Here is a 69,701-nt window from a genome sequence, read left to right on the forward strand (position 1 = left end):
TTTTCTTTCTTCTTCTTCTTTTCCTTTGGATACGATGAGGTTTTTATTTAAGCGGTCTACAAAAATGGAGTTTTTATATTTAATTTTTTCAGATATCGATGCCATATAATTAATTTGTTAGTTAAGGTAATTCACATCTTATGCCATCTCTTGCGGTAACCATTCATTTAGAACAAAATATATTAAGGAGAGCTGTTTTTTAAAGTATATTTTATTTATAAATATATTAAAATAATATTTTTTTATAGTTTTTTAATAATTATTTTTTATATCAGCATATCAAAATAATTAAAAACTATAAAAAAATTAATTTTAAATAAAAAAATGATTTCAATTAAAAAAAAAACTCAATTTGAAATGCAATTCTAAACAACATAAGGGCCATTTTTAGAAAAATAAGTTGGCATGGTGTATTCAAAATGAAGATCAGATATCTTTCTTAATAGACACTTTTAATGATGATTTTATATATTAATAATTTAATCCAAATCTACTTCCCAAATTGGTGTCTCGAAAATTGTTGCATCGTATGGGGTGGATTCCCCTCGCACAGAGAACTCGCTCATCCAATGCTAATAATAATAATAATAATAATAATAAAACTCTTGGGAAATTGACTGGCAAATATGGATCTCCGCTTTTGGAAAAACTAAAAACTAGTTGTGTTACGTAAATAAGAATAAATAAAAGACTAATGCACTCAGTGTATTAAATAAATCAATAGCAAGCCTTTAAATAGGCTGTACAGTAGCAAGGAAATAGGAACAGAATAATAATAAAATCTCCACTATCTAAAACGTGGATGGAACTCCTATAGAATAGGTCTTTCATTACTTATTCCAGATAAACTCAAAAGCATAATCAACATAACTTATTTTAACACCTTTCCTTAAACTAATATCTGTAGATAGGAATTAACAGCTGCTACTCCTTCTCTAATGACATCTTTTGAAGAGCACAGTCCAAGGAGATTTCGAAGCTTGACAAAAATTGCAGGCTTAAGAGGCTTAGTTAATATATCTACAATCTGATCTTCACTCTTGCAGAACACCAGATTAATAACACCTTCCTTACATAGATCACGTAGGAAGTGAAACCTGACATCAATGTGTTTGTTTCTCCCATGAAATACTGGATTCTTTGAAAGCTTTATGGTGGACATGTTATCACAATAGATTAAGGTTGGACCTTGGTGCTGGTTGTTTTGTAAGAACTCAAGTAATCTGCGTAACCAGATTGCTTGACTTGAAGTTGATGCTGCAACAACAAATTCAGCTTCAGTGGTTGATAAAGCTACTATCTGTTGTTTTTTCGAAGACCATGAAACAACTCCAGAATTCAACATGAACACCAATCCGGAAGTACTTTTTATCATCCATGCATCTGAATTTTGTATCTTTATACTCTTATAACTAATATTTATTAGTGAGACGTAATCTTTTATATGCTTTTTAAGAATTTTTCATTCTTATATGTGTTCTTGTATATAAATATTTTTTTCTCGTGTGTGTGTGTGTATATATATATATATATAGCACTAAAATATCTTTCAAACTATATATATATTTTTTTCTAACACTTAAAAAACATCAATGATAAAAAAACTTAACAAAATTTAAAAAATCAATAAAATAGAGAAAAAAAAACTAGAAACCTATTGTAACATCTCAAGAAACTAAAATAAATCATGAAAATATATATACAAAACACGTAGGGAACTAAGATAAGATTCATTGTCAAATTTAATAATTTTATGTATGAAAAGTTTTGTTGGTGTTTATACTTACAGTTTTATATTGAAGAATTCTATCAATGTTTCAATTTATATTTATCAATTTTGTAGCCGTGGTTGTTTGTAGAATACAAGACGAACAAGATATGTACTAATTGAAATACAAAGTACTAACCTATCAATAAGAAATTTTGTAAGCTAGTTGCATTTTATTAATTACTTCCAGATTTATTTTGAAAAAAAAAAACAACATAAGAAAACGAGAAAATAAAATTTATTATTAAAATTTTTTTTGATAAAAACATCTAGATTTCTTTCTCCGCTTATACTTTTTTATAATTTTAAAATGAATCCTAAAAAGTAACTACTCTAATTACTAAAAAAAAAATTGAAGGATTTTAGAAAGATTATTTGATCAGTTTTTGCTCGATTCTAGCATGTTCCGCAATTGACGATGAGCCAAGGGAGGTATAGTGTTTTTTTTACAGACTATCCGGGTGCATAACTTTACACGAAAAAGAAACAGAATAGTCAAGAGTCTAAGACTATGTTTGGTAACGAGGATGCAACCTGTTTGGTAAAGAAAAATAAATAGTTTACAGTGTATGGACCCTACATGTTTTTGCGTCTGAGACGCAGGAAAAGAAAAAGCAGCAAAATGCTGCTTTTTACTCACTGCTCATACTAATTGCACTGTTCACTAAACAGTGCAATTATCATGAACAATGTACATTGATACACTGTTCACGTGAACAGTGCAAGATAATTGCATTGTTCACTTAAAAAACAATGAACAGTGCAATTCACTTGCACTGTTCACGTGAACAGTTTTTTTCAGTGTGTTAATTTTTTTAACAGTTTTTTTTTAAAAAATAAAACTAGTTTAGAGTGAATTAAATTCACTCACACTGTGATGTGAACAATATTTTTTTTCCCGAAAAACTAGTATATAGTGAATTAAATTCACTCGCACTGTAATATCAATTTTATATCTGATAATGTTTTATCTAATTTTATTACACTCTCAAAAAATTATGAAAACTGTAGTTCTTATCGGATGAATTTTGTACGTAATGGAATTATAAATAGTTTAATGAAATAATAAAAAATATTTTACATAAAATATTATTTATTTCATGATGTAATAGGAGTAATTAATTCTACAATATTTAAATATAAAACCATCAATATTAATATATATATTTTTAAATTATTTTATAACCTCAATTTCAAAAGCATTCTTAATCAAACACATTAAACTACTTTTTCTTCAACCTCAGTTTCAACCACAGTTTTAACTAAACACCTATTTTTTCAAACCAACCTCAACTAAAAATACTTTTTATAAAACAACTTTTTTCAAACCACAACCACAACAGCTACCGCAATACCAAACACATAAGTCGTCCATTTCAAAAAAATAATCCAGTACTGTCTGCTTCTGACTAAAGGATCTTTTTGAAGTTATCTAGATATAGAATCAATTTAAAAATATTTTTTTTCCACACTAATTCTGGTATTGCAACTTGGCATTATTTTAAGTTGGAAATTCTATCAATCACTCAACAATTTGAAAAGAAAAAAAAAGTGTATAGAAAGCACGGGTTTGTTATTATATATATATATATATATATATATATATAAAAAGCATTTTAACTATTTGTTTTTTTAATTAATAACCAACTTGCTGTTATTATTATTTTCACCTTACATATAAAATTTTAATTGATCAACAAGTTGTAAATTTAGATAGTTTAATTGGTGAAATTCTGAATTTGTTTTTCAGAGATCATTAATTTGAGTGTCACAAATCTCATAACCACTAGAAGTTTATATTGTCGTTAACTTCAAGGTCTTTAAGGATTAGTCGAGGTATACGTAAATTGATCCAGACTTTTATTATTAAAAAAAAAAAAAAAAACTAGCTGATGTTCAAAACAGCCCAGGTGTTCCTATCATGTTAATCCATGTTACACGGCACTTCTTTGTTTTGAGATGCTGCCACCACATGCTTGACCTCAAAAAAAACAAAAACCTTCACTTTTTTTTTTCTGTCTTTTGGGGTCTTGACTCATGGTCAAGAGATAAAACACGTTCGGATATTCTCGAATATGCTAACTTTTGATGGGCGTGTTACACGCTCTTCTTCTCTTAATTTTATGAGAGGTAATATATATTTTCGAATAAATTCGGCAAATAAAGATTGAATTATTTTTGTCATTCTGCTAAGGTCAGTTATTGCTAAAACTTTAAGATTCATGAGAGCTTTAATATCCCAAAAAGGAGATATATCCCTAAAAATCAGGCTAATATTCCCTCGTATTCATGTTAATAATCCATTTTGTATATCATGGTTAATTTGTAGGTTTAAAAGAAGATTTTTTAAAAAGAAATTCTTTGAATGATTACATGTCACTAGGAAATCAATTAGTTGTTCGGTAATTTTCTTTGAATGATTCCACCAATAGCATGTCCTTCCTAAAATATAAGGCAACAGACAAAAATCTAAGAGCTTATTAGGCTTTTCATCTAATTAAAAAAATTGAAAATATTAATTTGATGATAAAGGAGATTTTTTTTTTAAAATAGAATTCAAATCTTATAATCAATATTTACAAAGATTTATTAAATTTATTTGCATACATCATACCGATAATATTTTTAATTAAAATTATCTTGAAAAAAACGTAACTTTTATATTCTTCTTTTTATTAAATAAAAAAAAATTATTAAGATAATGACACATAACATGGTAGACCAGTGTGAAAATTATGAATGAAATTATTGGATTGGTGGAGTGTTAGTGGTTCTCTTCCTTGCCATGTGAATGATCTATTACATCAGTGACCCAACCTAGTGTTTGAAAAATTCCAGTGTAAGACTTGGCCTATACTTTCTTGTTTTGTTGTGTTAGCTAAAATATATGGCTCACAAAGAATAAGATTATCTTCAATATTGGAACTGCGACTTTTGAAGACAGTTTCTCCTTGATTTTATATCGTCTCTCAAATTGGCTCAAATCTGCAGATAAGTTTTTTATAGCTACTAGAACTGATTTATTTATGGGGCCTAAATGTATTATAGATTGGTCTAACAACACCAAATAAAGATTTTAAACATGGCGCATCAACTCTTTTAGTCCTTATGCTTGTTTTCTAATCTTTATCTGTCAACTTTTTATTTTTCATTATCTGCCTTTTTTTTTTTATCTGTCAACTTTCTAATCCTTGATTATTCCTTATGCTACATTCTACTTAGTCCTTTTAAGATATCGAATTCTTTCGGAAAAAAAAAAAACAGAGAAAGAGAGCAGATAATTACATAAAACTTACTACCTCGCGATGAAATCCTAAGATGAAATCCAGCAAGAAAATGTCTTAGTAATTGAACACATTGATCAGGCACGACCATATGTAGTCAGCATCGATTTATTCAAGAAAATCGACTTAGAATTTGGCATCTATGGTAATATTCAAATAGAAATTTATTTTTTCTAATTAAACTTTTTTAGGTTAAATAATCAATTCAACTTAAAAACTTAAAATATTAAATAAAATTTTAAAATATATTTTATATTATTCTTTAATATACTCTTTCAAATAAAAAAAATTTTAAGTTTGAAATTTGTATAACCTCATATTATTTTGTACTTAATTTTTATAAAAAAAATAAAATAATAAGATTCGAACTCATAATTAATTGGTTATCAAAGTTTTAATGTCATGTTAAAAACTAATTCAACCAAAAAATAGATCCTATGTATAATTTATAATACTCTACATAAATTAAACCATTTGATCGAATCACTTGCTGCCAAAACATCCATACATTTTCATCCAATTAATGTGAAGCCGACATTTCTTCAACTTTTCCAAGGGACTTGCTTTGGAGTCCGTCATTTAACGCTATTGTTTTGAACATTACACAGCTGCTAAATGGATAGTTCATAATAAAAAAAATAGTATTTTGATTTTTTTTTGTTTGTTTTTTATATTTCAAAGTAAAAGCCAAACAAAATACTAAAATATCTTTTCTTTTCCAAAAATATTATTCTTACATATCTTTTAAAAAAACTAAAATTAACAAAGTAGGGCCAACAAAAGAATAAGCCAATTAAATATAGCCACGTGGAAAAAAAATAACATCAAAATTATTAAAAAAAATAAAACACTTATTTATTCTAAATTGGCTTTTCAAATAGCTTTTTTCCATTGAAGTACTATACATGATAAAATAAAAACTATATTTATACTATTTAAAATACTATTACATCAATTTACCTTTTTAAAATAGCTTCTCCCATCAGAAATAGTGTAACGCCTATAAATACCGTTTGAGCTCTCATTGTTATTTCATCCATCACCTACGAAATTCTTTTGCGTGATAAAAAAAGAGAGAGTGTGCAAAATGATGTCAAGCAAGATTTCTCTTGCTTTCTTTACTCTTATAACCTTATCCCTAATCCTTCCCTCTCGTGCCCAAGACAACCCACAAGATTACCTTGATGCTCATAATGCAGCTCGTGCAGCTGTAGGTGTTGGTCCACTAACCTGGGACACCACAGTGCAAGCCTATGCACAAAATTATGCTAACCAACGTGCCGGCGATTGCAACCTTGTCCATTCAGGTGGACCTTATGGGGAGAACATTGCATGGAGCAGCGCGGACCTTTCAGGTACAGATGCTGTAAAAATGTGGGTTGATGAGAAGGCTTACTACGACTACAACTCCAACTCATGTGCCGCTGGCCAGCAGTGTGGGCACTATACTCAGGTGGTTTGGCGTAATTCTGCTCGCCTAGGATGTGCTAAAGTGAAGTGTAGCACCGGAGGAACCTTCATTGGGTGCAACTATGATCCACCCGGCAACTATGTTGGGCAAAAACCTTACTAAACCTTTCTGATTATGAAATTAGTGCTTCTATTACCTGGAATATTAGTGATAAATAAGCTGATTTATATTGGCATTAATTAATATATGATAGAAAAATATTTGCTACATCTTGATGATATGCTGATTGCTGGCATACAGGAAGTTCACGTGGTATACGTTTGGATGATGTTATATATATATATATATATAAATATAATTAGCTTCTTATAATTTTAATTATAGTCAGAATGATCACAACTTATGTGTTATAGCATCCATTTTCAATTCAAATTATCACTACAAGATTTAACAGTTTTACCGACGGAATTTTTTCGTTGGTGTAAGACACATATTCCATCGGTAATTATATTACCGACGGAATCACAGATGGAACATACGCGTCGGTAATAATATTTTTTATTACCAACGGAATTACCGAGGGATATACCGACGGAATTACCGACGGAAATTTCGTCGGTAATTATATAAAAACATTTTTAAAAAAATTATTTTATAAAATTATAAAATAATTAAATTAACATAAATCAACACTCTATAATATATACTCAAAATGCTTGGAAAAAAGAATAAGAAAATCAACTCAAACAAATTTGTAACAAATAAATAAAACAAAAAAATAAATTCAACTAAAAAAATTCATATGAAAAAAATAAAGTTACAATTGCTAAAAATTTAAAAATCCCTATAAATAAATCAACTAAAAATTGATCTCATATGAAAAAAAAAATCTCACAACAACATTTATACAATTATTAAGAACACAAAAAATTAAAAATAAAATAAAATAACAAATATAGTGAAAAATATCATGAAAAAAGAAGGAAAAAAAAAATCTTACCTTAATGTAGTTGCAAGTGAAGCTAAGGAGAGAAAAATAAATCGTAAAGCATATTAATTAAAAAAAAGTAAGAAGATAAAAGAAGAAAGAAGAAGAAGACATACCCCGAGCATAGAGGGAAAGAGAAGGAGATGAGGAGAGAAAAGAAGAGAAAGAAATAGATATTGATGTTTTTTACATATAGTGAAGAAGAAGAAGAAGAAGAAAAGTAGTAGAAGAAGAATAATAAGAAATGAGTTTATCTCTTATGAAATAAGGGGATCCAGACTTTTTATTGAGGCGTGTTAGCGACGGATTTACCGACAGATAATTGAATATTAATATTTTTTAATTATTCCGTCGGTAATTCCATCGGTAATATTTAATTTAAATTTTCAATTTCATAAAAAGTTTTCAGAAACCGCCAACAATTACCGATAATTTTTCAATCCGTCAGTGATTCCGTCTGTAATATTATACTTCAATTCATGTGTTGGGAAATAAAGAATAATTCATTAATTAGCGATTGTTTGTCTCTCGTTGTCTTGGCTGTAATCATCCCTTTAGCTAGCTCAAGCTCAAAACTACTCTAAACAAGACTTCCTCAATGCTCACAACAACGCTCGAGCACAGGGTGGGTGTTGGACCTTTGGGATGGAATTAAAATTAGCAAAATTTGAAAAACCATGAAAGTAAAAAAAAAAAAAAAATCTTGAAACATAAAATATTAAATCATACCAGTCGCAAACAAATTACTAATCAGCTCATACCACTAGTGTTATTTAATGATACAATTCAATACATGCAAGTCAATATCTAGTATTAATACCTTAAAAATAATTAGAAAAATAATATTAATGGATATATGATATTTTTTTCTCTAATTTGGATATGATTTTTTGAGGTATTACAATAAATTTAAAGAGAATTCAAAAAAACATGTAAAAAATTATGGGTTGAGTCGGATAGGTACTTGGACTGATAAAAAAAACCTTTCATCCTATTTGATCCGACTTGAGCGGGTGTGGATCCAATGCAAATGATGGTTATAGGAATACCGAGTTGGATGCAGGTGCAAAACAACTCGACTCGGTCCATTACCATCCTATTGGTTCTCTGCTTTTCTTGTCATCATCCATTGGGTTAGTAGGTGCAATCCAAGATGCTACCTCAGTAAGAATAGACTCAACTATTCTTACACATATAAATGTATTTTAAATATATTATTATATGAATTTATCCATCATCTAAGATTATGGATCAGACTTAATTTTTTACATATCATTTTATAGAAGCATTATTAAAAATTTATTTACAATGATGAATTAATGACTATATGTTAACAAAATTCGCATTCTAAATTCAAAAATACAATTAGTTTGGTTCATAATCTTTTATATATATTGCTCTCAATTAAGCTCGTTGCTATTTTGATCCTTTCTCTCTCTCCACACACACACACGTATAGAGTAATTTTCTCTCCCTTCCTGATTTCCCTTTCTTTTCTTTCTTTTCTTTCTTCTTCTTCTTTTCCTTTGGATACGATGAGGTTTTTATTTAAGCGGTCTACATAAGTGAAGTTTTTATATTTAATTTTTTCAGATATCGATGCCATATAATTAATTTGTTAGTTAAGGTAATTCACATCTTATGCCATCTCTTGCTGTAACCATTCATTTAGAACAAAATATATTAAAGGGGCTGTTTTTTAAAGTATATTTTATTTATAAATATATTAAAATAATATTTTTATAGTCTTTTAATAATTATTTTTTATATCAGCATATCAAAATAATTAAAAACTATAAAAACAATTAATTTTAAATAAAAAAAAATGATTTCAATTTAAAAAAACTCAATTTGAAATGTAATTTTAAACAACATAAGGGCCATTTTTAGAAAAATAAGTTGGAATGGTGTATTCAAAATGAAGATCAGATATCTTTCTTAATAAAAACACTTTTAATGATGATTTTATCTATTAATAATTTAATCCAAATCTACTTCCCAAATTGGTGTCTCGAAAATTGTTGCATCGTATGGGGTGGATTCCCCTCACACAGAGAACTCGCTCATCCAAATGCTAATAATAATAATAATAAAAAACTCTTGGGAAATTGACTGATAAATATGAATCTTTGTTTATGATGTGCGCAAACTGATCCAAACATCCACATTAAATTAAAAAAAAAAACTAGTTGAAGTGTATAGACAAATTGGTAATCAATAGATGGCTGGAAAAATGGAAAACCATTTTGAAAATCGTAATCCTATGATATAAATACTATATTATAATAAGATGAATAAAATCAGATATGCATACAAAAATGATTGAGGATTTAATAACTTTACTATTATATGTGAATTCACAGTTTGCTTTGTGCCCATGATTAAGAAGAACAAAGAAAAAAAACGAAGGAAAGAAGTTGCTCTGTGCCTGGAATGGAGACGGCTAGGTTACAAGTAGTCATTTGCGTTCATGTCTCCCTGGCCCAGGCTTCTGCCGATGATTTTGTTAAAGCCCATAACGAAATTCGTGTACAGGTTGGGGATGTCCCGATTTCTTGGAACAAAAACATTGGCAGCCGGAGCCTGTTTGGGCAAGGGAACTTGCTATACCAAGGATCTCCTGCTGCAATTTAATCGAAGACATGTTCACTGAAGGCCTCTTATCCTTTGACTGCGTCTGAAGCTGTTGGGTTGTGGTGCCAGCGAGAAACCTTCCTAGGATTATTTTGCCTAGTCAAAAATTTTACATGAGTTTTTTTTTTTAAATTGGATTTTAAATATTCATAGCAAGCTATCTAATGCATAAATTTATTAACGGGAGAGATTTTCACTGTATATTTTTTACTGTGCAAAATTTTATTTTATTTTTTTTCAATTTAATCCTTAAACTTTGTTTTTTGCAATCAAGTCAAAGAGCAATTAATTTCAAATTCTTATGAAAAGGTGAGATTGAAAGGGGGAGGACTGAAATTAAAAATACGGCAAACATAGGTGACGTATCACAAGTTTAAAAAACATTTACTTTGGTCCTCCAACTTAAATAATCACGCAAATTATACAATTACAGTTCATTGAAATTGTTCCAATTCCATTTTGGTACATAGATTTATTTTTATTAATTTTTATCCTTAGTCGAGAGAGGAGAGAGAGAGGGGTCGCCGGACCCCGTTAATAGAGAGGGAAAAACTTGTCATCGGCACCGATTTAGACCATAAAAATAAAAGATTTTTACGTCAAATTGTTTTATTTGAAACGGAGAATTTATATTAAGTGTTTTTATATCTTAAAAGTTCTTGAAAAAATATATCTGAATTCAAATTAAAGACAATAGAAAGTGATGACATGTATCGAGGTTTACTCTTATGCAATTAATTTCTAGAATATCCATGCATCTGAATTTTGTATCTTTATACTCTTATAACTAATATTTATTAGTGAGACGTAATGTTTTATATGCTTTTTAAGAATTTTTCATTCTTATATGTGTTCTTGAATATAAATATTTTTTTCTCGTGTGTGTATATATATTTTTATCTTTAGCACTAAAATATCTTTAAAACTATATATTAATTTTTTTTCTAACACTTAAAAAACATCAATGATAAAAAAAACTTCACAAAATTTAAAAAATCAATAAAGTAGAGAAAAAAAACTAGAAACATATTGTAACATCCCAAGAAACTATAATAAATCATGAAAATATATAGACAGAACACGTAGGAACTAAGATAAGATTCATTGTCAGATTTAATAATTTTATGTATGAAAATTTTTGTCATTGTTTATACTTACAGTTTTACATTGAAGAATTCTATCGATATTTCGGTTTATATTTATTAATTTTATAACCGTGGTTGTTTGTAGAATTCAAGACAAACAAGATATGTACTAATTGAAATACAAAGTACAAACCTATTAATAAGAAATTTTTGTATGGTAGTTGCATTTTGTTAATCACTTCGTAGTTTATTTTGAAAAACAAAATATAAAAGAACAAGAAAATAAAATTTATTATTCATAAAAAAAATGATAAAAACATCTAGATTTCTTTCTCCACTTATATTTTTTTTATAATTTTAAAATGAATCCTAAAAAGTAACTACTCTAATTACTATAAAAAAAATTTGAAGGGTTTTAAAAAGATTATTTGATCAGTTTTTGCTCGATTCTAGCATGTTCCGCAATTGACGATTAGCCAAGGGAGATATAGTGTTTTTTTTTACAGACTATCCGGGTGCATCACTTTACACGAAAAGGAAACAGAATAGTCAAGAGTCTAAGTCGTCCATTTCAAAAAAAATAATCAAGTACTGTCTGCTTTCTGACTAAAGGATCTTTTTGAAGTTATCTAGATATAGAATAAATTTCAAAATAATTTTTTTCTACACTAATTCTGGTATTGCAACTCGGCATTATATTAAGTTGGAAATTCTATCAATCACTCAACAATTTGAAAAAAAAACAAAGTTTATAGAAAGCACGGGTTTGTTATCATAAAAAAAAAAAACTAGCATTTTAACTATTTCTTTTTTTAATTAATAACCAACTTTCTGTTATAATTATTTTCACCTTACATATAAGCTTTTAATTGATTAGACTCAACCAGTTGTAAATTTAGTATAGTTTAATTGGTCAGATTCTGAATTTAATTTTTAGAAATTATTAATTTAAGTGATACAAATCTCAGGACCACTATAGATTTACATCGTTAACTTCAGGATCTTAAAAATTTAGTTAAAGTATACGTAAACGAGTTCGAACACCACCGTTACAAAAAAAAAAAAAAAAAATAGATGATGATCAAAACAGCCCAGGTGTTCCTATCATATTAATCCATGTTACACGGCACTTCTTTGTTTTGAGAGGCTGCCAACACATGCTTGACCTCAAAAAAAACAAAAACCTTCACTTTTTTTCTGTCTTTTGGGGTCTTGACTCATGGTCAAGAGATAAAACACGTTCGGATATTCTCGAATATGCTAACTTTTGATGGGCGTGTTACACGCTCTTCTTCTCTTAATTTTATGAGAGGTAATATATATTTTCGAATAAATTCGGCAAATAAAGATTGAATTATTTTTGTCATTCTGCTAAGGTCAGTTATTGCTAAAACTTTAAGATTCATGAGAGCTTTAATATCCCAAAAAGGAGATATATCCCTAAAAATCAGGCTAATATTCCCTCGTATTCATGTTAATAATCCATTTTGTATATCATGGTTAATTTGTAGGTTTAAAAGAAGATTTTTTTAAAAAAAAATTCTTTGAATGATTACATGTCACTAGGAAAATCAATTAGTTGTTCGGTAATTTCTCAAGAGAAAACAAGAAAAGGTGTCATGTTTTAGACGCAACAATGGAAGCGGCGTGATTTGTGGAACAAAAACTTGCTAGGACAAGAACAAGATTAGTGCAAGCAGGCGGTAAGAAAGAGGAAAAACATAGGAAATTCAAAATGCCATATAATAATTCAAATTGAAGTAATCCCAGACCTCCCACTCATCTAAAAATTAATTAATCAGTCCGAGTTTTGATTCAACTGAACATACACCAATACCATGTCCTCCCTAAAATATAAAGCAACAGACAAAAATCTAAGAGCTTATTAGGTTTTCATCTAATTAAAAAAATTGAAAATATTAATTTGATGATCAAGGAGATTTTTTTAAAAAAAAATTGAATTCAAATCTTATAATCAATATTTACAAAGATTTATTAAATTTATCTGCATACATGCATCATACGATAATATTTTTAATTAAATTATTTTGAAAAAAACATAACTTTTATATTATCCTTTTCATTAAATAAAAAAAAATATTAAGATAATTACACATAACATGGTAGACCGGTGTGAAAATTATGAATGAAATTATTGGATTGGTGGAGTGTTAGTGGTTCTTTTCCCTGCTATGTGGATGATCTATTACATCAGTGACCTAACCTAGTGTTTGAAAAATTTAAGTGTTAGACTTGGTCTATATTTTCTTGTTGTGTTAGCTAAAGTATATGGCTTACGAAGAACAATGTTATCTTCAATGTTGGAACTGCGATCTTTGAAGACAGTTTCTCCTTGATTTTATATTGTCTTTCAAATTGACTCAAATTTACAGATAAGTTTTTCATAGCTACTGAAACTAATTTATTTATGGGGTCTAAAGGTATTATAGATTGGTCTAACAACATCAAATGAAGGCTTTAAACATGACACATCAACTCTTTCAGTCCTTATACTTTTTTTCTAATCTATATCTGTTGGCTTTTTATTTTTCATTATCTGCTTTTTGTTTTTAGATTATTCTATTTTTGTTTTTTTATGTCTTGCTTTTGGCTACATTCTATTTAGTTCCTTTAATATATCGAATTCTTTCAAAAAAAAAAAAAAGATAATTACATAAAACTTACTACCTCGCGATGAAATCCTAAGTTGAAATCTAGCAAAAAAATGTCTTAGTAATTGAACACATTGATCAGGCACGACATATCTGGTCAGCATCGATTTATTCAAGAAAATCAACTTAGAATTTGGCATCTGGTAAATTCAAATAGATATTTATTTTTTTCTAATTAAACTTCATTATATCAAATAACCAATTTATAACCAATTTAATTTAAAAGCTCAAGATACTAAATAAAATTCTAAAATATAATTTATATTATTTTTTAATACACTTTTTCAAATAAAAAAATTTTTGATCTTGAAATTTATATAACTTTATACTATCTTGTGTTTAATTTTTATTAAATAAATAAAATAATGAGATTTAAAGTCATAATCGCTTAGTTATCAAGATTTTAATGTAAAGTAAAATTTAATTCAACCCAAAAATTTAATATATAATTTATAATATTCTACATAAATTAAACCGTTTGATCGAATCACTTGCTGCCAAAACATCCATACATTTTCATCCAATTAAAGTGAAGCCGACAACTTCTACTTTTCCAAGGGACTTGCTTTGGAGCCCGTCATTTAACGCTATTGTTTTGAACATTCTACGCAGACAATCGATCCAAGCATTTAACGCTATTGTTTTGAACATTCTACGCAGACTTCGCTTGCATACTTCCAAATCATCGTTCACATAATGTTGCAGAACGCCTATAAATACCGTTTGAGCTCTCATTGTTATTTCATCCATCACCTACGAAATTCTTTTGCAAGATAAAAAAAGAGAAATTAAGTGTGCAAAATGATGTCAAGCAAGATTTCTCTTGCTTTCTTTACTCTTATAACCTTATCCCTAATCCTTCCCTCTCGTGCCCAAGACAACCCACAAGATTACCTTGATGCTCATAATGCAGCTCGTGCAGCTGTAGGTGTTGGTCCACTAACCTGGGACACCACAGTGCAAGCCTATGCACAAAATTATGCTAACCAACGTGCCGGCGATTGCAACCTTATCCATTCAGGTGGACCTTATGGGGAGAACCTTGCATGGAGCAGCGCGGACCTTTCAGGTACAGATGCTGTCAAAATGTGGGTTGATGAGAAGGCTTACTACGACTACAACTCCAACTCATGTGCCGCTGGCCAGCAGTGTGGGCACTATACTCAGGTGGTTTGGCGGAACTCTGCTCGCCTAGGATGTGCTAAAGTGAAGTGTAGCACCGGAGGAACCTTCATTGGGTGCAACTATGATCCACCCGGCAACTATGTTGGGCAAAAACCTTACTAAACCTTTCTGATTATGAAATTAGTGCTTCTATTACCTGGAATACTAGTGATAAATAAGCTGATTTATATTGGCATTAATTAATAAATGATAGAAAAATATTTGCTACACTTGATGATATGCTGGCATACAGGAAGTTCACGTGGTATACGTTTGGATGATATATATATATATATATATATATATATATATATATATATTCTTATAATTTTAATTATAGTCAGAATGATCACAACTTATGTGTTATAGCATCCAATTTCAATTCAAATTATTACGAAGTTGAACTAAAATTGGATGTTTTACAAAGTTAAAATTAATCATGCATACTAGCATATTACCGTCCGTATTGTTTTTTTTTATATATATATATATATTTTTAAATTCTATTCTACTTGTCACACCCGCGAATTCACAGTGAACTTTAAAAATTCAATCAAATAAAAAGAACAAATTCTAGATATTCTATTCTTTTGTTATAACCCAATTTTTTTACCCTTTTTATTGTAATTATTATTAATATTTTATTTCCTGAAAAATAATAACAAAAAAGAAAAAAAAATGATGATGAAAAAAGAAAATAAAAAATAAAAAAAATAAACAAATGATGAAATAAATGAAGAATGAATTAAAATTTGGGTTAAGGACAATATGATTAGAAGTTTTGGAATTTAATTAAACTTTGGATTAGTTTTATTAACCAAATTAAAGGCTTAATTAAAGAATTGATAAGTTTTGGACTTAATTGAACTTGGAATTAGTTTAATTTATGAAATCAGGGGCTTAATTGAAGAAATACTAAAGTTTGGGGCTGATTCGGGTTAAAATTGCAAGAAATTGAAGTCTAAGGACCATTTTGTAAATGGTGCTAAAATCCAGGGGTCCAATTAACGTTTATCCAGGGAGCTTGATTACAAAACTTTCAAAACTTCAAGGACCAAATCAAAAATAGCAGTTGAATGGAAAACGGAGCCGTTTCTTAGACAACTGTTCACTGTCTTCTTCCTCCGTTTCGACCGTTTGCAGCCAACGCTTACGTTTCTTCATTAAAGGCGTTTTAAAGGGTCAGTTACAGGGCATTTAGGAGGCCGGCCGTGACCACCACCGGGGCTGTCTCTGGCTTTAAAAGCCAGAGAAAGGCAACGGGAAAAAAAAACAGAGAGATCACGGGGAAAGAAAAAACAGAGAAAACAAACGGAACAAAAAACACAGAGACGAGAAGGAAAGAAAAACAGAGGAGCAACGCAGAGACAAGGATTGGCCCTGCCATTGTCTTCATCCCTGTAGAAAAAAGAACGACCCAGAAATTATTTTCCACAGAAAGTCGGCATCTGCATCATCTTCTTAGCTCCTTCATCATTCAAGAAGTTGTTGGAAAACGAAAGTAGACGTTGGACACAAAAGGAAGAAAGTAATAGATGAGAGTCACCACCAGCGCTGTAACCATCTTCATCGCCTCCCGAAGCAGCTACGCCCTTTCCTTTCTCCTTTCATTCTCTGCATATTTTATTCATAAACACTGTGCGAAGGTAATTTAATTACCTTCGCACTGTGCAGCACGCGTGAAGTTACTTCACGCGTGCCTTTGACTTAGCCCCGCCAGGTCACTGGCTTGGGCCAGTGACCGGGCCGGGCTGGCTGGGTCTAGCCCAGCCCCATATGGGTTGAGTTGGACCCAGCCCAAGAAATAAAAATAAAATAAAATAAAATAAATAAATAATATGTACATGCAATAAATAAAAAAAATATAAATTTATTGGTTTATTCACTGACGCCAGAGCCAGGAATAAAAATACTGATTTAAATTTATTTTATTTTATTGTATTTCGTTTTATTTTATTTAGCTACATAAATAAAAAGTAAAAAAAAATGTGTAGGCGTAGAAAATAAACTTATTTTATTTGTTTATTCACTGATGTTAGAGTTAGGAGTAAAGTAAATGATTTAAATTAATTTTGTTTTTATAAATATTTATCAACGCCAGAGTTAGAAGTATCCGTAGTTGAATATTCACTGGCACTTGAGTCAGAAATATTACAAGTAAGGCATCATAGCACAAACTAACAAACTTTTAGCAATTTAAGACAAAACCAGCAATGTAGCTGACCTCAGGTAGGGTGCGCTAGGAGTGCTAATACCTTCTTTAGCTACAACCAGTCTCGAACCATGAAATCTATATTGACCAGTTAGGGTTCCTAGTGACTATAATACTAGGTGGCGACTCCTTCAATAAGACATTTCCCCATCAAAAGAATAAGATGCCGGATATCTGTTCTTTTTTCAATCAAGATTAAAAAATTTTAGGGCCGCCGCGATGTCCGGGTGTGACAACTTTGATGGGAAAATGTCTTATTTAAGGAGTCACCATCTAATATTATAGTCACTACGAACACTAATTGATTAATAGAGATTGGTATGAGACTGGTTACATGAAAGAGAAGATATTATCACCCTTTAAGTGTCCTGTCTGAGGCAGACTGCATTGCTGACTTTGTCTTAAATTGTTAAGAGTTTGTTGTTTTATATTATGATGGTTTGCTTGTAAGATTCCAGACTCTAGTATCAGTGAATATTTAACTGTGTATATTTTTAACTCTGACATTGGTAAATATTATGTAGCCTAAAAAAACATATGATATTTTTTTTAATAAGAAACAATCCCACCTTTTTATGAAGAAAAAAGGGCACTTCTAGAAAATGAACATGATAGTCCAATTAGCTGATTTCATCGACTAATCACTGCCCTCGTGAGATATTATCTTGAAATGAATTAGCTGATGATGACCGCAATTACTTCTTTAGTTAGTCCCTTGTAGTGTTCATGCCGACTAAAATTTGAGGACATTTTGTCGTGATGGTCTAAAACAAGTTTCCCCGACCCTATATATAATATCAGCATGTCTAACTTTTGTCATCAATAAGAAAATTTTTCATATATGATGGTATCTCAAAAAATTCAAGTAATCTAGAAATAAGATGCTCGGATTGGATAAATGGTTGATCAATCGGTCCTATCAATATCTTTCATTTTTCCTAGTCAAGATGGTTGATAGCTTATACTTGGTATTTGACAGGTCAAGGTGGCTTGTGGTTAGTACCTGTAAGAGATTCTCTTTGATGGAGTTGTGGACTATCCGATACTTAAATAAGTATCTTTTTAGAGAGAGAAAATATAATAATACTCTAAAAAGAGATGTTTTGGAAATATATATGCGGTAAAGAATTAAAATTATGAATCTTTGTTTTGAAGGTCTCATAGTATATTTATAACCCATGAGTTTTGTTATTTTGTGTAGAAGAAGGACTGAAGTGTAATTTCACCTTTATGATATTTTAAGTTGTATTGTGAGTTGTATTCCATTTATTTAATCTAGCTAAAAGATGGTGATATGGTTGACCATGAAATACTTTAATACATCTAATGGGCTTGGTAGAGTATAGACTTATTTAATTAAGCCTATTTGCTGAGAAATAATTTATTTATAATTTTATATAAAAATATATAGAATTGATGATATTAGACTCAATCATCTCTTGGGTTTAGCTAGCGTCAGACTCAACATGCCTAGGCTAGCACCAAACCTATCGCGCCCAAGACCTGGTACATTGCCAAGCCCAATCGTGGCTAGGTCTGGCACTGGCCATACTCAACGCGCTCGGGGCTTGGCAGTTGGCATACTGCCAGACCCAATCACGGTTGAGTCTGGTTAGTGCTAAATCTACTGTGCCCGAGACTTCACACACTACCAAGTCCAATCGTGACTGGGCCTAGCTAGCGCTAGACCTAAAATGTCTTCACTGGAGCATGTTTGTGTTATAGAAAATTTATACTTGTAAGTTTTTTTTAATCTCGTGTTTTTTTATAAAGATATACTGATAAAATCATGATTCATCACAATATCTATTGAGAAAACAAAGCTACATGAAAATTGTCAAGAATTCATTAGCAATTGCTGTTCTCGTTGCCTTAGCTGTAATAATCCCCTGCTCAAAACTCTCCACAAGACTACCTCGATGCTCACAGTAATTCTCGTGCACAGGTAGGAGTTGGAAATATGATATGGGACAATAAGGTGGCAGCTTATGCAAGAAACTATATATGTTAATCGGCTTAGGGGTGATTGGAAATTAACTTGTGCATTCTGCAGGTGGATCTTTTGGTGAAAACCTTGCGGGGAGCAGTGCTGCGGTGAAATTATGGGTTGATGAGAAGCCAGAGTATAATGACAACTCCAATTCATGTGTTGGGAAATCGAAAATAATTCATTAGCGATTGCTTGTCTGTCGTTGTCTTGGCTGTAATAATCCCTTTAGCTAGCTCAAGCTCAAAACTACTCTAAACAAGACTTCCTCAATGCTCACAACAACGCTCGAGCACAGGTGGGTGTTGGACCTTTGGGATGGAATTAAAATTAGTAAAATTTGAAAAACCATGAAAGTAAAAAAATAAATAAAATCTTGAAACATAAAATATTAAAACATCCCAAAAAATTGAAATAACCCATAAAATATTAATAAACACAAAGAAAACTAATAAAAAAAATAAAAAAATCAATGTTTTGCAAAACTTGTTTTATTGGCATTGACATATTTGCATGACAAGGCTTGACCGACCGACATCGGGTTTTCTTTTTTAGATTTTACAAGTTAGTTTCATTTGTTTTCTAAATTCCTTTAGTATTTTTTAAAACATTTCTTCATTTTATTATTTTTTTGAATATATTTTTCAGTTTTTTTATATTTTTAAAATTAATATTTTTATGATTAAATTGTGGGCATTTTCATCCAAAAAATAATAAAAGTACATATGGGAAAAAATATATAAATATATATATGGGCGGGTGAGAGAGAAAAATTCTAAAAATGGCATATGGGATAATACCCTCAATATACAAGAGTATATGGACAGATGTTTTTAATCTTTTTTAAATAAAATAAAATAAACAAGTAGCTAGTGTGAAGTTTACCGTCATCTCGTAAATATATTGTGGAGATATACTTATACAGAATATGATCTGTACATATTCAAACAAAAATCCTATAAGCATTTTTTTTATAAAAAAAATAAATAGCATCACAAGCACTGACGACCTCCTACTATATATATTATTTGAACAAATACAAATTTGGTATGAAGTAAGGCATCGCGATCCTTTTCTGGAGGCTAGGCTGCTGGCAAGTGTTGAATAAGCATTATGAATTGGTCTTAGCTAACATTTCGTTCCTATGGAGTGAGGGCAGCTTTTCTCGATATAAAAAGCTGGTGGTGGTACCTTTACACAAGCAACAATATCCATTTTTATTTTACTACAAAAAATGAAGAGTACTCTTGTAATATTTTTAGTGTTCATCATCTACTTCATCTTTCCTGTTAATGCCTCCCTTCCAAGCATTCTTGGCAACAATTTGATCGAGAAAACCTGCAAACAGACACCCTATTACGATCTTTGTGTAAGATCTTTAATATCAAGTCCTCGCAGCTTCAATACAGATGTTGAAGGCCTCGCCAAGATAATGGTTCACACCATTAACGCTAGGGCAACCCACACACTACATCGTATTAACAAGCTGCTTCAACATAGACAGGACACAAATATGAAACGAGCCTTGCAATCTTGTGCCAGTCGCTACGATGCCATAATAAAGGAGGATATTCCAGAATCTCTACAAGCCTTGCGTTTGGGTAACTACAAATTTGCAGAAGCAGGCACAGTGGATGCTGCTTTTGAGGCCAGGTTATGTGAAAAAGAATTCAGGAGATGCAAATCGCCCCTGGCTGACATGAATAGGGTTGTACATGACGTCTCCATCGTGGCTGCATCCATTGTTCAGACAATCGTATAAGCGATTGATATCATTTTAATTTTTGTTTAGCCAACTAGGGGATTCGAAATAAATTTTGAGACTTGCAACTGATCATTAATAAGGACATAACTAATTTTGGGTGTTGCTTAATTAATTTCTATTAGGTTTGGTTTAGTTCTTTCCTTGATATCTTGGTCTTTTATGCACCTGATAAATTCTTATTTTGGAAGTAATGGAAGAAGAGTTTTCGTTTTCTTGTTTTTCCGGGGCTCCTGTTATGCTTTGAAAAACGCGAATAAAATCAAAATAGCTACCATGTTCAATTCTGTGGGGAGTGAAATTCTGAGTTATGCCTTCGTCTAGAAGATGAGATTGTTCTTGGATTGGACATGGAGGAGCGTTCTTCTGGGGATTTTTGGTCGCTCAAAATTTCTGTTTTCCGTTCATGAAAAAGCCCATTTCAATTTATAAGGAAGCATAAAGGCCCAATATCAAAGACAGTACATAAACCCATTTCCCAGAGTTGGCCCATAAAGACTAATCTCTAGAGTCCAAGGTTATGGAAACCCAAAACATTAAGTCCACGAGCTAGAATCCACCGACCTAGAATTCAGCTACAATTTTTTTTTGTGGATGATAGTTTTTTTTTATCTGGAAAATAGTAAGAACTTGCAAACATAGTTGTGACTATATGCAAGCTGGTCGAGATTTTTTAATTTTTTGTTATAAAAATAAACTTAAATTCTATATATAAATCCTTTTTCTTGTTGGACCAATGCTTTTGTTGGCAATTTTTCCCATGAGAAAATAGAGAGAATCTAGCTTATTATAGTATTTTTTATTCTTATTCAGTCTGATGTTTCCTATAAAATGACGTTCAGCATTTGACGATAATCTTTATGGCTGGTAATATAGTATTTATCACAAATTATCATACCTTATAGTTAAAAATGTTGACATTTATAGCATTATTTTTCCTTTTTGATATAATGCCTGAGTTACTCTCAGGTGGCCGGGCACTGTCCTGTTTCGGTCATATTATCAATTTGTCAAACGATGATAAAAAAAAAACTACGAGGAGCGAACAGTTGTGCCGATAATACAATTTATTTTTTCACTGGCAAAAATACTCTTGCAATATGAAAACAAATTCGTGATGAATATATATCTACTTTGTCAAAACCGCGAGAAAAATCTGGGGAAATGGTTAGAAATTTCTTATTTTACGGCGCCGAGAAGCAATTCAAATAATATTTTCACAGATGATCTAGCAATATGGTGACGATGGGCATGTTCAAGAGAGATTAATTATACTTGTTCATATCTGTAACGTTTAAGAAAATCCCAACTTGCAAGTGCAAATTAACAGAACTGCAAGGGACATATATGGAAGTAAACGAGGGAGTGAACAAATCAAAGAAGACAAAGTATAAAAATGGTGGTGTTGTTTAATCTAAGGAATGTCTTGGTATACATGTACCAAGTTTATAAGAATTGCTTCGTTTATTTGATTTTATAATATATAGTTGCCATCAAGAATTAACTATTGGTTTCATAAGAGCAATATTGATTCAAAATAAACAACTTGATGTGTTCATAGCACTGTTATTAAACCCGGCCTGGCCCGGGACCCGGTCGACCCGGTGGCTGGACCGATTCGGGTTTAATAAAAGACTGGTTGTGGCAACAGCCCGGCCAAACCCGGGCGAACCCGGACGAGATCCAGTTTTTTTTTTTTTTCAAATGTGTGATTTGAAACCTATTAGTATATATACTCTATGTTCACAAGAAAAAAATCATGTTTTTTCAATGTGGGATAAAAAACCTTTTGGTTTAAATACTTCAATTTAAAAGGATAATATAGTATCTTTTCAATGTGGGATTTGAAACCCTTTCATATATATACTCTATGTTCCCATGAAAAAATTTATGTTTTTTCAATGTGGGATTTGAAACCCATTAGTATATATACTTTATGTTTTCAAGGAAAAAGTTATGTTTGTTCAATGTGAGATAAAAAAAAAAATTAGTTTAAATACTTTAACTTAAAAGCTTAACATAATATCTTTTTAATGTGGGATAAAAAAATTTTTAAAATATTCTTTTAAACTTCATAATATGTATAATCTATATTTACATGGATTTTTTCGTATGAAATATTAAAACTTTAATTTTTTTTAATTTTTCCGAGTTAATCCGGGTTGACCCGAGTTGATCCAGGTTGACCCATAAAACCCGGGACTCGGCCCCTTGGCCGGGTCAACCCCGGACCGGATTTAATAACTATGGTTCATAGAACTATTTAGAAATCATGCTATGCTAAAATTCTAAAAATATAAGAGGAATACTCCACAAGAAATGCGTTAGAAAGAAGCTAGTTAAATTCTATAGAACTTGCCGTAGATTATCGAATAAGGAAGTGGCGTCGTGTTCTTTGAATCTAAGACCTCGCTGCAAGTATCTTAGCAGCGTCCGCATCACTTTCAGGCAAGCTTCTGGTAGAACAAACCCATTTGGGTTTGAAGATTGAGGGTCAGCAAAACAAATCATGTTAAACCATCTTTTAATTTTTCTTAACAAATCAAAATGATGCACCTGTAATTGAATATGATGTGACAGAGCAGGTCATTACCTAGGGACATTTTTTCTCTCTCTTCTTAAAAAATATTCCTCGATATTTTAAATTCCGGGAAGACATATAATTATGTACAATTAGTGCCCTGTGTATTCTATCTTTATTGAAGGATTTTTTTTTTCTTTTTTTTACCGTCTGTCTTCGGGCATATTTGTATAGTTAAGGTTTTTTTTAAAAAAAATTATTTTTAAACTATACAAAAACAGTTTTTTTTAAATAAAATTTAATGAAAAATCATTCATCTCTTGATTTCCTTTCCCCTTATAATATTGAATCCTTTACATCACGTAGGCTGCCGCTGCCGCTGCCCCTAGTTACTCCATGACCATTATTTTATTATTGTTGACCCCAACTCAAAGGAAAAGTCAATCTATAGTAATTCTGTCTCAATTGACAGAAAAGAAAAAACGAATCGTGTGGTTGGATCAATCATTATAATGGAAGACAGTAATTCATTAAAAATATGTATCAAGTAATAATTAAGCCTTGAAGTAATTGGCTGCAAGTATCCGTGTGTTATACTGTTAAGGATTGACTTGATGATTCCGCCCCATTACAGAACATGAAAAAAATCCAAAGAATGGTTTTCATTATTAAACAGTGATGCCAGGCTCTAATGAGTTTTGCAAGTAAATAATATATGTAGAAAGATTATTAGATAATATCGATATAGTTCATATAGTTATTGTGATAGATTCTACTTTTATACGAGTAAAGGGAAATAGTTCATCGGAATTTCTCTACAGATTATCCTCCTCTTAGGCTCTTATACAGTTTACATGCCCAATTATGACAGAGCCGATCAGACAAGCAGATCGAGAGATGCCGAAGATAATACGATACTTACTCGCCCTGTTCATCATGAGTTTGAGTTTTGCTGATGGCCTTCAGATATCACGATGTATCTACAAGTAACTGGTAAATAGTTTTAACTAAGTTTGAGCAATTAAAATCATCTCTTGCCATAATATTAGGGGGAGGAAGGGTTAACCTACGAATGACGCAAAGGTCATGCCATGGCAGTCCAAGTTTTTCAGCAGATACATTCACATAACAACAGTTCATTCAGTTGAGCCTTATTCTAAGTATCAACTCTTGTGATTCTTTGGACACTTCTCCGGATACTCCTACTAGTTACTTTTCATCGTTTCTTTGCCTCGTGGAAATTGGGAGCAAATATCTCCGCAATCTTATCAAAGACATAAACAAAAAACCTCTCTTAGATGTATATAACAGATCAAAGTTATTTCAAACACCCTCCCAGTAGAAGGAAAAGAAAGCATGGCCGATTTGGTTAAACTGCTTCCTTGTTCTTACTATTTTATTTCGTTTGCTTCATTCTGAAAAAAGTAAGAACATGGTAGTCTCTTTGATCAATGCAGAAGTTACTAGTTTTATCTAAGGATCACCTCTTGGTGACCACGCAAGCTTTATGTCCAAAGGGGGTGTTTTTGTTACTTTAGGTTGCTTAAAACGGTTAAAATGATGCAAGTTTGTAGCTAAAAAATTCCACGTTGTTCCTATAAATTCCCCCATCAACATGCCTTAATGCTCACCAAACATTCAATTAGCTTACTTCAGCAGTATAGCAAGAATATAATATGGCTATGAGTAAGATCTTACCTCTTCTTGTCTATCTCGTGAGCTTAGCCCTTGCGCATCCTTCCCACGCCCAAAACTCACAACAAGACTACCTCAACGCTCACAATGCAGCTCGTTCACAGGTGACTGTAGCAAATATTATATGGGACAACACGGTAGCAGCCTATGCTCTAAACTATGCCAATTCCAGGATCAGCGATTGCAACCTTGTGCATTCTAACGGCCCTTATGGTGAGAACCTAGCCAAGGGAAGTGGCTCTTTCACAGGTACTGCAGCAGTGAACTTGTGGGTGGCAGAGAAGCCTTACTATGACTATGCATCCAATTCTTGTGTTGGAGGGCAATGCTTGCACTACACTCAAGTCGTTTGGCGCAATTCAGTTCGTGTAGGGTGTGCCAGGGTCAAATGCACCAATGGCTGGTGGTTTGTTTCTTGTAACTATGATCCCCCGGGCAACTATATTGGGGAACGCCCTTACTAAGGAATCCTCGAGTTGCCTCAAAATGCTACTATTAAGAGAATGTAGCCACAAAGAAAAAAACAAATCAAATACTTGAACGGTATGAATTAGTAATAGGAAATAATAATGTCTTTGATGAGTGAACACTGATCTCACTCTAGTCACGACTACATCTTTCAATTGCTACACCACATTCTCGCTGTATATTTTGTTTCCTTCCAAGGTACTAGTGCTGTTTTAATTGAATAAACATGAATTATAACCAGTGGTGTTGTATAAACTTGTTTTCTTTATTCTGTAAGAGATTAGGATGGAGTAGACAAAAACAAATGAAATGCCATTAATCAGAGAAAAGAAGGAAAATTAAGCATGCTTGACAATCAGAATTAAATATAAAAATAACAGTTTAAACAGTACTAAACAAGAAAACCCTTTAGATGATACTATAACCTTAAAGAACATTCTAATATCACAGTAAACTCACCTCCATACTGAAGCCAGGCTTTTCTCTGCCAAAATAAGTTTCAAGGCATCTCGACCATTTTCAGCAGCTCTTTTTGACCTATCATTTCCACCTAATGCACCTGAACCATATCATTTCGCAGACTATGAAGTTTTGTGTTTCTCAAAAGCAAGAGTTCCTAACACCATCCCTGCTACCACTTTACTTTCCTCGATATCCCACCAGCTATTGCAGATTAAGCAGCAGCTACACCTTCACAGCTACACACCAGCATCAAATCCTGTAATGAAAATGCATCCAACACTACCTTATAAACCTTTCACAAAAACAAGGCTGCAATAATCTAAAGATTGATGGGCAGAGAAAGACTTTTGATTACCATTTCAATGACTGATGAATCATTTCCAGCGAGCACTTCAATATCATAGTTCTGTGAATGTCCTATTTGAACAAAAAAGAAAACACAACTTACCCCTTCCAATTGTTCTAACATTTGCACTACCTAGAACGATTCTTTTGCATCACATATATGTTATTTCAGCAATGCTTATCTCCCCAAACAAAATGGATCCCCGGAGATCCTTCAGTCTGATAACCAACGCTTGAGTTTTTATCAGAACTCATATCAGTGAAGGGACTAATTTGGAGATGGCATGACCAGAACATAGGGCCAGAGGTTCACAAGCTAAAAATGAAGTCGCAGCCTCTCAGAATTTTAAGCTGTGATTCAGCCAGTACATTATATCTCACACAAATAATTGTAACACAGTGACCCTGTAAGGCTATAAGCCCATAACATTAGAAATCAATATTATGAAAGTTCAATAACCCGGCTCACATGATCGTCAATTGTTTCAGATTCTGGACAAGTCGGACAAAAACACTGGCGGGAAGAGTCGTGTTCGGAAGATAACACCATCATAGTCCACTGCCAAACCCCCTGCTTAAATGGAAAATTAGGTATTCTATCTGTGTCACTTACAAAACAATGGCAATCTTTCTCCTGATCACTAAATTCAGTAAAGACTAGATAAAGTAGTATCCTTAAAAAAAATGTCTCTTTACAAACAGAGAAATCAAGGAGATCACCATGATGACATATAAAACAAGCAAGCAATCAGTCAATCACATGAGAAAATAAAAACATCCAATAACTTATCATACGCAAAATATGATCCCATTGCCTATAACTTTCCCGTTATTCATTGCAAACCAGAATTCCACGTATCATTAATGATCATTCATAAGTAAAACACTTCTTTCTACAGAAACAGTGTCCAAAAGAAGTTAAATTGAGAACATAAATAGAGTATACCGTAGTTTCCATCAGTTGGGGGCTTCTCGGTTTGATGGTGTGACTCTTGCGATTCTCTTTTACATACAATAAAGAAGTGTAGTTTCGGCAAGAAAAATAGAAAAACTGTACACATGGGGAGAAAAACACGAAATCTGAGATAGAGAACAGCATTGGATGAGGTAGTGGAGGAACTCTTGTGTACCAAATGCAAAAGTTCTTTGCTTGAACTGCCCATCCCCCTCTCTTTCTCAGTTAACTCCGTTGCAGGAGGCAGAGTTCAGTGAAAGTAGAGAGGCTCCTCTCTCAAGTCTCTGCCAAGAGGGCTTCTTTTTACACAAAGATTAAAAATAGTAACTGCCCATAAAAGTCCATGGCCTTACAAAATTGAAAACCAAGGCCCACACGATTCTCTTATATCAAGGCTTCTTCTCTTTCCCAATTCACTGGTTGAAATTATAAGGGCCTTAAACAAACAGGGCTTTAATATATGATCCAAACCAGAAGTTAGCTTTTTTTAATAATAAAAATAAATAAAGTATAGATATTGTTATATCGGATATAAAATCCAATCCAAACCTGAACTTTATGTTCAGTAATAAAGTATATTATTCGGATTATAAATATAATAAGTAAGATATGAATATAATGAAAACCAATATATTAATAAACATTGTCGTGTAAACTGATTCGTACAAAACTAGTTTAGGCTAAATTAGAATCTATAGGATGCAAATGCTTTCATGTATGGCTGACGTGGGATTAAATTATTATAATTGATTTCCACATATTTATTGAAGATTTGAAAACGAAAGCAAATTACACCAAACTAATATTTCTTTAATATATCAGGACCTTTGCATTGGGTTTGGAATATGTAGTCACTGTAATGCTCGTGTTTTATCAATTTTTAATCGATTAGAAAACAATCAAAGAGGGCAGATGAAGGTTACTGTATCATTGTAATGACATTTTGTTAGGTTAAAGCTATCAAGTTGTCTTGTGCTACTCATAACCATTAATGAAGATAGTTTTTTCTGTTGCTAAGTCACTTTAATACCACATTGTTCAGTCATCAAAGTTAGAGCCTTGAGTTTTTCGAACATTTTAGAAGGGTCGAAGGATTCAGATAAGTTTTGGTTCGATTGACTTGTAGCAGCATCAGCACTTCATCTTCTCCGCAGATTATTTCCTTGTCTGCAAGATTAACTCAAAATGTGGGGCCTTCACGGGTGGATTTTGATACACGTTTCAAGCCTTTAAATTCTTTGGTAAAAGCAACATTTCCCAAGCAATTCATGCTTGGTCTGAATTAAGGTTGCATCCAATTCGATCCTTTAGTAAGGTCATAAGGTTGCGTTTCTTGTGAGGTGGAGATACTTTCACCAAGAATTCGAAACCTTCCAAGTTGTTATTTAGGCAATAACATTTAATGATAAGCAAATCATAAGAAGAAAGACAAATAAATAACTCGATTTCTATCAGTATTTAGGAAGAGAACATTCTTTTGGGAGGTTATTTTGGAATCTCTTGTTATCTTGACAGTAGTCGTAGATCATGTGGTGCAACCTGACCCACTTGAACCACCTTCTTTGTGTAGATGTTAAAGTGCTATATCTTTCCTTGTTCCACCAATTAGTAGAGCTTTCTGCCCTACAAAACCTTGGATTTCCATTCCAAGGACAAGCATCGATCTTATAATTCCTGAAGGAAGCTATGAAGGGACCCTTTGACCAATCAATTTTGTCTTTCCCGCCTCGTGTTGCCCAGCTGTCGCCGTTCCATAGGCTGGCTTTGATGCTCATTGGCTGCCACCTAGGATATGCTACACCTTTGTCTGCATGGTTTCTGTAAAGTCTGATAGGAATCCAATCCACCATGAACCTGAAAGACGAGAAACACCATGGATATAGTCCCTGAAGTTGTCTTTCTTAGACTTGCTAACAATTAGTTAAAATTGGCTTACACAATTTGGTGAAGGTTCCACAAGACCGAATAAGTATGGAAGTTTTTTGTTGGATCAAACCAGAGATAAATCCTCTCTTCACGATCATCATTCCCATCAGCATAAACATTTGTTTGAAGAATATATGGTTGGCCACTCACATTTCCAAGGAATTCAAAATCTATTTCGTCACGTTTAGGTTGATCCGATGATAGCTGCAATATTGTCATTTGCCAATACATTTGAGATATGCAACTGGACATATAAAAAGAAAATTATATATATATATACTTGATTCAATTTACTTACATAAAATGCCACGACTGTGCCTGCTGAATGACCTGGTACTAATTTTATTTGCATATCAATCTGCCCGAATAAGAACATCTGGTTCGAAGCAAAACCAGATCCTAAAAGAATAGTAGTAATAAGATAAATGAGCACCAAGACATTTTTCAAGTTAGTTTTTGTAGATTTTGTAACTCATACCAGATTCTTGGTCTAGTTTCAAGCTTCTTGTCCTGCCATTAGCAGTGGTGTATACATGGCTCGGAGACCATGCTACAGAGAAGTCCTTGTTGAAATCTCCGGTTGAAATAACAGAGGAAAATGATACTTGAAAAGTATTTGTGATGAGAAGTCCAATGAAGACTACGAATTTGAAAGTAGTAGACATTGTTTTGGCGAAGATGACAAGGAGAGGAAATGTAGTGAAACTGGGAAATGCTTGATATGCTATATATAGGTATTGCATGAGAAGGAAATGAATAGGAAGCAATAAGGTTGTTGTTTAAGAAAGAATATCTTTAGAGAGAAGCAAAGGAATTTTATATTGTTAGCATCTTATTGGATATAACTTGCAGAGTTAGTTAGATATGTATTAGAATGTTATAAACAGATCGATTAAAGCTCAACAAATGACTTAAGATTTCCAGTTTATTACATGGGTAATCATTCATTTTCAGGTCCAATGAACTACCTTGTCGGTCCTTACATATGACTTCATGAATGCCTCATGACAGTATATATCAAGAATGGTCCGTCCAACCATCTAGGTGGTGGTCCAGTGATAAGAGTTTGGGATCAAGAGGTTTGCTCCCTCTGTGGTCTCAGGTTCGAGCCTTATGGTTGCTCATATGATGGCCACTGGAGGCTTACATGGTCATTAACTTCAGGGCCCGTGGGATTAGTCGAGGTGCGCGCAAGCTGGCCCGAACACCCACGTTAAACTAAAAAAAAAAGAATGGTCCGTCCATTAGGAGCTCCAGCATTTGAGTAAAAGAGGTGTCTCAAAGAGGTGTCTCGACAATGTTATAACCAAATAATTATGTTATGTATAATGTATGCTTACTTTCCACAAATCAGGTAACAGGTGTGGAAGCGCAGAGATGGTGATAGACTCGGAGTTTTTTCATGATAAAGGATACCTAGCTTTGGGCATACCTCAGGCTTTCTCAATTAAGAGCCTTTTTCGGGTAGGTTAGCGGAATGCTTCGGAAAGTGAAAAACTAGCTAGACTGGAGCTGGTTTCTTTTCTTTAGGGCTATTATTTTAGGATAGCTTGGTGTTTAAACCTTCCCTTCTAACTCGTTGAAGGACTCTTTTTTATTCTCTCTCTCCAACCTTAGGGCTATATATGTAACTATCGAGTTGATTTCATGCTTTCAATTCAGGCATCCCTTTAAACATTGCATAACTGAACCTTTTTTTACATAATTTTAACGATTTTTTTGTAGAAAAATGACGTTTTGCACCGAAAAAGGCATCGTGTAGTTTACTCAGATAAATAATGTTTAATAACAGTAGTCTTGTATAGTTGGCAAATTAACCGTGCTACAGGCAGAATAAATAAGTTGCGTCTCTTTCTAGTTTCTAATACACAGTATAATCATTGTGATTATTACAATCTGTTAAGATAATGTCATGGAGTATCTTCAACACAAAGCCTAACTAAAGTAAAGTAAAGAACATTCATGCATGTCATCATTGTCTTTACACCGTCGACATTGAATTCAGCAGTTAAAATTCTGGGCTGGCTACTTCTGATCTTCATGCAAAGAGAACATTTTGTAATAATAAACGGGATGCTTTATCAATCAGCTGACTGTGGCTTTAAACCAACTTCAAATCATTCCATGCGCACTGATTAAATTTTATTTACTGGAAAATTAGTACCCTACAAGTACAGGGGTAGAGAGAGTACCTAACAGTAACAAAAGTTGTTTGCTTTAGCCAATGTGCATCATAAAAGACTGATGCAAAAGTCCAAGAATGCTGCAATATAAATCTCTCCTCCAAATTAGGGATAAGGAAACATGACTGGTCATGTTCTATATTTCACCATTAATTTTAACGCATTCTTTTCCATGATTCCCAATGACCTGCTTAGGAAAGGAAAGTAGTTTTCCAAATTGGATCTGACCCGCTGCTACTATAACAAAATTTTCAAGGCACACGACTAGCAGGAAAATCTTGATTTTTTTATCCATATTAGCCAAGCAAATTGTTCCCATCGTTGAAATAAGCTAGATTCTGAGTTTCTATCTTTCCAAGAATACCTGGGATAGGTCATCATCAGGTATTTTCTCTTTGCCTTGTAGTTGTAAACCGAGTTTTTCCTTCGGATATTAAATGGCTGTGTTAGAATGGGACAAGATCTAGAACTGTACTTTTAAGTCTCTCTGGTAAATATAATGGCAACTAGCAGGGAAATATTTCTTGCGAAATTATGAGTTCTTTATATTGCAGGGAAAGATTTTCACTCGTGTAACCATTTTAAGCGCATTGACCAAGCTCTACACCTTCGTAGTTTGTGATGGCTTTATGAGAAATTGAATCCAGATACCGATGCTATGTGTTTTGTTGTTGATGCCCTGAAGCTTTATACTAAAACTGAATACTTTCTATGAACACCCATTCTTATTATATGATGATAAGAGGAATTCCGGAAGTGAAGTCATCTCAGCACCGAAAGTTTTGGACATTTGGTCTGTTCTTATTTAGGCTATGAGCTACAACGAATGCCCAATCTTTACAAATTTTGTTCTGTTATTTAAACTTCTTCCTGAGAAGAATTCTCAAATTTGAAATTAGTATCATATATACTAACATAATGCAACCGTAACAAAACAAGAAAATCAAATCCAGAAAAGAATAAAAAATACCCTGGCATTCAATTTCTTGCTTGTTCGCTGATCATCACTGGTCTGCTTGGTATGATTTTGGCTACAGGCAGAATAAAAGATTCCCAGATACGTCAGGGATGTGAAGTGCCAGAACGAGGCAGGACTGTGCATCAACGAAGTGGCTTAAATTATCAAGAGGAGAAAAATCATTTCTATTAATCTGCTGGGACTAAAAGCGGCTTATTTCTCCTGACCAAGATCAGGCCTGAACCCTAATGTGAGTACCACCCAACATCCACCTTTTTTTGTTACTTGAATTGTTTTCACATAGTTGACCTCTTTTAAGAAACTCCCCTGCTTTATAGCAAGTCGAGATTTCCTATATCCCACCAATCAAAGACCGTGGATGGACGCCAGTAATAACACGAAAGGAAACGAAGAGAAAAACAAGTAAAATCCAGAAAAAGAAAATTACCAGATGAGTCCAATTCAATAGAAGCAATGTACATGAAACAAGCAACATAGGAAAAGGCTTGTACAAGCACAAACATGCATGTATCAAACAAAACCGATTAATCTTAAAAATTCTAAACCTAAAAGGTAGGGTAAGGAGGATTGTGGACAGTCTACAGAGCACATGTAAAACACCAGCTGCTCATGAGGCCATAAAAAACAAGTCATAATCAAATCCAATCTGAAGAATCTTGTGGATCTTGTCAAATACAATCCAAGCAATGGTCATGGTTATGAAGCATTGATCATCCAACACTATCTCTCACTGTCCCGCCAGAACTGCTTTGTCCATTGCTTTCTAACCCTTTCTTCACTTCCACAAGATCAGAATCTTGTGGTCTTTATCAAACTCAACCGGCCTATCTCGTGGAGCGGCCTCTCAGAAGTTCCGGTGAAGGATTTGTCGGGCTTCAACCGATTAGTTTTCGAGGTACTTTTTTCACTGCTCAGCATCAACATCGTAATTTCGTAGGCCAGTATAGAGTTGGAAACTGGTTTCGTGATGTAAATAGGCTATTTTCATATAGATTAAACAAAAGAAGGTCCTGCCAATATCGAACAGCATCATGTTGATTGGATTCAAGCCTAGCTTGCAAATTGAATGCAATACCTCTGATTTGCTAAAGTAATTCTCTTTCCTTCTCTTTATCTAACCCCACCATCTCTTTCATTTTCTCTTCACCATCGACAACAACTACACGTGTTTGTTTAATATCTTGCTGATTTACAGACTTTCTTTGCATACTTAATTAGGTTCCCATTCGTATTCAAATCAAATTCAAACCCCACCATTTTTTTATTTTTGATGTTTTAGACGACAAAATGTCTATGACTGAAATCATTCAACAAGAACCGTTTAAGAAAGAATGTCGATTTCTGTCTTCTTAAAAGGTTTTATTAGAATAAGAAAGGAATGATCTTGATAGATACAGAAAGGAGTTGTCTAGATGTTATTTCGTTTCAATACGAGAAGAGATGCTGAGCAGGAGAAGTGACATCAGGTCACTGAAATTATTCAACATCCAAGTCAACAATTTGACTCAAGTAAGTTCCAGGACTTGCAATTGACATACTGTTCATGTCATTCCTTGATATTTATCTTTTGCCCTTCATGCGGAAGAATGATCTTCTCGTTGTATTTGAGCTCTGTGTCTTGGCATACTACTACAAGTGTCGAAGTTGCCGAATGCTTGAAAACCGGACTTTTAAAATGGTTTCAAACATACTGTAATTAAACTATAAAGGATTGAATTTTATTTCACATGGTTTCAAACACACTGTAATTAAACTGATAAAAACAAAAAACTATATTGGCCGAGTCCAACTAAAATAAATCGCTTGATTCATCTTTCTTTTGTATGATCCTAAATTAAACTAATACAATATAATTTCCTAAAAAACAATAGTGTGAAAAAACGAGTTGGAACATAAATGTCAATATAATTTAGCGGACGGAGTTTTTTGTACCCGAACTGGAACATATTTGTCGCAGCTTGTGGAGAAGGAGGCGGAGTTTCCTATCCGTGAATCACAAGGTCTCGTTACTTTTGTTGCTATCAATTTAAAGTGTGTTTTCATTCCTATAGTTTTACTAATATTTCACTTCGAGTCCTATTTTTTAAAATTTTTCAATATCAGCCTCGATTTTCCAATCTAAAAGTCTATGAAAGTCTATAATTACTATAAACCCATTCCTACCTGCGATTACTCTATAAAAGTCCATGAAAATCTATAAAGAAATTATAAAATTAATAATAAAGGGACCCCTCTATAAATTCTCATTAGGGGCAAAATAGAAAGAGACCATATTCAAATATTTTGAAGATTTTATGAGGTTTAAATAGAAAAGTAAAAAATAAAACTGTCCTCCATTAGAACATAGTTTACAATATATGGACCCAAATGTAGTTGACCCTCACCACACGATCACCTAGTTATTAGATCCCACCTGTTCCTTACCAGTAACTGCTAGCTATTAGTTTTTTATGATAAATCTAATAAGATGAAATAAACTCTTAGTAAGAGAGAAGAGACGTAACAAAGCTCATAGCTTTTATACCTTTTCATTTAATCCACACCACCCATAACTCTCTTGCTCTCAGTCTCCATTTCCAGGTACTTCATTGCTTAGCCTTAACTCTCTCTTTTTTATGTTATTTTATTTTTATTAGCCAGTACTTAATTTGCAAGTAGCTTTGCACTGTTTTTGTTTCTAATCTTGCAGATTTTTTTTTGCATTTGTAAACGTTAAGTGTTTTTGGAAGATGGGTTTTCAGTTTGAATATTAATGGATTAGATTTTGGTTGTTTTGTGGGTTTTAAGTGGGTTTTTCATGTTCAAGGGATTAGGTGCTGACTTTGTTTGTGGGTTTCATTTTTCTGGTTAGGGTTTTCAAAGGGCTGTCACTTGCTGAAATTAGTTTGGCTTTGGTTAGTGGTGCATTTAATTGAATAAATCAGTAGCGAAGTAAAGAAATCTGTGTTGTGACAGCTTGTTTTTATGAAATGATCGGCTTGGGATTTAAACCAAGAACAAACCATCAAGCGTTAGCTTGGTTAATTTGAAATCAGTTGAATTGCTGGTGTCGAGTATTTTTAATGTTTTAAAGATGGAAATTGAAGAGAGCTTGCTTGGCTGCTTGTCACGGAGCATTGGTTTTCAGATTGTCTTTGACATCTGAAGTAGTTTAGTGACTAGGCTAACTTGAAAATGGTGCCCATTGATAAAGTTTTCCACTTTTTTGTGTCTGGTTGAAGAAGCTATAAAAATGGATGTTGAAGCAGAGGAATAGGCTCAGTTTAGCACGTCTCTTAACTTTTCTGGTCGTGGCATGGAAAATGGTTGACTAAACAAAGAATTGTGAATTTTGTTTCTTGTTTCCTATAGTTTTTCTTCTTCTTCTAACATTAATAGTAGATTAAAACAGAGTAAAGTAGCTCTTATGGGTTGGGTTCCGTAACCAAAATGATTTTCTTGGGGTTTTGAAGATTTGATTGATTGAGAGTTCAAATTAAAGTAGGTCAAAACTTCACTATAATTATATTTAATTGTGAATTGAAAAAAAAGAGAAGAACAAGCAGCAAGAGCATCGGTAGATTAATTTCTTATTGTTATCTAATTGGTAAAATATTGGATTGTGGCTGGTTTCTGACACCCTATATGTATAGGGAGGAGATTAGAGCCGTGAATTGGAGTGGATCATGATCAAGCGGTCACCACGTAGAAACCCCAGATCCAAAGGCAGCAAGTTAAAACATGGTCTTCAGATTTGTTTGTTGCTTGGTGTCTGCTTCTGGTTGATCTACCAAGTCAAGCATTCCCATGACAAGAAGAAGGAGCTTGATGAGAAAGATGCAAATCTCTCTCTCAGTGCACATCCTCATGATGAGCTTCCAAAACTTGGGAGGAAGGACCTCCATCCTGATTTGCAAGACAAGACCAGGAGTGAGAAACCCGAGGAAGAAGAGGAAGAAGACACTGGAGTAGACGAGGAAGTAAATAAGAAGGAAGAAAAGGGGCATGAAAAAGAGAAAGAAGAAGAAACCAAGCATGAAGAAGAAGAGGGGGGGACTAAGGATGAAGAGGTGGAAAGAGAAGAACATATTCATGAAGAGGAAGAGAGAGAAGGAGAAGGAACTTATCATTTAGACAAAGAAAGAGAAGAAGAAATCAGGCATGAAGAAGAGGAGCAAACTGAAGAAGCAGAGAGTGAAGAAACCGAAGACAAGGGCAGACAAGGTAGAGATGATGAAGTAGATGAACATGATCAAGAGAAAATAGAAGGAGAAGCTGACCGTGATGAGGAATTTATGGATGAAGAGAAAGAGAGAGAGGATGAAGGCGAGGAAACAGAAAGTCAAGGTAATGAAGGTGAAGATAATGAAGGCGAGGAAAAGGAAAGTCAAGGTAATGAAGATGAGGACAGGGAAGTTCAAGCAGATAATGAAACTCAATCAGAAGATCAGGATCATGATGGAGGAGGTAAGAACTCCCATGAGGCCCGAGAGGAACATTACAAGGCAGACGATGCTTCCAGTGCAGTGACTCACGACACCCAAATTATAAGCACTGAACCAGAGAAAGAAGGTTTGGAGAAATCAAATGAGAACTTGGCAGCAGATGATTTGCAACAAGATAAGTATTCCATTAGTGGTAACCCCCTGGATGTTAATGAGGATAAAATTAACTCAACATCTCAGCTGGAACAAGCTGAAAATGGCCATCCTTTGAATGCAACAACTGATGAAAAGCAAAATGACGAGATCACTCTGACCAAATCTGAGGATGAGTCACCTAACAACACAAGGGTTACAGTGCTGTCCATTGATCAATTAGTACCAAGCAATAAGTCAATGGAAGTGAGTTCAGAAGCAGGCAATAACCAGGCTGGTGCAAACCTTGAAGTTTCTGGTTCATCCCAGCAGAATGGAATGTGGAATGCCTCAGACTCAAATCAAATTCGAAATGCAACTATTGATGGTCGAGTTACTGGAGATGTATCCAACATTCAAACCACTCAGTTGGAACAGGTTAATAATGACATGGTTTACAATAGCATTGACTCCTCAAACGCTTCTAGTAATTCGGATTCTGGTGTATCAGATAAGATCATTAAGCCTGAATTAACAGTTGCTGAAGATGTGAATTCTGGGTTGTCTTCCAGAACAAATGAGTCTACAGAAGGTACTCATGATGAGAGCTCAGACACCAAAAATGAATCAGGTGGAACAGATGAAAACACCAATTCTTCTAATATGAACGAGGCTGAAGATGCAATCCTGCATGACCCTATTGATTCTTCAATTGGCCAAGATGAGAGAGAGGCTCGCATAGATCTAGGTACACTGCCAGAGACTGGTGCAGGAGGGGTTAACAGTGGAAATGCTGCAGAAGAATGAGATTCTTATCAAATGCTCCTGTGCATGTGAGTGATGTAAAGTTTTAGTTACCTTTTCACTCTGTTTCGATACACGCATGTAGTGTTCTAGTATGTTTCCATTTGGCCATGAAACATTTATCAGTGTTTAGAGAGTACAGCTTTAGATTTTCAAGCAACAGTAAAATATAGGCGGGTTGTAATTGCGGATGGGTTTAATTGTATAATTTATATCAGCTTACGATGTGATGCCCTTTTTTTTATCCTTTTAGGTCTTCCTTAAGCTTTTCTCTTCAGATCTTTACCTAATGTATGAATGGTTTGGTGATTTGAGTTGGGACCAAAATCAGACTGTTCTAGTGAAAGTATGTTTTATTCTGAAGGACTCTCTACCTGAATTATCTGTTCCTTTCCTTTAAGCTGACAGGCAACTATTTTTGTTTATGGAAACAGCAAGATGGAGAGGTTGAGAGCGATTGAAGGATCTTCTTTAAATTGTAAAATGGCCAGGTCTTATACTTTAAAGTTCACAGTGAAAGGGATTAAACAGATATGCAACTTTTAGAAGGGAACTCATTTAAATCTTTCTATTAAATCATCCACCGGTCATTTCTCCTTTTTAAGCAGGAAGCTTGGTATATTTTCAGGGCATTGACAAGCTCCTGTACCGTGCAATGCAATTCTTTACTTTCCCAGCAGTAGACTTGGCTTTCTAAGGAACCAAGTTGACTTTTCCGATGGGTTTCTATTTCTGATGGTAAACCACCAAAGGGACAGCATTGACGGGTTGTTGGCGTCTCTAGAGTCCAGCCAACTTCAACTAGCTTTCTGACAGTCTCACGGGAAACAAAATTCGGTATCTAGACGCCATGCACGTCATCTCATTTTCTGAACGATCAAACTTTGGGATGATTGAAGGAGTTTATATATCCGGTACGTGTGTTTCAAGATGATATAATTTAGAAACTAGACTTGGGATTTTTTATTTTCTTCTTCTTTTTACTTGTAAAGGGTGTTCTTAAACTAGCAAAGAATAATTATGAAAATCTCGTTTCTTTCTCCGTTCTAAATTATTCTTGACAGCCAGTCAGGTTGGGTCACGAATATTCTAGATTTCTTGTAATTGACACCGCAGGAAAAAAGAAAAACAGCTGGAATTCGAATCATTGCCGCCTGAGACTGGTTGGTGCAAGCGGGATGCTTTGTTATGCCCACCAACATTGGATTCTCATGCCAAGGTCTCTCATTATACAACCATAAACTATCTACTAAACGATAAAAAGGCACATAGCACAAGAAAATAAAATTAAAAGAATAGCGCCACGCTTTGTCATTCCTCTCTGTACAAAAAAATAATAATGCATCGCATACAGCTAATAAACTGCTGTTAGTTATCTAATCAGCAAAAAGAATCCAATACCTAACCAACTCATCTAATGCTCCTCAAACGACAGATCAATCCTCATCCACACAAACATCAAACGACAAAACTCTGACCCTGTCTCAACTCTTTCCTTAGCTTATGAGTAAAGGATTTACAAGCATCCACACTTAGATCCACAGCTGCTGCTAATGCCACAAAGGCTGCCGCATCCTCTGTACAGTTCACGTGTTGCACCCCAATCTCCACCTCTGTCTTGTTGCACCGACCATTACCATTGTTGACACTTGATTGCATTACGAAACCTTTGTACACAAACGGGGACAACAACCCTAGACCAAACTCGGATCCGGACCACGATCCAGACCCCGGTCCGGAACCAAAATCGCAACTAGAATGTGGACTGCTCGCCGGGGTGCTAACACTATTTGTCATGTCAATTGTGAATTTCCCTCCATTTTTAGCGTTGATAACTGAATTGACTAGTGTTGTGGTGGTAGGGGAGGCTGAAACAGAATCATGTAGCAATTCAAATCGGTATCCTAAAGCGTTGGCATTACGTTCGCGCCAAGCCTCCAGACGGCCCCATGGCTTCCAGGTACCGTGTGATGGGAGAAGAATTAGCCATGCCCCGGGATTGGACCGACTAACATGATCCGAACCTGGGGATGGTACAAATGGTGTCACCATTGATGCCATTGCAACAGGCGATCCAGATAGGTCATGGATTGTGATTGACCATCCCTTTCGTTCTTTTGCTGGTGGGTCTTTATCAGCTCCAAGGGAGGGTAGCCAATTTCTTGATGGAGTTGGTTCTGTCATCGATGGCCTGCATAATAACAATGTAGCAAGATCAGTAACGACTTCTAAACAAGGAGAATGATAATTAACAAGATAAACAAACTCAATGTCCAGATTCTAGAAATTTAAAATCTTTTTGGTGGGTGGGTCAAAGGGATAGAAATTTCTCTTGAGATAAACAATTACAGTTTGTTATCCGCATCAAAACAAACAGAACGAAACAGCTTTCGCTAACATAGTTAATGTCAACACAAAGTTTTTGGGATTCGAAAAGATATAGAAGATTTTTGGTTTTCTACGACCATATTTGCATACTTGACCACACACTAAATCCTTTCACTCGGTTTATGCCAAGTCTTCTACTTTAGGGGGGCAAAAGCAACACGAGTGATTCAATAATTAAGTTCCCTCCCTGCAACAAAAGGAAAAAAGAAATACACCCCCTCCCTTTTTTTCTTTAATTACTTTCTCATCAACCAAACACCGGAACAAATCGATAACAAAAGGAGAGAAAACAGTGATAAATTAGAAAACTCACATAGAAACCAAATTACGATCCCCTGGATTCCTCAAACTGAACTTGCAAGTGAAAACAGCCTGCCTAACACTCCCTTGCACTTGAAAAACCTGAGGACTACACTCAGGATCCCCACCAAACTGAAACACGTATCTTGAATCAGGCTCAACTCTAACACACAGATAAAACTGCGTAGATTCTCCTTTCTTGTTTTCTCCAATATCAATCCATCCATTATGCATAACACAAGGCCTAGACTCTGTCTTTCTCAGGTCTAATGGCACCGTCACCTTCCCCAGCAATTTCCCATCTTTCAATCCACAAGTAGCCCCGTTGTCTCTGCTGTATACCTCAATCTCCAAACTCTTGGGTTTCTTGCGAGACAAAAAATTATCAATTTGTGTCTTGTCAAGACTATAACATGCAGCTAAGGAATTCGATAAAGAATTGCTTTCTGGGTTATGATTTCCCTGTTGGTTTTGATTGTTCACTAAAGGAATTGTAGCTTTTTGAGTAGGGAAATTCTTGAGCTTGATCTTGCAAAAGCATTGTAGGCTTAACAAAGAGGGTTTAGAAGAGACGGGAAACTTGAGTGCTAAGCTACCAACAAGTATCCGTACAAAAGAACACGGATCCATTACTCTTTTGAAAGATTAAAGGTCCCCGAAAACTTCAAGTGAAGTGGTTTTGGAGTTGGTGGTTTTACTTGCTGCCTGAAAGAGAAAGGGAGAGGTGAAGGGTATTTGGGAGGGAGATATATAAGCGTCGCCGACTAGAGAGAGAGATGTGAAGGAAACAGGCTGTGTTTCTTAGGATAAAAGGAATGGCATGATGAGGTCAAGCTCAGTACACAGCTGTGAGCTCTTTGGTTTCTTGGCCAAGGCCTAGCAGGTGTGGTTTGTCGAGGGGAGAAACAGATAGAAAAGAAAAGTATTATGGAAATGATATTCCATGGCTTAAATTGTTTTGTTGACTATTTGGTCTAATTAGATTGTATATACAAATCATTATTCCTTTTTTATATTTCAATTTAGAAAATAAAATCTCAAATGTCAATACAATCCTTTTTTAAAACATAATAACATAAAAGAAAAGGAGAAAAATAGCAATTTAATCTCTCTACTCTTTGAATTGTTGTAATAATGTAATTATTTTGTCCTCGTTATTTTCCTACTAGAGTTAGAAATAAGCGTTGGGCATATGCGGGGCGGGGCGGGGTGAGCTGGCTCACACTACGCACGTACGCTTAATTACTAGATGCCAGCAGAGCGCATCTCTGTCAAATGTCAATACAATTCCTTTTCCTCGTCGTCTTTCCTCTTCCTCTTTTACACGAACAGATTTCTGGATTTCAACACATTAATAATTATGAAAAATATAGCAGTAAGGGTTTGTCGTTAACTCTCTACCATTTTATTTTGAAAAATAATTGAGAGACGTGACTCATCAATTGACACAGAAATTCATACCAGATCTGTATCTTGAAGCTTGTACATGCTGCTTCCACTTTGATGCAGTGATCGTGGTGATCGAAAATATTGTTTTTCTGTCTGTGAATGAAGGAAAACTCTAAACATTGTGGCGTTTTTCGTAGTGAATTTCTATTGTGCTGCACTGTGAATACACATTTAGCACTGTAGACTTGTTGTATACTGAGCGTTTTTTATTTTGATTCTTTTTTTTTTTTAATTTCGCATTCTTGGAATCAAATTGAAAACCGATTTAATAAAGAACCAAAGGGAATATAAGTGGCAACCTACGAGTTTATGAAATATAAGTCCAGTTTCATCTTTATCTTTTCAATTTTTTTTAATGTCTCTTCGGTTTCAATCTATAACTTTATTATTTTTATTTTACGTGTTTGATTCAAGAGAAAAAATAAAAAGTTATCGCATTCCGGTAATAAAAAAAAAACTTAGTTGATATCAATTTGAATAACGGAAAAAAATTGATCTTAGTGGAGAAATCTCACCCAAGTATTATTTCGTCTTTCTATCACCTAAAATGATAATATGTTTTTAAAAGGTTTTTATTTTTGGGTTGATTCTCAATCTATGGACTTGTTATTGAGTTATTTGAGGTCATGCACGTGTTTATCAAGATGTATATAGTGTTTTATAGGTGTTTTAGATCAAAAATCAATTTCAAATAAGTTTCTATGTAAAAAAAAAAAATAGTTTTCCATTTATTATTGTGGCCAAAATCCAGGAAGAAGCAGTCGACACGTTGTTTATCTTTTTTTAAAAAAAAAATTAGGGTGGATAACATATTGTCCATCTTATTTTTAAACAATAAAAAATAAAAGTCTACAAGCAAGAGCCAACCCTTTTCACGACGAGTTAGAAACAATGTATGAATTTTTTTTTATCTTTTATCTTTTTTTCTTGTTTTTTTAATTAACATTTTTTTATGTATTTTTTTAAAAAATTATTATTTAATTTATATTTAAATTAATACATCCTCTCTTTGATTTTTTAAGATTATTTATTTAGTTTTTTTAGATAATTATTGATTTTTAACTACTTTGCATGTATTTAATGTTTCAACGAGATTATTCTAATTTATCTGAATTTTTATTTTTTTTATAAAAAAATTTTATTTTCATGATGTTTTTATAAAAATAAAAACTTTTACCATTGACAGAATAATCTTTAATGAAAAAAACATGCATTAATTTGGAACTGGCAACAGGTAAGATTAAAAAGATGAAATTCGCATCGAGGCTTGTAGCCCAGCGGCAGAGGCAAGGTTTCCTTGCCTCTGTCACCTGAGTTCGAGCCTCAGCGTGCACGTCTGTCACCCCCGCGGTGTCTTACCTGTCTATTGGGTTTGCAGGGTGTTCAGTGAGTCCGGGGATTAGTTGTGGTGCGCGTAAGCTGGCTCTGACACCCCGGGTTACCAAAAAAAAAAAAGATGAAATTCAAATTGCTAAAACAAGTCAAGAGCATTAATTATTTTTGACGCGGACAGGAGATAATGTTAACAAGATTTGTAAGAATATTATAATTATAAAAAAAAACATTTAATTTTTATTTATTGAAATCTTACATAGAAAAAAGACTAATAATACTAAATAGAAAAAACTATTATAATTACCTATAAGTCATTACGACCTAAAGGAACCTATTTCTCACTCCATTCAACAAAACAGCTAAAACTCGTGATTTTTTGTTTATAAATTCAAGGAAAACACTATATTTACCCATAAAAACATATACTATGAAAACCTTGTGCACTAATATAATAAATGAGATAATTCACTAGCATTTATGAAATCATCAGATTAAATGTCATTTGTGTTTTTTTATTATTATCTTTTTCTTCTTCTTTCTATCCTTTCTCTTTAAAGTTTCGAAAGTTTCTTGAAGTTTTTCTTGTTAGCGGTGGCATTTTTTTTCTTTTTTTTTCAAGAATTTTCTTTTAATAATCCCAGATTAGGAATTTATATTTTTATATTTTATGTTTTTTATATAATATCTAACTTATATGAAGTTTTGAAAGTTTGTTGAAGTTTTTCTTGATAGCGGTAGCATTGTTTTTCTTTATTTTTTCAATAATTTTCTTTTAATAATCCCAGGTTAGGAATTTATATTTTTAAATTTGATTTTTTTATATAATATCTAACTTATATGATTTTCTTACTCTCATGGGTTTTTTTTTTTAAGATTATTTTTTTTAACTGTTTTAACTGTTTTATTTTGTGCAGCCTTACTTTAATCTAAACATTGTTGCAAATCTTACTAATTAATTTCTTCAATCATGTTTTTATTTATCCTTGTTCATTCAATTATGTATTAGTTTTTCAATTTAATTCTTATTTTTATAATTTTATTTTTTTTAACTCTTTTATAAAAAAATTTATTCTTTTTAATTTTACTCTTCAATCCAAGTTGATAATGTGTTGTTTTTTTTTATTTTTACTAATAAGTTTTTTTATATCTATGTTTTTTCATTTACTATCATTATTTTTTTTTTCTTTAATATAATTCAAATAAAATTAATTTATTTAATTGATCTAGATTAAAATTCGCTTTTAACTCCGAAATATTTAACTGTAAGAAAAATAAAAACACAAAGCATAGCGCGGACACCAATAACTAGTTAATAAACTAGGAAGAGTCCATCACAGTTCACAAATGCAGTACATGTGTTGTTGTAGCAGATGCGACCATGAATGAGGCTGGGCAGGGCAAGTTTCTTTCTTCTTGTTTTTTTTTTTTTTTTTTTTTTCCCTTCTTGTTTTTCTTTTATCAACCTACAGAACGATATTCGAGGGACATGTCGGATCAGAGCTGGAGCACAGCTGTGGCCACTCAAGACTTGGGTTGGACGGTAGTTTGACCCTTACCTTACCCAACCCTATTGGGACCCACTAACAGCCTTCTCTCCACTAATCACGTTGCCTGATTTTTGGTGGCTTTTGGTTTCATCTTCCATCCCATTAGATCTTCTTTCTCCTTTTCTTTTTAACCTTTTTTTTTTTTGTTATCTGTTCTTGTTTGTTGGGACATTGAATCTTTTGAATTGCATCACACGTGCAATTCTTTATAAGTTTATTGTTCTTGTTCTTACATTTCTTTAACTTGGCCAAAAGATGCCACCACTTTCTGAAAGTGGTGGTTGAGAAGAGAGAGATTGACAAACCATGATGAATACAAAATTATTGGAAACTGTAGCTTGGGATTCAAAGAACAATAAGTGTTATTCCTTGACGTGGCATGATTTTTAGCTTGTAAGTCTTGATCGAAGATCATTAGTTCTTTAAGTTGATGAAATATTGGCAAGGTTATTAACGATGAAGGAAGCTTTATGACGTTGGATTCATGGCTTGTGGCTCACAGACAAAAGATAGAAAAAATACCTCTTTTTTAATTGGGTCATGTAGCGATCCATTCAAAACCACCGGCCCGTTGCGTTTTCATTCCCTTGTTTTGTCCGTCTCTCTTGTCACTAAGTATGTTTTATTTTACTGTAGTTTTGATGCGGTAAAGAAGATTTTCTTTGGATAAATCTTATTTCACTGGTCTCTTGAAGTTCTTATCGAAGATCTTATCTTATATGGCTCACCAATTCAATAGACGAGATTTTCAGCGTGATAATTTCAGAAATTCTCTTGATAGAATCACCGTTCTGCATGTAGCATGGAGAAAAAGACAAGACTGGCATAAATATCATCATCAACAATGATAAAATGATAATACATGACCTCAACCACTCGAAACTTAGAAATGGTAATTTGCAAGTAGCCACAGTGCTGTTCCGATGAATTTTTCAGGAACTAGCTAGATGGTAAAAGTTTTCCAATATAAGAACCTGTTCAAGGTTAAGCCATCCCAACACACACACACACACATGATTTATGAAGCACGGGCGATTCTCAGTTATGATTTAAGCCATCCCAACCCACACACACACATAAATGAAAATCTCATGCTTCAAGAACATAACATCTGTCAATTTTTATTGGTGTTAATGATACTAACTATTGGAAGGATGTAACAATGATGAAAATATAATATATACGAATGATATTAAGATAAAAAACAGTGAAAAGATCTTCTAAACATGAAATAAGAGGAAAGACATGAAGGAAAGCATTGACTAAGATTTATTTGGGGTGAGAAATGGGCAATAAGCATCGACTCAGTAGATCACAATAGTGGGCCCTTGGGTTAAAAAACCAATCTGCAAAGATCTGGACATGTCTCTTCATGCTGCACGTTCCATTTTCATAGCTATTCAAAGGTTAATCAATACACAGGCTTTACTCTCCAAACCTGATTAGGCTGTACAGTAAGACCAATATAAATTCGTCTAAAAGAAGATGAGACTGGGGCTTCGAATCATTGTTGATTAATGTTGATTAATGTTCTATTAAGATAAGGGGACCTGTCATCTCAGCAAGTAACTTGTTACAGTACTGTCTTAAGGATGAGATACTCTCTGAGTTGTTAAGGTTTATGCAAGATATGGGACATCCATCGAATCAAAGCCTTTTAAAGTAAATACTTAGCCAATTTCATTCTCTCCGGTTGCCTAGTTCTATATATAATATGCTATAATCAATATCATTAATCCATGATTTGGAGGTTATAGAATCTTATTATACCCAATGTTATCAAATATGAAATTTATTGTATTGGTGGGCGTTAAAATTTGTTATTGCACGCACATATTTGTGTCATTCGTGGCTGAGATTTGAAGGCAAAAGAAAGACAACGCAAAGTTTAAGGATGATTTGTTATCATTTTAATAAAAGTTTTATCGACAAAACTCAGTGATAAATAAAGTGACAAGACAAATCTCATACACAAGAAAGCATGATCTCCGAGTACCCATCATATGAAATTTTCTTAAATTACTTGATTAAAAAGGATCTTGTAATAAATCCATTTCTGAATACCTCACGAGAATATATTCAAAGTCGTTATTCATCCATATATGTGGCCAATAATGCATTGGTCCAATTATGGACTCAAAGACTATGATTATGAAACTTAAGTGTTCCTTGTTCTGATTCTCCACTCCAAATGTTATTGTCTAGGAACAAAACTGATAAACAAGGCAATCAACGACCAATAATCTACTAGTGAGGTGCTAGTTTAAAAGGGAATATGAAAGCTTAAAAAATCCCATGCCCATAACCAAAATTGTTGACATGAGGGAGAGTAGAGGCAACACAAATCTCAGGTTTTGTCTCAAAATTTCCGATCTGTCCTGTGCCATTTACTGGCAAAAATGGCAAAGAATTAGAGGACTCGATCAAGATTTTGTTGGTTTGTTTTGTTAACCTCTTCTTTAACTCCTCCAAAGCATCCCTCAATTGTTCTAGTTCCTGCAATCCTAGTTCTTCAACAGGAGCTTCCCACCAACACTGGCTTCTACTACTCTTTCTCATTTGGTTAAGTGTTTCTGAATGCCGTTTTTCAGCCTCCAGTTGGTTAAGAATCTGAGTTAGCTGCATATTATGCTCACGAACGTTAGCATTTCGATGCGCTTCGATGAGTTGGTGAGTTCCAGAGCTTTGAGGAGGTGCGTTTCGTGTGAGAAATCGATCCATGATAGAATCAACATCGGGGTGGCCAAATGAAAAGGCCTTATGAGCAGGAGAGAAAACTAAAATTGCTATGTCAACCCCACAGAGAGTGCAAAGCTCGCTAGCCTTCTTGAAAAGACCAGCACGTCTTTTAGAGAAGGTGACTTGCAGGTGATTTTTCTTGGGTATTTTCTCAATCTTAATCTTTTGGCGACCCATGCTTGGCTTTTTGTTCACCATTGCGAAAAAATGTATACGTCGAAGAAAACAGATCTACTACACAAAATACCTGGTCTGGAATTGTGGGAGAATGCTTGGAGGGAAAATTACACGCGGTATTTATAGGCTGAACATTCCCTCCAAATCCTTCTCGGGCTAATAAATGTCATTTGAGTGTCTTAATTTAGCATTTCCTCGTATGATTAATCTCTTTATTTGGAGGTTATGCAATCTTATGCTTTAATTTTATATTTACCACTAAGGAATTAAATATAAATATATTTTGGATAGCCATGAAGAAACCCTTTGACATCTGCAACTCCATGTCAACAGTTACCAACCATAATCAATTTCTACCTTAAAATGTCACTGAAGATCATTATGTGATTAATGGCCTCTAATTAATTGGATATGTAGGTTACTTCTGTGCAAGCATCATTAGAACGAAATAAATGGTGTTCCTAACTCAATCATTAAGGACATACTCCAAACCCACACAAATAAGATCGATCCAAATAAATTTCTCAAAGCAAAATGGCTTGGAAAAAATGAGATTTTATTTTCAAAGAATTTCAGAAATTAGAAAAAACGATATAGAAATATAAATAAATACCTCTACTAATTAATAATTTAATTTTTTTGTTTCTTATTTTATGAATGTTATTTCATATGGGTATTTTTTAAAAATATCTTATTTTCTTTTCAATGTTTTAGATTTTAAAAATTAATATTTTCATTTTAAGCCATTTTTTACTTCAAGAAGTTGAAATCAAGTCAAACTGAGTGCATCTAATAATTAAGTAAAAAACCTACCCTTAACCAGGTTTTAAATAAAGATTCGTCCTAATTATAAAGGGGCTTCATTAATTATATTAGTAGCAAAGAGATCCAACTAATAAAATCTGATCAACAACCCTAGAAATAATATTACCCGATTTTTGTTTTTATAAATAAATCAGTTATATGGCAAATTGGTAACCAAACGTCTCTTTAAGTTTTCTCCATACCGTATATATATTCTCATCTTAAGATGTAATTTATAGTATTGTTATAGCTGTATCTTTAGTTATTGCTAGATCTCAAATATTTCTTACATACAAGAGAAACCTTAATCTAATGCACATGTTTTTCTTATATTAGTTTTTTTATTTAAATTAATCACATAATTATCCTTCAAAAATAAAAATTAGTAACTGTCAGGACTGATACGTGGTAGGGTGGATAGCTAGCTCCTTGCTTGTGTCGTTGACTTTGTCAACGCGGACCGGGGCGAGCGGAATTCAGTCGAGGCTCGAAGATACTAAGCTCCATCCTACTATACTACCGAAGGGCGACGGGCAAAGCTGCAAGGAGATAGTGTGCCTTTCTTTGTTCTCATAGCAGAGTGAGGGGCGCTATCCATCCGCCAATAGAGCCGGGATCCGCTCATATGCTGCATGAGGGGCGGCAAAAGACGACTTTGCCCATGAGTTAGCCGGAATTCGGACCAAAATCTCACTTGCAGCTCAGCTGCCTAAAAACAGTGGACAAGCATCTGACAAATTGAAAATATGAGTCCACATTTTTTTAAAATCTAATATTATGATTTTTTTATATTTAATTCCTTGCTATTCTTGCTCAAATTCTAACATAACTATATTCTGAAAATACTCTAAATTATAAACTCCAAGGCAATTAAACTGAATATTTTAAAAATAGCTTAGCAAAATATTAATTTTTACCAAAACACACACACAAAAGAGTGAATTTCAAACGAATACTAACTTAATCACAAAAATTCAAGGATGTTACAGTCTAATGAACAGTTGTCTTTAAGCTCTGTACCATGACTTCACTGGGTAAATATTTTTGTAAAGCGCCACATATAAAATAAAAACATTAGTCTCTCCAAGAAAAAACATAAATACTGTGAACATCTTTGAACAAAATCCTTTTTTAATACATACTAAAATTAAATTAAAACAGAAGGAAAAAATATTGTTGTCTCTATCATATTTTTCTATTCACCCTCATAATATAGTGATTTTTTGTCATTCTCAAGAAAAATTATTTTCCTTTAGAGTATTTTTATCTTTTCATACCATATATTAGTCAATATAAATTTTTTTTTGAAGTATTTTTTGTCTATTTAATATATTTATGAACAGTAAAAGAATCAAAATAATATTGGGATAAAAAAAACTAACACTTTAGGATAGGGGTGGTATTGTTTTTTGTTTTTAGAATACAATAAGATGACGCATATGTCCTTAAGGAAAAAAAAATTAAGCAATTGAAACAAGGGTATTATCATTTCTTTTTATTTTTTTTTTTGTAATTATTGGTTTGGTTGAAAGTTATAACGTAATTTTTTATTTAATTTATAATTTTTAAATGCAAAAAAATTGCAAATGCGTGAGAGACACCTCACACTTTGAGCGGTGCGTGCGGCGTTTTTTGATGGTGTAAAATGAGCTTTTGCCGTCTCATTTGGTTATCTTTCGTGTCCTCTTTCTTTATTAGTAGCGCGAGGCATCTAAAAATGACAAATTTGTCGCTCATGACCTTTCATTCCCCCTTTTATTTCTCTCTCCTAACCCTAACAAATCAACTATGGTCCTTATTGTTGTTGGTGTTTCAGATTCAGTATTTTTAGTTTTGATTTTTTTCTTTTATCTTTTGTTAAAGTTTTATTTGTTTTCAATTTAATCTTTGATCAATTCTAATTTATACATGTAAATTTTTTAATTTGGTCATTCTACTTTTGATTCTTTTTTTTTTCTTTGTTCTTTTATCAAAGTTTTTATGGTTTTTAATTTTATCCTTCATATGAAGTTTTTGATTATTTTTTAAATAAGAATAATACAAATTTAAATTTGCTCCTTTTTCTTTTGATTTCTTAATTTTTTTCCTTTTTAACAAATTTTTTATGGAATAAAAAAATGAAATATATAAAAATATTATTTAAATTAAATGTATTATATAAATCTAAATGTATTAAATGTAGTCTATTAATTAAATATATTAGGAATATATATATTAGATTTGGTAATAGAAATATAATAAGAATAGTCTTGAAAAGAATATCTAACGTAGCTATTTACAAATAAAATCTAGATAGTAGGTCTCAATATTAAAAAAAAAAATAAAGTGAATATAATCAAATTGTAAAATCTTTCAAAAAAAAAATCTCAGTTTACACAAGTTGTTTTAAGAATATTTATAAACCTTTTTTTTTTTAAGAAAGCAATCGTAATTATTAGTTAAAATCTTATATAATTTGGTGATGAGGACTCTCCTTTAGAGCAAACTAAATTTATTGCACCATATCTTAAGAAATCGTTAGGTAGATTCGATTTATCTCATAGCATTAGACAAAATGAGAAGTTAGGAATATGATATCAATAAATTATAGAAAGTGACATTAACAAACAACTACGAAATTATCCTCCTCGCTTATTAAATGAGAATTTAAGGAAATTTGGCAAACAACAAATTTATAGTAATTAACAGTGTGTCCATGTTATTGCCTAGGCACCCTATTCTTCAGACACATAATTAAATACGGATCATCAAATACTGGAATATTTCTGACCGTGAAGAGACGCGAAGGCTACAAGATGATGAGCACCGCCCAAAAATGCTGTGGATGACACCTTTCTGAGTACTTATTCAGACTTTCAGACCCTCCTGATCAAAAGAATCCACGTCTATATCCAGGATTATTGTAATCATACTGTGGCAACACCATATTTGGATTGAAACCACCTACTTTTCGATCATAAGGGAAAATCCCCCCGCTGGAACTTGAAGCGAAAAATTGTGGAGGACCTGGATTTTCGATTAGAAGTTTTTGAGCTTGCTTCGTCACATTCATCTTTAGGCCCTCTAGAGATACCTTCAACTGCTCAATTTGAGGCAATGTAAGCTCCTCGACGGGAGCCTCCCACCAGCATTGACTTTGTGCCTTCCTCATTTGGCTAAGCTCTTCTCCGCGCTTTTTCTCTATCTCAAACTGGTTTACCACCTGATGCAAAAATATTGATGAAATAGAATTTTTAAGCTACTTTTATCACTTGTAAAGCACAATGGATGGTTCCGATTGAATGTTTACACACAAATCTGTAGAGCTTGACTCGCTTAATTTATTTTTTTGGATTTATTACAGATCACTTGATCCGTGCATGTGACGAAACAAAACGATATGGTTTGTGTGTAATGCCTAACCACACATCGATCTCGCCTTTGCTACCTTTCCTCTTGATGCTCTCAGCACACCAACTACAAACCAAGAGATTAATGATAACGCGCGCAATACTTGACACGATCATAAATATATTTACGTACCTGTGTGAGCTGCATATTCAGTTCACGGACGGTGGCATTGCGATGAGCTTCAATAAGTTGCATGGTACCTGAGTTTTGAGGAGGGTTTCTAGTGAAGTAACGATCAATGACAGTCTCAACACCAGGGTGGCCAAAGGAAAAAACCCTGTTTCCCGGAGAAAAGACGATGATAGCAATCTCGGCGCCACAAAGAGTGGAAAGCTCGCTAGCCTTTTTGAAAAGCCCGGACCTGCGTTTTGAAAAGGTAACTTGGAGATTGCTTTCCTTCGACATTTTCACCATCTCCACCTTTTGGCGACCTCTACTCTTTCTCGCCATGGTTAAAGCTACAAAAGTTCAAAAGAAAATAAATGGTACTCTACTGTTTTGTTTGGCATGAAAATGCAGGATTTATATAGGAGTTTATTGGTTAATTTATTCGTTTCTTTTTAATAACAGGTCAGGATGTTGAAAATCAGAGCTAGCTGTTCCTTATTGATCATCATTTTGGCGGCAGTTTTATTAATCAAGTTAATAGTTTACTAGTTTTGGAAGTTCCAGAGAATCCCTTTACGATTCACATACATGGCATTGCATCGTGAATACTTGGAAATTTTAGAGTTACGTCATTCTTACAATGCATGAAGATTTACTTGTAATGAGGAAACTTTCTCGAAAATTAAACTTGTGCTTTCTATCGAGTACTTTTCCCGCCCTCCTGTTTTCGTTGATGAACAAACGTTCCTCTTTTCTGTGTTCGGAGAAGCCGTGACCAGATTGCCGGCCAAAATACCCTTTCCCATATTATAATTAACTTCTGTTGCCATTGTATCTAAATTATCAATATATTATCTTCTACACCAGCTTTTGTTTCATATATTCAGACTTATTCAAGTAAATTTATTTCTAGAACATAGCTCTAAAATTTTTCAAGAAAGGAAAAAAAAAGATGCCGGAATCTGTTAAAGATTTCATAACAAGTTAACCTAGAATCAATATCGGGCCAATAGATAAGAAATTAATGACGATTGTTTTTTGTTACTTATTAATAAAGAAGAATAAAATTAAGATGCCACATGTATAACATGAGAAATTCAAAGAATAATAATTAGTGATATTTATTTATTTTTAAAAAATAAATATAAATAAATTTTAGATGAAAATATTTTTATTATTTTTTTATGAATTAGGTAAACTAATAAGATGAATAATAGTAAAAAAATAAAATGAAATGAAATGCTATGTACATATTCACCCGGCGGATGAATAATAGTAGAGAAACGTCCCTATCCAGTGATAGGTATGATTTGTTCAATTGAATAGGAATTTAGTATGATTTTGTTAACAAATATGACTTATCACATCATCAACAATATTGAAGGAGGCCAGATCCCTTGAATAAGACCTTTCAAATTGTTTCTATAACTTGTCCAGATATGTTTAATTAAGTGCATCTGTAGAGCAACTCAGATAACAAACTTAATTTTTCAGGCATCCTCCCCGTATAAAAATCATCCATAGATTCTACTATTACGTGAGAGAGGAGTGAATAATTCATACATAACTTGATCCCTTTTTCCCTCTCCACAACCCCCCTTATTGTTTATAGTGATGTTATTTTCTGTTTGGTTAGGTTTTTGTCAAAAAAAATAACCAAATTAAAATTATTTTTTAAAAAAAAAAACCAAAACCGACCGGTTTCTATTCGGTTTGGTTTTTTAGGAAAAAAATCGGTTCAAACCGGTTTGGCTCTGTTTTTTGGTTTGACTCGGTTTTTTCCGGTTTGGCTTGTTTTTTTTTTGTTTGGATTCGATTCGATTTTTTCGGTTCCAGACTTATAAAACCGAAACCAAACCGGTCAGTTTTTTCAAAATTTTAATCGGTTTAATCGGTTTTTTTTCATGGTTTGACTTTTTCGGTTATTTTTTTTCTGGTTTTCTCGGTTTTTTAGTTTTTTTCTCACCCCTAGCTGTTTCTTTTTTAATACCTATTACAAAGTGTGTGTTTTCATTTGATATTGTGTTGTATAATTTTTATATTTAAAAATGTATTAAAATAAAAAAATAGTTTTTTTATTTTTATTTTTATTTTTAACATGATAAAATTATTATAAAATATTAAAAATATATTAATTTAATATTTTTTCAAATCCGTCTTTTAAGTCTTGAAGGAGGGTTTATGTTAGATGATGGTGGCAAGTCACCAAATGTTACGACTTGCTGTGACATTTTCTTCCAAAATACAGGGGACTCGAATTATGATATTGCAGACTTGTTGGTGACATTGCCAAAATTTGGTGAAATGCAGAACAACAATAGTAAACAACAATCACGCAAATAGACTGCAGTGAAAAGGCATTCAAGCACGCAAATTTTATGAAAAAAAAATAAATAGAAAGTGCCTATTATTTATGATAGGGATTCAAATCTGCCTCGTACAATATTGAAAAAGGTTAAGAAAGTAATAAGAATACTCAGCATAGAACGAAAACTTGTCTGAGTGCAGAGGGCACAAAAACTCAATGACCTCAAGAATGATTGGCACTACATCTGATGGGAAGCTAACCCCGAGCACAATGAACAACAGACTGCTCACTGCTGGATACTGAAAGATAAATCTCTGAGCTGTTGAGGATCCACCTCTGATGGTGTCCTAGTAAGGGCACACTGAGCAGTTGTTGTCTTTGGGAAAGCTATGACATCCCTGATGGAAGTAGCCCCAGCCAACAACATAGCCAATCTGTCCAGCCCATAAGCAATCCCCCCTGTGGTAAAAAGAGAGAGATCAAAACCAGTGAATTATATAGTTCAGTAGTAAAATGATCATTAAGTCCTAGAACAGGCTCAGCATTCCATACCATGTGGAGGAGCGCCCATGTCTAAAGCCTCCAGAAGATACCCAAACTTCGCTTCAGCCTGCAGACAACGAAATGTGACTCTATTTACAGGAAAGGGTGTGAAGGTATTCCTAATAAAGATGATTATGTGTTATAACCATGGTAAAAGATGGGACTTGTGGACTAGCAGTCCCCGCATTCTTAGTGAAGATGCCAGGTTTCCGTTTGGGAATTCAGGTAACAAATGCCGAAGAGGGCTAGAGAAAACTCTGTTTACTTGTGCTTTTCTTAATTGGATAATTAGTCCATGTGCATTAGAGAAACGCGAAGCTAAACATAAAAAATCCTTGCCCTAAAAGATAGAAAGTAATTTTTTTAAAAAATCCAATTTTGAGGTTTTAATTTTCCAGAGATAGTTTCTAATGTTTCAGAATTCATCTTCCTTTTACATTATCCACCACCCATAATTTTCTTTCCCATCAACAAGCAACAGCTCATAAGTTAAGAAATGACACGGAGAAAAATAAACAGAAAACAGTAGAGAATCCTCCTCCAGTGATCTTATGTATGTTATGGAGAAAATATTGAACATGGAACGCATGACAATCAAAAGTGCATACAGCATCAGGTGCTTCTCACCTGTTCAGGGGAGATGCCAACAATTTCCAAAACCTTCTGTTGGACCTCACGTTTATAAATTCTCAAACTTCCGCCACCAATCTGACAGTGCAACAAAAGAAAGAAAAGAAAAACGTTGTTCATTATGGCCTGGCATAGCCTTCAAGCTTGTAGACATGTAAGGATACAGGGCTAAGTACCTCAACCCCATTGTAAACCATGTCATAAGCAAGGGCACGAGCAGAGGAAAGGTCTTCCATGTCTTCAGGATTGGGAGCAGTAAATGGATGATGCAAGGCCTGCCAAAAAAATACAATTTCAAGAAAAAGAAAGAAAAAGATAGTACCATACAGAATGAGACTGGTGATAACCTGATGTAACTAGCTGTCAATCACACAACAGCCCCACCATGAAAAAAAAAATTAAGGCCATGTTTGTTTCCCGGAAAGTAGTTTCCGGGAAACCACTTTCCAAACTTTCCTGTGGTTGTTTGCCATTAGGAAAGTTAGTCAACGGAAAACACTTTCCAGTCAAAGAAAAATTTGGTTTGGTTTCCAGGAAAGTGTTTTCCCTTTTGGCTGTGTTTGTTTTCCGGAAAGTGATTTCCGAGAAATCACTTTCCAAACTTTCCTGTGTTTGTTTGCCATTAGAAAAGTTGGTCAACGGAAAACACTTTCCAATCAAAGGAAAATTTGGCTTGGTTTCCAGGAAAGTGTTTTCCTGGAAAATTTGGGCGGAAAACACTTTCCGGGAGTTGTGAAAAATTTAGAAATGTCATTATTTACTGATTATATCAAATTTGATCCTCAAACTTTTGATTGCTATATATAATTTGTTTTGAATATTTATTTTTCAATTTCATCTCTTAAAATTTAATTTTTACATTAACTTTGGTCCTTATTTTTATAATTGCTATTTGCTTTTTCCTTATCATTTTTTTATTGAAATTTTTTATCTATCAAATTTGGTCCTCATTCTTTTAATTGTTACTTATTTTATATGAAATAATTTATGAAATGATGTTAATTATTGTTATTTTAATTTCTTCATCTTTTATTTTTTTTAATTTTTTAGATTTGATCTCTATTATTTTGATTATTATTTATTTTACTTGAGATAATTTATGAAATTATATTTTTTTTCAATTTCATTCTCATTCAACTTTTTAATTTGTAAGATTTGTTCCTCATTATTTTAATAAACTTGAGAAAAATAAAACATTAATAAGTTATTTTCCAGTTCATTTTCCATGACATAACCAAACATTGAAAAGTGTTTTCCAACTTATTTTCCATTACACTACCAAACATCGAAAAATATTTTTCCGGAATTCACTTTCCCCGGAATTCACTTTCCAAAAGGAAACTACTTTCTAGCAAACAAACGGGGCGTGACAGTTAAAATAAGAACTTCAATTTAATTCTTATCAATCTTTATTCTCCAAATTCCTAGATCTAACTTGGAGCTAGCTGTACCAGGAAACCAAACAACACCTTTTTTTCATTTCTCTTATTTATCCAAAATTAAAAAAAGAAAGAGGCTAAAAGAGATTATGATTTGGAAGCATCCATTATCTTAAATAGGCAGATGCACAACACCACAATGTTTTAATATTTATAGCAGAAACCTATGATACTAACAAGAAAGGGGGGGATACAGGGTAGTTTAACCCAGTAAAGCAGCAAGTTAAATATTTCTCAGCTAACGTACAGGGTAAACAATATATTAAAATTATAAAAATACAATTTTGTAACACTATGTCAACACAGGCAATAACATGCATCATTGTTACTCCAGTTATAGTTTGCTCACCTGCGTATGTAATGATCACTACCCAGTTGATACACTAATATGAACTATGATGAATTTTGATAGCCTTTGAATTAATTGAAAAACATTTAACGGAAAGATAGTGTAGCACTTATTTCATTAGAATTTCAAGAGGCAAAATTGTTGAAAGACAAACCTCAAGCCTCTGCTCTGTTTCATTCCACTCAAACATTGGGAAATCAGTCACCCACAAAATCGAATGCCTGGACTAAAACATTAGAGGCAGAGAAAAAGATAGATGTCAAAGAATAAGAGACCAATGGTAATATGTATTTCATAAACCAGACAAATCCAAAACATACATGATCAATCAAGCCCAGCTGATTGGCTATGAATAGCCTAAGTCGATCGAGCGTTCTATGAACTGATGGATGATGACCAACTGCAAACAAGATAAGATCCCCTGGTCCTGCAGAGCAGCGACTTAGCAACTGCTCTTTATTTGTTGAGTCCAAACTTGACACTAGTGCAGAAATTCCCTCAAGCTCCCCTGTGAAAATTGAAATATACACAGTGAAGTACTTGAGTAATAATATCATTCACCTTTAGGTTAAGGGTGGAAAGAAAAATCTAAGGAAACCCTCTTCCTTTACCATCATCCAAGACCTTTAGAAAGGGCAAACCCTTTGCTCCAGATTTGATTGCTTCATTGTAAATATCACCTTTCTTAAGAGCAGAGTTTGAATAACTTTTAGCACCTGAAGGAACACATAGTACTTTAATAATACCCCCACTGTTCAAGCTATCCGCAAAAACCCTGAAAGAGGACTCTGCAAAAATATCAGATACCTGCAGCATCAGAGGAAAAACTTCCTTTAATAGTTTACATGTAGCATGTGAAGTCCTCGTAAAATGTGATATATCATAAAATGTGCTGTAATGCTAAGTACACAAGAGAAAGGAGATGATTTACTTCTTTCAAATGAAGATCAAATCTTGTGTCTGGCCTGTCTGAACCATATTTACTCATTGCTTCAGCATATGTAAGCCTAGGGATTGGATTTGGTAGCTGGACACCTTTAATCTCCAAAAAAACCTGCAAGGAAGCATAACTTTGTAGTCAAACCCTGCAATGTAGAGAGATATAAATGTTCGAACATGCCAGATTTCTGCAAGTGGAAAACTATACAATGTGACTAGTATATACTGTTGAGTGCATGCCCAACTGCTTAATACAAATAGAACAACCAACTTGCAACAGATAACAGGTGAGATAGCTGAAGTGTCTAGTCAACTCTCAATAAAGTGAAATGAATTGTTCACTGGCAAGCTCAAAATATGCAGAGCAAGGAGAAATGGCTGAACCGAGCCCAAGCTGCAGCATCGTTCATGTCATATACGAGCCACGATTAGCTCAACTCGAATAGAACTTTGAATCCGGTACTTACCTTTGACATAGATGTAACAAGAGTAGAAACGTGAATTAACTAATATTTCAATTATATCATAGAATTAGATGTTTAAATTCAACGCTATTCTTGTTTTTCCTTTCTTCATCCTGTTCTACCCTTTATTTGACCTCTTCTATCAATACCCGATCAGAAAATAAAAGGAACCATACAGCAAGTTTTACCAACCTTCCGGATAAGATCTTCATTGAGCCTCAGCATATCCTCCAAGGTAGTGAACGCCAATTCCATATCTAGCTGAGTGAACTCAGGTTGTCGATCTGCCCTTAGATCTTCATCTCTAAAGCATCTGCTAAGAAACAAAAATATAATCTTCATCATATGAGTTTTAGATTTCTGTTGAAGCAAGTAGAGAGAATTGGTCATGTGAAACTCAAGGCCAGGTAAAGTAAAGCTCACTTCCTCTGTGTGTATAACAAAAACTATACATGGCGAAAGTTTATTGCCAAAGGAGAAGACAAAGGGAAGAAACGAACAGCACGGCATCACATTTTCATATAACAACAATCATAAACATCTAGGAAGAGAATTTACCTTGCAATTTGATAATATTTGTCAAAACCGGATACCATTAACATTTGCTTAAAGAGTTGTGGACTCTGGGGTAAAGCATAGAAGGTTCCTGGCTTCAAAAGGACATTAAAGTGAATCAGAGCCATGCAAGCCTTATAGAAAGTTAAATGAGTAACAGATAGCTGCATGGACCCATATTTAATGAAAAGTATGTTTCTCCACAAACTTATTATAATCAAGACCATCACAATCCAATATGTAAGAATTAAGGGGCAAATAATACCACTTGATCCATCTCATTTGGTTATTCAGTTTGTCCACAATTTTGCCGATAAAACTCCTAAACCTCACCGGGATTACCCCATGTACATTACACAGCTGACAATTTTGAAATTGACATTAAATCTCTCCAGATGTTGAGATGTAAATGTTGTTCACTTCAGAAATAGTGCACTACTACCCAAACTCCAAAAAGCTTTATATTACATTTGAGTAGCAAGCTAATAAATCCCAAGTACCTGAATTCTTGAGGGCACCAAATAATCCCGGGCACCTTCTGGAGTAGATCTAGAAAGTATGGGGGTCTCAATCTAACCTTATAACCATGAAAAAGGTCAGGATCAAAACAACATACAAATATAAATATCTAAAACCCAATGAACTAAGTAGAATATAAACAAACTAATAGATGAAACTTCGAAAAAAAAAACAATGATCTAAGTAGAACATGAACTAACAGAAAACACTTCAAAATTCACATCATGTACCTCCACAAAACCCTGCACATCCTCTAGATATCTTCTAATGAGTTTCACCACTCTATGCCTCAACATAATGTTAGAACTCATTTGCTGTCGCCGTAAGTCAAGACATCGATATCTATCACCGCACATTTAGCTTCCTTTAATCCACAAAATGGTGAGAAATATAAATCAACTTTGTGCATAAATGCAATGGAATGAGATGTACCTCAAACGAATCTCCTCCTTAACAGAATCCTTAGCATCATCTGCTGTAGTAACTAAAAAAGGCAACTTTGCTTTCACTGCATTTAACAATTGAACATGTTCCGCAACAACCTGGCACATGTACCAAATCAAACAAAACAAATAAAATAAAACGGGGCAGCAACTAAATCAACAATTTTCATTCTAATTCTAAGCAGTAAAAAGCAAAGGAAATGGAGTGCAAGTAATATTTACCTCAATAGAACCAGTTATCAGTTTCTTATTGACAGACTCAACAGGCCGAGACCGAACAAACCCTTCAACAACAACCACATACTCCACTCTCAAATCATTTATAATCGAATGCGCATCAGGAAATTCATCAGGCGAAGTCGCAACCTAAATAAAAAAGAAGAGAAGAACCCCAAAAATCAAAGTCATTCTCTAAGGACTTCACTAAACAAAACACAATCAAATTCCCATGAAACCATAAATAGATAAAAGGGTATGCCTGAACAATGCCAGTGTGGTCTCTAAGATTGAGAAAGGTGAGACCACCATGGACTCTATGAAGAGCAACCCAGCCACAGAGACGAACACGTGTGCCAACATCATTGGTCGATAATTGACCACAAAAGTTGGTACGAGAGACCCAGTGAAGGGTATCGTTAGGTTGTTGTTGCTGTGGCTTGAGAATGGTTTCAGGGGAAGAAGAAGAAGCAGAAAGAGTGACGAGGGCTCTTGTGCGTTTTGCTTGAAGCGACTTAGGGAAGTGATACCTGAGAAGATTTTGGAAGAGAGGAAGAGAGGAGGGTATGGTGGTGCGGAGAGTGATTAGAGGGAAGGATCGGAGGAGAAGAGTCATGGTGATGGTGGGGAGTCAAAAAATGGCGTGGGAATTTTGGGGATAGGGAGAAAGTACACAGGGTTTAAGGGAAAAAAAAAGGGATTGGGTTTTGGACTTATTACTGGAGAAAGTGGAGAAACGAGCACGTGTGGCAGTCCTTCAAACGAGCACGCTTGAAGGTTTTTTTAAACAAACACTAATTTTAGTAACGGAGCAATCAGACAAAAATTTCCAACCGTATAACCATTCATTGTTCGTAGTTACATTGTAAGGTTTTTTTTTTTATTAACTCAAGTGTTCTTTTTATTACCTTAAGTTTTCGGGTTAGCTTATGTATGTTTCGATTAATTTTATGGATCCTAAAATTAATGATCATGTAAATTTCTAGTGACCCTGAGGTTTATAAAATTCAAACTAGTGACCTCTAGAAAGCAAACCTTAAACCTAACCAGTTGAGTTATATCCCTCAAGGTTACAATCCTGATTTAAATTCTTGAAATAATAGCTCGATTAATGTTGTTCAAAGATTAATAAATCATTTTCCATCGTGCAGTTTGATGTGTTTTTCTTTCAAACATTAACTTGGATTTTTATTTTTATATATATATTTTTTATTTAAGTGAAAAATGAATTTGTAATCTATTTTTTTAATTTGAATCGGAGAAAATTATGAGATCTTTTTTATTAATCGTAATGAATTCAGTTGTAAATGTATCTTGTTTGTTTTTGTGTTTTAAAAATATTTTTTTATTTTTTTCTATGTTTCAAATTATTTTTTCTTTGTGTTTTTAGATCATCTTGATATACTGATATCAAAAATAAATTTAAAATAAAAAAAATACAATTTCGATACATTTCAAAACAAAAAAACATTTTAAAAAATAATTCTTATCACAGTACCGAACATGATCAAAGAGAGAGATGACTAAGTTGAGTTTTGATATAGGTAATGAAGTTCATCATGAGGGTGTTTGAGATGACGATGAATATTATTTTTTAAAATATTTTGTGCTTAGAAATGTATCAAAATATATTTTTTAAAAAATTTATTATTTATATAAGCACGTCAAAATAATAAAAAAATATAAAAAAATTAATTTAAAAACACAAAATTCCAAAAATTTTAAAAAGTATGGCTAAACCTCCTCGCATACACCTCCAAGTGTAAAATATGGATAATAATGATTCTTTACAATTAAAAAGCTGTTAAGATGTAGAGTAAGTAATCGTTTGGTAACGCGGCTGCGGGTGAGGTTCACCCGCAATCACGTTAATAAACGTTTGGTAACCAAAATAAAAGTGCTTTCAGTGGGTATGACCCACATGGCACCGCAGGTTTCAGAGAAGCTGCTTCTCGTCTGGGAAAAACATCAACAGTGGAGCATGGCTCCACTGTAGCACTGTTCACTAAAGTGAACAATTTTTTTTCTTAATTTTGAAAAACCAATGCGAGTGAATTAATTCACTCGCATTGTTCACATGAAAAGTTTAGGGTTTTTTTTTTCTGAAAAACCAATGCAATTAATTGATTTCACTCGTACTATTCACGTGAACGTGAACAATATTTTTTTTTGTTTGTTAAAAAAAGTAGTTTAAGGTGAATTAAATTTACTTGTACTGTAATCTCAATTTTATTCATGATAATATTTTATCTAATTTTATTGCAAGCTTGAAAAATCATGAAAACTGTAGTTCTTGTCGAATGAATTTTGTACGTAATGAAATTGTAAATTTTTTTTTTTTAAAATTGAGTTTTAATCGAAAAACTAGTATTTAATATTATTTAATAACACCACATAAATTAGAAGAATATCGCATGATGACGTAACATTTGTGAAATTTGATCGCAATTCCAATTATGTTATTACCGAGTCCGACCCAGTTAAAAAAATTCAGTTTTTTTTATTTTAATTGTGTTTTATTCAAAAAATTAGAAGGAGATCACTTGATGACGTAACAAAAAAATCAGTTTTTGTTGTTGCGTGCTTAAGAAACCATACAAAATATAATCATTGTTGGATAGATTTCGTATGTGATGACATTGCATATAGTTTAATGGAATAATAAAAAATATTTGATATCAATATTATTTATTTCATGATGTAATAATAGTAGTTAAATCTACAATATTTAAATTAAAAATATTTTTTAATTATTTTATAACCTCAATTTGAAAATCATTTTTTTAACAAAATACATTAAACTACTTATTGTTCAACCTCAATTTCAACCACAGTTTTAACCAAACATATATTTTTTCAAACCAACCTCAAATAAAAGTATTTTTTTTAAAACAATTTTTTTAAAATCACAACCACAACAGCAACCGCAATACCAAACACACTCTTACTTACTTCTCCAAAAAAGAAAAAAAAAAAAGCTTGGTTTTTTATTGCAAATTGCAATACTGCCCTTTTAAAAAAATGGAAAAAAATCAATGAACTTTTAGAGATACAGAGGATCCAAAAGGCCCAATAACAAGACCCAATCTCTAAAGGGTCCGTTCAGTTCAAAAACAATAAACAATAACCTGAACCGAGGATCAATTTTCCTAGGCCGTGGCCCGTGTTACATTAGTGGGCTTTATCTGGTGCTAAGCCACCCGCCCTGTTGACTTGTGAGGATCGATGTCCGTTTCCGTCTGGAATTCCAAGTTAATGGGTAAAGTTTACTTTTTCCCTTGTAGATTCATCAATGTTCCATTTATGTCCCTGAGATTAGATTTTTCTAACTCCATCCATCTAGTTTCTAGAAAGTTCCAATATTATCCGTGGCCATTTGATGATAAACTAGTTATATAGAGGTGCACAATCGCCGGATAATATTCAAAATCTATTTTTATCTTATCTATTTATTTTATAATTAAAATAAATATTTGTATAAAAAGATATAATTTAAATATTTAAAACTAAGTTATTCTTTTCGTATATGTGCATTTTGTTGCCAAAATGTTTTTTGAATTAAAAGTAGAGGTAATTAAAATATTCTTTTATCAAAACCTAAACAGTTTTTAAAAAGTAGGAAAACAAGCATCTCAAATTTTCTGATTAATACATTCCTATTCTTAACAAAAAAAATACTTTTTTAATTAAAAAAATACTTTTTTAATTAAAAAAATTATTTTTTAAATAAAAAAATTATCATAGTATGAAAAGCAAGAATCGATAAAAAAAAAAACATTGAAAATTATGCCTCGATGCTTGTATACAGTTGAAGTCAAAAGAGAAAGAAAATAGTAAATATGAGAAAACCATGTAAAACAATTATAATAAAAAGATATAAATTCTATTTCGTTGAATATCCATGACCACAAGTCTAAAAAAATATTTATATATTAGGTCTTAATTAATAAATGATGGCTAGTATTACAAAAACAAATGTTAAAACAACGAAAAAATGAATGGTAATGCCATTTTAAAAAAATATAATCTTATTTATTTTATTTATAGTAAATTTTAATTAATTTTTCTTTTAAAAAAAAACTAAAGGGCTTTTCCAAAAATGGTTAGACACTAGGGTCATCGTATCTTGCTTTTATGAGACAAAAGGCCATACATATGGGAGTCTATATGGCCATGCTCGTGCACCTGGTCCTCTTCTCACTGCTTTAGATTTTGGTTGGAAGCATGTGTCCAGTGTTTTGGACATAGAAAACTCGTTTTCAATAATTTTTTCATATAAAAACACTTTAATCATCTTCATAAACCTATTTTGTACCCTAATATACCTTGAAACAGATAGAAAAAAAATTGAACCAAATATTAAAAAAAAAATTAGAGCCCTCATATAATTTTTTCAGCAACAAGAAACTTCAAAAAGACTTCGAAAAGGAACTCCGCTTGTAAGGAGAGACTGCATATCAATGCAATGCATTGATTATTTTTAGTTTTTTTTTTCTCATTTAATTTATCCTTTAATACTAGTTTTAGGTTTATTGAGGATTCAATTTCATGATTTTTTTTTATGTGTTTATCCTTATCTCATAAGATGATATTATGGGTTTAACCTGGGTTGACTTAGATTTTTTTTTATTTTTTTTCAATTTTATTATTTAACATAGGAGTGATTGAGAACTGGACTTAAAAAATTTGTTTCAATTTAATTTTCATATGGTTGTCTCAATCTTATGATCCGGATTGTGATTTTGATGGGTTGATCCAGGATATTTTTTAAAGTCTTATTTTAATTGATTTTTTTTTTAATTTCACCATTCAAGACTCGATTGACTGATATTTGAGCTTCATAATTTATTTTGATTTACTTTAATCAACCGGTTGAGTCAAATTATTAAAGTTTCATATTATCATGATTCAGAAGTACGAGATTTACTGAATAATGCTATTTTGAAGCGTGACAATTATTTTGTCGTATTTAGAAATAACAATATTTAGTAAATATTATATTTCTAAAGCACAATAAGATAAACTATGATATTTCACTAATTTTTTTTAAATATTGTTATTCTGTTAAAATATTTAAAAAACTATGTTAATTTTAAAAAATATCCTTCATAATTCCGTATACGGTAAATAAAACAACAAAAAAAGGCATCCTCGTTCCTCAACGGCTACAATCCAAGCCATCAAAAAAACAATCCCACTAAAATCTAACGGCCCCTACCTTTTAACCCTCGCTATTCAAATCTTATTCTCCAACGGTCAAATGCCAACAACTCCCACTCATTAAAATCCCCACAAGCTTATTCCCAAAACTAGCCGTTACCACCTCTCTCTCTCTCTCCTCTGTAAACAACTCTCTCCCCCTCAAATCAAATCCACAGCATTAAACATTCAAAGATTCTTTTTTTATATATCCAATTCAAGAATCAATCAAGTTTAACCCTTGATCAGCACCCCGGCTAAAGAATCCAAGGCCGCAAGCAAGAAGTTGGATTCCTGCTCTCCAATACCAAGCAGACCAACAAATCCCATTTCAAGAAACTCAGAGATTAATCCAATGAGGAGAAGTTTCAGTGGAAGCCCATTTTCTAAACCTTCTATTATTTCCAATCAAGGAGGAGGAGGCTTTAACCCCAATACTCCTGTTAATAGCCCTTCAGGTTTGATTTCTTTCACTGTTTCCTTTTCCTTTTTTTTTTCTTGCAGTGAACAAACATTTAATACATCTTAATACATCTTTTATTGGGTTTTGTTTAGTCTTTTCTATAATTTAATAGGGTTTTGCTATATTTTATTTTTTATTGGAAAATAGCTTATGAGGTTGTCTATGGTTTGTTTGGGAAGTAATTGAAAGGATAGGAATTTGCTACATCTTGTGCTTTTTTTGTATGAGATTTTAATAAAACGATGGCTTAATGGGTTGTCAATACTTGGTTTGGCAATTAAGCCTTCCATTTGTTTAATTATGTTTTTGTTTTGCTGGAAACTAGTTTGTGGGTCAATTTTGCAACAAAACAGGTTCGGTGTTTTAGAGTGAACGTGGTAGATATTTCATGTTAATGTTGCCCTTAAGTTTACTTGAAACAAAGAGCTTCTGCAAAAATCACCGGACATAATGTTTCAATCAAGTTCCCTCTTGGTCTTCGGGAACGTTTGGGAACGCGGCTGCGACTGCGTTTCAAAAAAATTTAATTTTTTTTTAACTAAAATTTAATATGATTTGTATGTTTTGGATCGTTTTGATGTGCTGATGTCAAAAATAATTTTTAGAAAATGAAAAAACATCATTGACATGTATTTTGATACGAAAAGTTATTTGAAAAGCACCCGCAACCACACTGCCAAACACGCTCTTCAACAGCCAAATAGTAAAAGCTTGTTTTGTTTTAAAATTGATATCTTGATTCTGATCGGCAGCTTTTTGTTTTTTGGTTTGCAGATTATCCGCGAAGAAACTCTATTAGCAGAGACAATATCGTAGTTACATTGCGTGATCACGAGGACAAAGAAAATGGTAAAGACCAGACTTGGAAATCAGTGAGAATTCGTTCACCAGCAAAGGGTACAAAGAATTTCATGTCTCCAACAATTTCTGCAGCTTCAAAAATCAATGCATCTCCGAAAAAGAAAATCTTGGCTGATAGGAATGAGCAAATTCGCACTTCGATTTCATTTGCTGATGCAAAAAGCCCTTTAATGGAAGACTTGGACTCAAACCCTGACAAGGGTTTGAATCAGAAGAAGGAGGTCTCGTTTGATTCGACAGTCATTTACTTGGCGGACAATAATGATTCCAAAAGTGAGAAACGTGTTGATTTGATGGTAGATTCAAGTGCTAAAGATGATTTGGACTTGTCATCAAAGAAACTAACTGTTGAGAAGGATTGTGTTAATCTTGATTCAAGTTTTAAGATTAATCCAAGGGTCTCTAGTTCATTGCCAAGTCCTGCTTTGGCACCTCTTGACGCAGATCCATCAATGCCGCCTTATGATCCTAAGACTAATTACCTCTCACCAAGGCCTCAGTTTCTTCATTATAGGCCTAACCCGCGAGTTGAGCTTTATCTAAACAAGGAAAGAGATGGCCAATCACTTGATGAGATTTTTGCATCTGAATCCTCAGAAACTGAAGTTAGTGAAGCAGAAGACAGTCACTCTGATGATTTGCAGAAAGAATCGGATGCTTCTTTAGCCAATGAGGTGAAAGAAGAAGAGGAATCGGAAGAGCTGCTGCTAATATCTGAACCCAACCCCATTAGTACTTTTGTGGAGGAGGAGAAGGAAGAGCTGCTTGTATCTGAACCCAATTCCATTAGTACTTCTGTGGAGAAGGCTAGAGAGAAAAGGGTGTCTAAATCACATTTCTTTACAAGAAGAAAGTTCGATGCTTTGCTTTTTGTCCTGACTGTTGGATTTTTATATGCTTCGTTTTCTAAATCCCCAGTCATGGATCCTTCTGTGCTGAATAACTTGACCTTCCCTGAGCCGTATGTCCCACCTGAACTCTCAGAGTATGCCAGACAAAGTTTTGAAGCTCTAGCTCATAAGGTCCAGCTTTGGCTACATCAGTGTATTTGTTACACACACAATCTGATTAACAGCTTCAGAGGTGGGCACAACCTGGGTTCCTTGCAGTATGCCAATTTGACCATTTTGGTTGAAGATGGCATAGTTGGTGGTCAATTTGCATTTGACCAGAGCATTTTAGGATCAAAAGTTAAGTACGAAGAGAAAGTTTCAGCGCCCATAAGTGCAGCAGAGGTAGACATTAAGCTAGTAGATGAATGGGATCAACCAACTACAGCTGATGAGGACATTAAAGAAGTTGCAGGAGATAATAATGATGGGTATTTTGATAGTGTTCCAGATCCTGAAGAGGTTAGCGTTCCCGAGTCTGAAGAAGTAAATCTGCTCCCCCAATCTGAGGTGACTGGACCTGGTAAGGAGGTCATCCAAGAAAGTGCTGAAACCGCTGCTAACGTTGTGAAGCTGCAAAGTAACATAGACCTTGAAGACCAGTTTGTACTGATCCCACAAGCTGCTGAAATTCAACCAGAAATCTTGAATTACATGCAATGTCAAGGCAGGGATGCTATTAGTTCTGCAGATATTGAGTCCCCTGCAGCAGAGGACAATTTTGAAATACTTGAAGGAGCTGCCACAGAAAATCCACGAAGTTCAGAAGAAGTAAATCTGTTCCCCCAATCTGAGGTGAGTGGACCTGGTAAGTCAACACAAGAGGCCATCCAAGAAAGTGCTGAAACCGCTGCTAACGTTGTGAAGCTGCAAAGTAACATAGACCTTGAAGACCAGTTTGTACTGATCCCAAAAGCTGCTGAAATTCAACCAGAAATCTTGAATTCCATGCAATCTCAAGGCAGAGATGATATTAGTTCTGCAGATATTGAGTCCCTTGTAGCAGAGGACAATTTTGAAATACTTGAAGGAGCTGCCACAGAAAATCCACGAAGTTCAGAATTAGTGAACACACATTCAGCACAGAGAATGGTGGGGATTTCCTTGATTGTTTTCAGTCTACTTGGGACAGTCTTCATTTATATGAAAAGTCGAACTCCCACAGCTCAAAACGCTACATTTACAGTGGATCAAGTGCCAATTACTAAGAAATTGGATTTTTGCCCACTGTCAGTCGCAGCAGAACATGAAGACATTGCAGGAGAGTCATGCTCATCAGAAATGAGCAGCTTCAGCTTGTCTTACAGCAAGAAAGGACAGAAGGGAAAAAGTGAAGCTCAAAACTCCAAGCCTAGGAAGAGCAATCACAGGAGAGAATCCATGGCTTCGTCAGACTATTCCGTCGGTTCCATGGGTTCGCCTTCTTACGGCAGCTTCACCACGTATGAAAAGATCCCAAGCAAGCATGTAAAGAACCTATATCCTATATTGTACATTTATGGTTTTGTATAACTGCAACTTGAATTTTTATCTTATGTGTTTTTTTTTTTTTTGAAGGGAAATGCAGATGAAGAGGTGATCACTCCAGTTAGGCGCTCTAGCAGAATCAGACACCAAGTCATTTCTCCATGACCTGTTCAAAAAGAATTTCTGGATGATGGCACAATTCTCTTGTGATTTTGTTGTGATTGAATCACTATTTAGTTGCTGACAAGCTACTTTAACAACATAGCTTAATTTGATTGCTTGTAATCGAGCTCAACCCTGTTGTTAGGGGGAGTGCTT

General features: G+C 33.4%; 12 protein-coding genes across 12 annotated transcripts in view; 6 read left to right on the forward strand and 6 right to left on the reverse strand.

Annotated features, from left to right (window-relative positions):
- The first annotated feature begins 6,074 nt into the window (after positions 1-6,074).
- Positions 6,075-6,732, forward strand: LOC18109646 (pathogenesis-related protein 1). The gene has a single exon (XM_024608310.2). The coding sequence runs from the start codon at positions 6,140-6,142 to the stop codon at positions 6,623-6,625; it is 486 nt and encodes a 161-aa protein (XP_024464078.1). The 5' UTR covers positions 6,075-6,139; the 3' UTR covers positions 6,626-6,732.
- Positions 6,733-14,576: 7,844 nt separating this feature from the next.
- Positions 14,577-15,236, forward strand: LOC18102077 (pathogenesis-related protein 1). The gene has a single exon (XM_006379094.3). The coding sequence runs from the start codon at positions 14,644-14,646 to the stop codon at positions 15,127-15,129; it is 486 nt and encodes a 161-aa protein (XP_006379156.1). The 5' UTR covers positions 14,577-14,643; the 3' UTR covers positions 15,130-15,236.
- Positions 15,237-20,365: 5,129 nt separating this feature from the next.
- Positions 20,366-21,188, forward strand: LOC7469658 (cell wall / vacuolar inhibitor of fructosidase 1). The gene has a single exon (XM_002313897.3). It carries the CDS (start codon positions 20,440-20,442, stop codon positions 20,965-20,967), a length of 528 nt encoding a protein of 175 aa, XP_002313933.1. The 5' UTR covers positions 20,366-20,439; the 3' UTR covers positions 20,968-21,188.
- A 3,947-nt stretch (positions 21,189-25,135) lies between these two features.
- Positions 25,136-25,891, forward strand: LOC7478763 (pathogenesis-related leaf protein 6). Its single transcript, XM_002313896.4, has one exon. It carries the CDS (start codon positions 25,165-25,167, stop codon positions 25,645-25,647), a length of 483 nt encoding a protein of 160 aa, XP_002313932.2. The 5' UTR covers positions 25,136-25,164; the 3' UTR covers positions 25,648-25,891.
- Positions 25,892-25,996: 105 nt separating this feature from the next.
- LOC112328633 (uncharacterized) lies at positions 25,997-27,694 on the reverse strand. Its single transcript, XM_052455894.1, has 3 exons — positions 27,405-27,694; positions 26,469-26,530; positions 25,997-26,369 (listed from the first exon to the last, which is right to left on the reverse strand). The coding sequence occupies exons 1-3, from the start codon at positions 27,619-27,621 to the stop codon at positions 26,325-26,327; spliced, it is 324 nt and encodes a 107-aa protein (XP_052311854.1). The 5' UTR covers positions 27,622-27,694; the 3' UTR covers positions 25,997-26,324.
- Positions 27,695-28,773: 1,079 nt separating this feature from the next.
- LOC7478762 (probable xyloglucan endotransglucosylase/hydrolase protein 10) lies at positions 28,774-30,035 on the reverse strand. The gene is made up of 4 exons (XM_002313165.4): positions 29,818-30,035; positions 29,638-29,738; positions 29,350-29,543; positions 28,774-29,267 (listed from the first exon to the last, which is right to left on the reverse strand). Exons 1-4 carry the CDS (start codon positions 30,002-30,004, stop codon positions 28,865-28,867), a joined length of 885 nt encoding a protein of 294 aa, XP_002313201.1. The 5' UTR covers positions 30,005-30,035; the 3' UTR covers positions 28,774-28,864.
- A 4,880-nt stretch (positions 30,036-34,915) lies between these two features.
- LOC18102079 (spore wall protein 2) lies at positions 34,916-38,105 on the forward strand. Its single transcript, XM_006379096.3, has 2 exons — positions 34,916-35,081; positions 36,134-38,105. The coding sequence occupies exon 2, from the start codon at positions 36,167-36,169 to the stop codon at positions 37,862-37,864; it is 1,698 nt and encodes a 565-aa protein (XP_006379158.3). The 5' UTR covers positions 34,916-35,081; positions 36,134-36,166; the 3' UTR covers positions 37,865-38,105.
- A 1,038-nt stretch (positions 38,106-39,143) lies between these two features.
- On the reverse strand, positions 39,144-41,477 carry LOC7478760 (uncharacterized). Its single transcript, XM_002313163.4, has 2 exons — positions 40,563-41,477; positions 39,144-40,052 (listed from the first exon to the last, which is right to left on the reverse strand). The coding sequence occupies exons 1-2, from the start codon at positions 41,177-41,179 to the stop codon at positions 39,320-39,322; spliced, it is 1,350 nt and encodes a 449-aa protein (XP_002313199.1). The 5' UTR covers positions 41,180-41,477; the 3' UTR covers positions 39,144-39,319.
- Positions 41,478-47,163: 5,686 nt separating this feature from the next.
- On the reverse strand, positions 47,164-47,861 carry LOC7478759 (agamous-like MADS-box protein AGL62). Its single transcript, XM_002313162.4, has one exon. It carries the CDS (start codon positions 47,815-47,817, stop codon positions 47,164-47,166), a length of 654 nt encoding a protein of 217 aa, XP_002313198.4. The 5' UTR covers positions 47,818-47,861.
- Positions 47,862-51,377: 3,516 nt separating this feature from the next.
- On the reverse strand, positions 51,378-52,440 carry LOC7478758 (agamous-like MADS-box protein AGL62). The gene is made up of 2 exons (XM_002313161.3): positions 52,123-52,440; positions 51,378-51,802 (listed from the first exon to the last, which is right to left on the reverse strand). The coding sequence occupies exons 1-2, from the start codon at positions 52,438-52,440 to the stop codon at positions 51,470-51,472; spliced, it is 651 nt and encodes a 216-aa protein (XP_002313197.1). The 3' UTR covers positions 51,378-51,469.
- A 2,048-nt stretch (positions 52,441-54,488) lies between these two features.
- On the reverse strand, positions 54,489-61,213 carry LOC7469656 (aspartate--tRNA ligase, chloroplastic/mitochondrial). The gene is made up of 15 exons (XM_024608089.2): positions 60,766-61,213; positions 60,510-60,653; positions 60,277-60,386; positions 60,075-60,186; positions 59,826-59,897; positions 59,329-59,420; positions 58,963-59,083; positions 58,299-58,421; positions 57,979-58,174; positions 57,688-57,875; positions 57,522-57,593; positions 55,756-55,854; positions 55,577-55,657; positions 54,959-55,016; positions 54,489-54,865 (listed from the first exon to the last, which is right to left on the reverse strand). Exons 1-15 carry the CDS (start codon positions 61,117-61,119, stop codon positions 54,693-54,695), a joined length of 1,995 nt encoding a protein of 664 aa, XP_024463857.2. The 5' UTR covers positions 61,120-61,213; the 3' UTR covers positions 54,489-54,692.
- Positions 61,214-65,802: 4,589 nt separating this feature from the next.
- LOC7469655 (uncharacterized) overlaps positions 65,803-69,701 on the forward strand; it is a 3,999-nt gene continuing 100 nt past the window's right edge. Inside the window, exons 1-3 of the mRNA XM_052455895.1 lie at positions 65,803-66,160; positions 66,940-69,383; positions 69,474-69,701. The exon at positions 69,474-69,701 is cut by the window's right edge and continues 100 nt beyond it. Of these exons, the coding sequence (XP_052311855.1) occupies positions 66,058-66,160; positions 66,940-69,383; positions 69,474-69,548 (2,622 nt within the window). The 5' untranslated portion in view covers positions 65,803-66,057 and the 3' untranslated portion in view covers positions 69,549-69,701. The remainder of the gene's footprint in view (positions 66,161-66,939; positions 69,384-69,473) is intronic.

Source organism: Populus trichocarpa, chromosome 9, assembly GCF_000002775.5.
Source record: "Populus trichocarpa isolate Nisqually-1 chromosome 9, P.trichocarpa_v4.1, whole genome shotgun sequence".
In the NCBI taxonomy this organism is placed as follows: Eukaryota; Viridiplantae; Streptophyta; class Magnoliopsida; order Malpighiales; family Salicaceae; genus Populus; species Populus trichocarpa.

Coding starts and splice junctions, on each gene's coding strand:
- LOC18109646 (XM_024608310.2), top strand. CDS start 6,140: ATGATGTCAAGCAAGATTTCTCTTGCTTTCTTTACTCTTATAACCTTA.
- LOC18102077 (XM_006379094.3), top strand. CDS start 14,644: ATGATGTCAAGCAAGATTTCTCTTGCTTTCTTTACTCTTATAACCTTA.
- LOC7469658 (XM_002313897.3), top strand. CDS start 20,440: ATGAAGAGTACTCTTGTAATATTTTTAGTGTTCATCATCTACTTCATC.
- LOC7478763 (XM_002313896.4), top strand. CDS start 25,165: ATGGCTATGAGTAAGATCTTACCTCTTCTTGTCTATCTCGTGAGCTTA.
- LOC112328633 (XM_052455894.1), bottom strand. CDS start 27,621: ATGGGCAGTTCAAGCAAAGAACTTTTGCATTTGGTACACAAGAGTTCC. Junction 26,531..27,404: donor CCCAACTGATGGAAACTACG/GTATACTCTATT, acceptor TTGTTCAAATAG/GACATTCACAGAACTATGAT. Junction 26,370..26,468: donor ATTCATCAGTCATTGAAATG/GTAATCAAAAGT, acceptor TTTTCATTACAG/GATTTGATGCTGGTGTGTAG.
- LOC7478762 (XM_002313165.4), bottom strand. CDS start 30,004: ATGTCTACTACTTTCAAATTCGTAGTCTTCATTGGACTTCTCATCACA. Junction 29,739..29,817: donor GAAACTAGACCAAGAATCTG/GTATGAGTTACA, acceptor CTATTCTTTTAG/GATCTGGTTTTGCTTCGAAC. Junction 29,544..29,637: donor GCACAGTCGTGGCATTTTAT/GTAAGTAAATTG, acceptor ACAATATTGCAG/CTATCATCGGATCAACCTAA.
- LOC18102079 (XM_006379096.3), top strand. CDS start 36,167: ATGATCAAGCGGTCACCACGTAGAAACCCCAGATCCAAAGGCAGCAAG.
- LOC7478760 (XM_002313163.4), bottom strand. CDS start 41,179: ATGGATCCGTGTTCTTTTGTACGGATACTTGTTGGTAGCTTAGCACTC. Junction 40,053..40,562: donor GATCGTAATTTGGTTTCTAT/GTGAGTTTTCTA, acceptor GTTATTATGCAG/GCCATCGATGACAGAACCAA.
- LOC7478759 (XM_002313162.4), bottom strand. CDS start 47,817: ATGGTGAACAAAAAGCCAAGCATGGGTCGCCAAAAGATTAAGATTGAG.
- LOC7478758 (XM_002313161.3), bottom strand. CDS start 52,440: ATGGCGAGAAAGAGTAGAGGTCGCCAAAAGGTGGAGATGGTGAAAATG. Junction 51,803..52,122: donor TGAATATGCAGCTCACACAG/GTACGTAAATAT, acceptor TTTTTGCATCAG/GTGGTAAACCAGTTTGAGAT.
- LOC7469656 (XM_024608089.2), bottom strand. CDS start 61,119: ATGACTCTTCTCCTCCGATCCTTCCCTCTAATCACTCTCCGCACCACC. Junction 59,421..59,825: donor TGGTGCCCTCAAGAATTCAG/GTACTTGGGATT, acceptor GTCCTTTTGAAG/CCAGGAACCTTCTATGCTTT. Junction 54,866..54,958: donor CATGGGCGCTCCTCCACATG/GTATGGAATGCT, acceptor TTTTTACCACAG/GGGGGATTGCTTATGGGCTG.